The sequence below is a fragment of the Apteryx rowi genome, unplaced genomic scaffold (genome assembly GCF_003343035.1).
Source record: "Apteryx rowi isolate R43461 unplaced genomic scaffold, aptRow1 scaffold_144, whole genome shotgun sequence".
In the NCBI taxonomy this organism is placed as follows: Eukaryota; Metazoa; Chordata; class Aves; order Apterygiformes; family Apterygidae; genus Apteryx; species Apteryx rowi.
Window position 1 is genome coordinate 1,603,735 of NW_020447686.1, and position 67,158 is coordinate 1,670,892.

Sequence of the window (67,158 nt, forward strand, 5' to 3'; positions counted from 1 at the left end):
TGTGCAAATGCACTGGAGGAAATGGTCTAAAAGAGGACAAGAATGACATTTCTTAGCAAATTTAGAGTTTCTCTGGTGTCTGATTCCCAGCAATAATTAAAACAAAAATGACAGTTCCTAAAATAATACCTTCTGTAAGATAGTCAACAGCAATTACTCTTGAAAAGCAAAGGGTAAATCTCAGGAATATCACTGTTTATACCGTGTTGCCTGTTTTGTTCTGCTTTAATCTTCAGGACATGATGGGATCTTTGCAGCAGTCTGAGAGCAAGGGCTCTGCTCCTCTGGGGATTTCTAACTGGTTTGTTTAAGGTAATGGATCCACTTTTGGAAGCGTAGGAAGTAACTAGTCAATCTCTTGGGCAGCTCCACCAGCTTCACCCCCAGAGAAGGGCATAACTGCTATTTTAAGGAGGCTATTTGCAGAGAGCAGAAAGAATAAGACTGGTGGGAGAAAGCTGTAGATGTGACAAAATGTCAGAGAGCAGACCATGGTTCTCCACCTCTCTATTACCAATGGCAAGAAAAAGAAGTGAGAAATCTTATTACACAAAAATAGCACAGTTCAAGGAGAAACCTGGCTGGTGCCAGCAGCATGACAGTGGCAGATTGTCAAGCCTGTCCCACGCTGCTCCTTGTTAGTGACGTGGGGCTCAAGGACTTCACAACTGAGCCAGTGAGGAAGGGGGCAAGCCTAGTCTTGTCAGGTGTACAACACATGTACACGTTTGGCCCTATCTCTAAGGAACTAGAAATATCTCTATTCTTAGGAATGCTTAAAGAGCCCAGCAGGAAGTCCAAGCCTATCAGTTTAAGTAGCCTGGACTGACTCCAGACCCATATGGATGCAGGGACTGGAGTGCTTGAGGGACAGTGAAATGGGGAGGTGAGGAAAACCTGCCTCAGTTTTGACATGTGGATCCACGGCTTTCACCTTCTCTGAATGAATATTGACCCCCTTTCCTTTTTCACCATTAAAAAAATTTTTTTTTCCTTCTCTGGCAGCCCATGCTTTGGGATACCTCTGCAAACCCCACAAGGAGCAGGCGGTATGGTCTCTGTGCCCAGACAGCTGTGAGGAGGGAAGACACCACACACAAGGATGTCCAACTTTGTGTAGCAACCCACAAAACCAACTCAGCTTGTCACATGTGGTTTAAAAGTGCAATCACACAAGGACAGACATAAAAAATGATCTTTGGTCTTGGGGAGGGAGGAAAAGCCTCTGCTAATTCATCCACAGTTTCCATTCCCAAGGAGTAAACCTGAGCTTCAATTAAATGTATCATCATTATTTAATTACTGCATTTACAAACTATGAATGTCAGTAATATCTCTCTCTGTATATGTACAAATCTTATGCAAATAGCTCTCTAGCATATCCCCACAGATCCATCAGCAGATTTCCACTTCATAAAACCACCTACCCAAACATCAACCTCGGTGGCTGCTCATAGGTTTGCTTATGCAAACCCTGAGGAACAGTGACAAGGATGACTAAACTTGCGAGAAAGCACAGGCACTAGCCTTAGAGCCTTAAACTGGGGTTCAGGCATTAGCCACAAATTATGCTGAACCTTGTACCTAGAGCCTTCCTGAACTTCTGTGGCACCTTGGGCCTGCATCACAGAGATGATGGCATCACCAAAATAAATCATGGTTTTGTATTGTAGAAGGAAATGAGGACATCAGGGATTTCTGATTTTTACTTAAACCCATGAACTGAGGGACCATGGGCAATCGCATCCATCTGCAGCTTTTGTTTTCACTACCGCATACCCCAGTTGCCACAGAGGGTGTAGTTCCTGCTCTTCTTAAAAGGTGACTTGAGTATGCTGAACAGAGCAGCCTGCTTAACTTGCTCTTCTGGTCACTTGGATAAACCCTCACCGGAGACAGGGAAACACAAGCATTTTTATCACCGTGTTTCTCCCCTGCTACCCAAAGCAGGGCTGAACTGAGCACATGAGCAGCAGCGGGCTGACTCTTCCCAAAACCAGAAGAGCTGATACAAATGCTGACAACACCTGTAAGAATCACCGGTGCAAACCAAACCTTGCAAAACCCTCCAGCTCCTTTCCACCTTCAGGTTGCCTGGCCTCAGCAGAGCCGTCCTCACCTCAAGTAGATGCAGGTGCCTCATTTTCTGCTGAACTCCAGCCCCTTCATTCCAGAGAGGGGTAGGAGCTTGGGTACCTCCTGGTACCTCATTTTTTCCATCACCTCTCTCTAGACTTCAGAGGTGACTTCCCTCCTCCACTGCCTGTCTGTGGCAGTGGGCTGGAGCTGGATGTCTGGTTTTTGGGCACTGAGACATGGGCGTTTGGGGAGAGCAGTCCAGCAGGCCACTGCGTGGCACGTGGGGATATGTCTGAGCTCATCACCCGCTCCTGGGAGCGGACAACAAGGTCACCTCAGGAGCGGGAGTCAGATGCTCAAGATCTTTCTCTTACTTGCCCTTTCTTTTACCATGTGATGCACAAATAAGCCTGTGTCAGGAAACATTTTCTTTCCCTGGCTCCCCGCCTGCCTCAGAAAGGAAATCCAACAACAACAGCAACAAATTAATTTACTCGTAAGTGTCTCAGGCCTGATTTCTAATGAATGAGCACGCAGAATCCTATGGCTAATTTATGGCATTCGGGACGCTCTCCGAGGAGCTGATGGAGCTCATGGCTCACCCCAGCTGGACCATCCTGTCATGCAGTAGCACCAGAGGGAGAGACCATCCGGCCGCGAGCACAGAATGAAACCGCAGAAGCCCACAGAATTGGTGCTATTGATTAACCAATAAATCAGTGCCCTGCAAGTCAGGGTATTCATTCTCCTCCTAAAACTGACTGAGCCACCCATTAACCACAAAAAGTCACTTTATCTCTTCTTAATTGTTTTCCCTGCCACATTTTATCCGCTTAGAGTTATAAGCTCCTTGGGGCAGGTGTCTGACTGAGTATTTGCACAGCAGGATCAGAATCTCGAATGGGCCTTCCTGGCATTATGGAAATTCAGCCAAGGGCTTATGCCATCAAAATGTGAATGATGCAGCTACTTACCATTTGTGCATATAGCTGCACATAAACACACATAGGCAGACAGAGATACACAGGGAGGTAGCACCTAATGCAAAAATATAATTCTTTTAAAATAACACTTTTAGCCTCTCCCTTTGGATATTAATATGCATTTTACTTGTTCCTTTTCTCTCCTTTGAAATAAAAATAGTATGACACTGGGGACAGAAATTGACTGGACAGAAATTACTTTTCAGGACAGAAAACAATTACTGCAAAAATAATTGTAGCAACATGCAAACTCTTTTGAAGCAGTTTTCAAAAGTTTGTGATGACATGCTGGATTGAATAAGCATTATTACTTTTCAGATATAATTTTCTGCTAAATTTGAATTAATAAGGTTTTACTATTGTTTCCAAGGCCCATCTCTAAGTATGCTGTTTTGTTTATATTTAATTTAAGTAACACCTGGCTACTTAGCTTCTTTTTTGTGCCATGGAAACAAGCTGCATTTGCCTATGGGATAAATGATAATGTTCTGTTCTAAAATGGATTTGGATGTGCATTCAAGTGTGGGGTATTTGCTTGTGTAAATTTTGATGTAAATTTTGCTGTTAAGAGCTGATATTTTAAGATGATTGTGTGGCTCACTTCTGCGCTGCAAAAATAAGTGTGTCTCCCTGTTCAAGCAGTGTATGTTTATTCAGATATTTAGACAGAAAACAAGGAGCATACTTATCTGACCTGTTTGAAATTTATATCTTACATTGAGCTGTTTTATCCTATGAAAGTGACTATTTTGCCTCACTTAATATAAGGGAACTATTTTTTTCTCCTCTGAGAAAAACCACTCTCAGTCATCCCTTTTTATTTTATTTTAATTTTCTTTTTTCTTAGCAGTAATTTTGGGTAAAATTTCCTCAACTAACTTCAGACAATTTGAAGGCCTACCTGTGAGCTAGCTATCTAGGGTGTTTTTATAGTCAGCAGAGAGAAATGGGAGCCTGGAGGGTCCAGTTAATCCCCCTAATGTAGCCCAAACAAACTGTGCCTCAGAAGTGCCTGTGTAGGGAGTCAAGGGTGTCCACACATTTCTGATTTAAATGTCCAGGCTTTGGTAAGACGAGACTGGTCCACTGTGTGTCATCGTTAGGCTCATCCTTTTTTTCTGTCCTGAAATGTTTGGCAAAAATCAAGCATAGGTTTTTGATGATATGACAGKTTTTTTAAGTGTATCTACAGGGCACTTTAGTGAATTTTTACCATGTCCTTTGGCTAATCATTATCTTCAGGTAACCTAGCTGAGAAAATCTGTTTTACATTCATTTGCCCTGGTGAATGAGAGGCTTTCGGGGAAACAGAACAGTTATGTAGAAAAGCAGGGATACATTCTGACAAAGTACAAAATGCATAAAAATATATAAACACAATAAAGACCCAGCTCAAATATGGGGTAGGTGAGAGTGGGAGTGCCCCAGGGTCTCCCCCATCCTCTGCTCCTGGTCCCAGCCCCCCTCTGGGAGCTTCCCACCCATGGGGCAATACACCAAATTAAAAGGGTTTAATTGCTTGTGCTAACCAGGTGCTGATGGGGCCACGCTGCGGGGGGGATGCCAAGGGAGGGGGATGATTTTTATGCAGATCTGTGCTAGGATTTGTGCCTGGGCGCTGGAGAGGGGCGAGAAGGGAACTGGGAAGAATGGGAGGATCCCTGCGTAGCGCTGGGAAGGAAGAGCTAGCGAGGGCCAAGGAAAAGCAAAGAGCAGGAGARGATTTGAGTTTACAGGATTCAGAAAAGGTATAAAAAGTGACAAGCAAAAAATAAATATATAAATAAATACAATAAATGGGCAGGGAACCATCACGAAGGACAAAGACAGCGACTCCAGTGTATAAAGAGAGACAGGTACACACACACACACACACACACACACACACAGAGAGCGTTTTTAAGAGCCTGAGAAGGTGTTTAGAGAGGTTGCTCCTGCCTGAGTCCCGCTTGTGCACATTTGAAGTATTAAACACCCTGAGTTTGCTTAAGACCAGAGCTTTTCTGAATGACCCTTAGCGGAGCTTGTCAGAAAAGGACTTTTCATCCTACCCCTTTAATTTGCCATAGCTCTAAGATAGGACATGCTGTGACTGAGACCCTAAATGGAGTATAACAAACATTAAGGAAGTTCCAAAATCCAACTTATGGGAGATTCCTTCCTGTAATGTGACCAAACTATTATTTTTTTTCACAAAACTTCTGAAGCACACAATTTTAGGCAGCAAAATTGAGGGACTGCCAAGTGCATGAGAAATATAGGTAACATGGAGATTAAGATGAGTGGCAGCCCGCAGGATGACAGGTGCTGGAGAGATATCTTCACCACCTGTGGAACCTGCTCCTGAACCGACAAGCATTAATGCTCATTCCTAATACTGCCTAATCTCCAAGCTACACATGTAGTTAAAAACTGACACAGCTGAAAATTTGTCTCAGTTGCACCCAAGCGACACCCACATCAAAGGATACAATATAAAAATACATTGCATTTGCACAAAGATAATGCAACATAACGGCTTAAACAAACATTGTAAGAGTATGCGGAGGAGAGCTGTTGAGGGATGTGACTTATTCCTCATGTCTTAAAGCCTTCACCATGTCTTGTTGATCCAGCTGTTTTTACACTGCCCATTCAACATTACCTTTGTCCTTTAAAATTTACAGACATATCTACCAATCACAGCAACAAATTAGCAGGAGATTAGAGAGCCCATTATCTACTCACAGGATTCATTTCCAAATAAATTTGCCCTAACTCTTCCTAATCTAAGTTTATACAGACACCCAGAAGGGCTCATAAATAAAGGTCACTGATAAAATTCCTCATCTTGCTCACACTTGTTTCCCTGAGAGAATTAAACTTTTTCTCCAAGCCATGGACTCCTGGGAGATCACAAGCCAGAGACACACCTCAGCGAGTCCAGTCCAGCAAATCATGGAGATCATTGCTACCATGCATTGAAACCCACCTAGTGAGACTACCTGCCTTGAGTCTCCAAGTCCGATGCTGGAGCATCAGTCCCCTCAAAGTTCATGCCTCAGTCCCCGGCAGGAGAAAGGCAGCTACCCCTGAAGGCTGGCAGAGGAAAGGCCTGTGCAAAYAGGACGAGTTGCCCATGGGTGCACCTACCCATGCACTTCGAGCTGCCCTGACTTGCAGCTGGCTCAGTCCTACTCTTTTCCTCATCCCCAGCCGCTACAGCCCTTTTCCCTGAGCTAGCACTGGGTACCCTGGTACCCTGGGAGCCAAGCTAGCTGAAACTAATTGCATCCCCCCCCTCCCCCCTGCATTGTGCTATCATTTTGGGCTGGGCCAGCTCACTGGGTGGCCCACAGAGTGCCCGTGCTGCTGGGAGGAGGATGGGGATGCGCAGGGGTGACAGGTGACTCGGGTGGCCCAGGCCTCCCTCACCATAACTCTCTGCTCAGGGCATAGGGTCACCCCCCAGAGACCTCTGATGCTGCTCCATGGAGCACATGGGCAGCATGGACACGTGCGGGAGAAGTACTCACTGCTCTCTAGCCACCAGCAGCTCTGACCAGTGGCCTGAGCTGGTCTTCTCGGTCCTCCCTCTGGTGAGGGGAAGGAAGTTACCTCCTTACGCATCTGGCACTGGACATCTGTTGAGTCTCCTCTCCAGCCTTGCTGTCTGTAGGAGAACCCGGACACCTGCAGGTCACACACATGCATGCAGACAGTACTGTAGAAACTTCACTGTAGGGGACTAAATCACACCCTAAATGCACTGAAAAGCCTAGACCTTGCACCCATGCCTAACTCATCATTTAGTCTCATGAAATCAAGGGTGTTTCCTCCTGAATTTCTCTTGCCAATGGGCATAGCTCACAGTCCGTGCAGAAAGACAGGGTCTGCAGTGTCTCACTGTCATTGCCAGCTGCTGTGACACTGACCAGCCAGGTGCCCATCACCCTCACCATCTGTGMCCTCTCCCCAAACGGCACACACCAGGGACCTCTTCTTTTTCCACTGACCTTCTTATTTTCAGGTTTCTCTTCACTATTCCCTTGCATTCCTGTGTGATACCTTTTAACTTCAAGCTGAAGATGAAGATCTACTTATTATTCAGCTTTAATTTCTGAGACAGTGCTCATTTGTCACGGAGCATACATCTGTATAAATATGACCACATGGCTGTCATCCTCACCTGTCTGGGACTGTGTTTCCTGACACAGACAAATGACACCAGAGATGGCTAGTGCAGCACCACTACGGGCTCTCACCTTGCCACTGAGATAGTGTATCTGAGCATAACTGCTGAATCAGATGCAAGGTCAGGGGGAAAAGGACTGGAGCAGCGATGAAAACCAAACTGGGACAAGTCCCTAATGCAAACTTCTTTGCTAATGCAAATTTCTTCCCTTTGAACAACTTGGCCAGTACTTGTTCTATTCACATGCTTTTCGATTACAAGCACGCCCATTATCAGAAGATGTTTTTTTCAGATATGTGGAATGTACTGTGCCAAAAGCACCCTTTGGAGCTGGAGAATTTATTTACATTATTCTAGGTGGAGAAATGTTTTGTTAAATCTGGCTGAAGCTGTCATATGATAATTAATGTACATATCTTCTATCCATGGCTATTATTTGAATAAGCACCTGGGTCTGTCCCCAAAATTGCACATCAATTACATAGATTTGTCACTGAGAGATAAATGAATCCTATCTTCAGAATTCACGATTCATGTGCTACCCTAGAAACCCAAATGCTAAGTTTAATTAGCTCCTGGACTAATTGCTTAATTCAAAAAAATATTCCTCCAAAGCCTTCCTAGCCAAGCATTTGTAAGAGTGCTGCTTGGCTGAAAGGTGCTAATGACAACCAGCAGAAGATAATGTCAACTGCAGATCTGGTGACCAGGCAGGTTCCTTCTTGCCTAACATCAAAGTACCCTGATCCAGGCCAGGGTTACTGGAACAAATGGTGGAGAAAGATGTTGGTTGTTCGGGAACTTTTTAGTGCCTTTTTGCTGAAATAAGTCTATCTACCCATACAAAGTGCTTCTGCCTGCAGTTTATTTTGTTCAGAAAACAGATGAAAGCCTTCTTTTACCCACTGCACACCCAAAGGGCTTGTTGTTCCAGTTGTATCTTCAGCCTTTTCCAGCACCAGCTGGACCTGAGGCTTTCGTAGAAGAGCTGGAAGCAAGTGAGCAACTGATATTGGGTTCCCTGACATGGAACTGAACACTCAGATAAGGATGACTGAGCAGAAGGATACTGCCCAAACAGGAAAATCTGCTGGCTAAACAGAGGCCACAAATACACTGAAAAAAAGACATGCAAGACACCTCATGTTTAAACCTATTCTTAGTCTCACTGTCAGTGAGATATTTATTTAAGTGATGTCCTGGATTGGGATTAGGTAAGTGTCTCCATGTATAATACATAGGTAAGAATTTTAACATGGAGCTTTTTCAGCTAGTAATACTCTTCAGACTGATAATTCTGGTAAATTATATTAAACAATGTCTAAACAGTAAAGCAGGACATTTATTGAATGCATTTTCAGAACAACCCAACAAAACCTATTGAAAGGGTTGTCAGGGCTTAGTGAACCTGAACACTTAAGCAGTTTTGAAGAAAAAGGAGACTAAAGTTAAGTCTGCATGCTCAGACCAGAAGTGATTATCTAAGTATACAGAAAGATATAATATTTATCTGTTATTTTAATTAACTGTAACTTTAATTGGCATTTCAGTGCTCTAAAAACTCACAAAATGCCATCCCGTACCACTGCAGGCACTTTTTGAGGTGTCAGGCATCTCAGGTGACAACCACAGCTTTTCTTCCTTCTTTCCTGAGGTTTCTGACTAAAACGTGAGCTGTGGTTCTCCTTGGGACTAGAGGGTGTACACACATACACACACACACGCGCGCGCGCTCTCAAAAGCTCACCTTACTCCAGCAGCTGGGGCTGAGAAGCAACCTACCAACCTCAGGCTCTCATGATCCACCTTACGCCTCCGGGAAATACCCTGTGCTCTGCTCAGTGGAAAGACACCGGTCAATGCGTGTGCATGACACTGTAACAGTGAGATACTACACCAGTGGTCTATAGAAAAGCAGAAAACATCATCCACCAGTGTTGTGAAACAAGCTGACCCTAAGGTACAATGGCCATCTGTGCAATGTTTAAGGTATGCTGTCATTTATGTGCCTAATCCAAATTAGCTCTTTGCATGGCTTGCACAAACATCACCCACAGAGCTGGGCAAAGCCTCAGAGCAAGACAGTATGGCTAATAGTTCTCAGCAGCTTTTTTCTTGCAGTCCATAGCATACATTAACAGACAAGGAGAATCGGTGAACCTACATATACACCGCAAAACCCTTGTCTCACTCCTTGCGTGTTTTACCAGGAGGACTTTTGGTCAAGTAATAAGCATCCCTCTAATTAAGGAGTACAGCTCTGGTCTGAGCTGCATCCCATCCACCCAGATGGTATTGAGGTCTACAAAGTTCAGTTTGCATATGCARCGTTCAGGTAGGGGCATTTATTTGCTGTGAGTTGCCTACCTGTCCAACATGTACGTTTACATCAAAACCTAATATTTAAAATAAAAAAATCGAATATAGATTTTAAAAACAACCAGGACAACGAAGCAATGCATAGAATAAAGCAGAGCCCTTTCTAGGTTCCCCATCCCACACTGCGGGCAGGGAGCCCTCAACCCATGCAATGTAAGAGCCGTAGGGATTTTGGCCTACAGGGATGTTCAGCTGCAGGTCAGACTCTGCATTTTGTGAATCTTCACCCCTCAGCAATTTGGCCTGTGGAATTTATTTAGCTGGCACCTAACCCAGAGCCAGGGGACCTTAGCTCAAGGTGCTGTCCTTGTCCGAAAAATGGGAAATGTCCTCAAGAAATTACTGAAACAATTAAGAAGCAAACAATGAATTATCACTTGCTCCAGTGCTTCTGCCAGTGTGCTCCTCATGGTCATTCCCGTCCCTTCCCTGTGCTCTTCCTTGTCATTTCTTTCACTAACACTCTGAACATCTCTTTAGCACAAATACTGAAGGATTGTAGCATAACAACATGGGCAGGAACACCACTATTTTTTCAGTCAATAATTCAGTTTCTTGGATTGTCAGGATAAGCTATGTGGCCTTGTATTCACCCACTTGGGAATTGGATTACAGCCTCATAAAATAGCACAGTGCTCCTATTATCACCTAAATAAAGCTGCCATCATTCTGGAACAAATAAGTGGAAGTAGTCGGTCACTGTGTATCTAGAGTTGAAGAGAAGAATAATAAACTGATATACAGGTCTTCAGAAATTTTTCACAAGGAGGCATATTTAATGCCCTGAAAGCTAGGGTTTTACACATGCAAAAACACACACTCATCTTTTTTATCACTGTCTTATCAAAAGCACGAAGTGCTCTGTAAAGACAGGATCCAGGTGCAATGTTTTCTGAATAGCTGATGATTACAATGCATACACAATATTATCCTCTGTCACAAGAGGATGCCTGAGAAGTTGCTCAGTGTTTATAAGCTAGAAGAGGAGCTGCTTTTGTTGCAGCTGCCTGTGATTGTACCTGGCTCAATAAAAATCCTGGCTGATTAAAACACCGTCTCCCTGCAGGTTTTTGTAGCTTGCAGTGTAAAATGACCTAGTGAAATCTAAGTTCTTCTATAGTGACAGCTGGACCCTGTTCTGACTTCACTGCTGACCCACTGYGGGACATTGAACAAGTCAATTTAACTTCTTTGCATATGTATAAAATGGGGCAGGCTCATCTTTGAAAAAAAAATGGGCAAGTAACTATGACAATGATTTGTAAGAATGACATCCTGTCACTATTTGTTCTCCTTTGGATGAGGAAGAAGGAACCATTTACCCCTTGGTTACCATGGAGGACCATGCATTTGCAAAATAAGGATGGACAATCCCCCTAAAACACATTTTAGCTAAAAGACCCAGTTCCTTTTCTTTTCTGGAAATGCTCACTCAGTTGTTGCACAAGGATTGTCAGATAAGGCTTACTTCAGGACCACATCACTGTGGAAAAATAATATCATTTAAGATCTGGCACCAGTGTTTGTGAGATCATATCCCTAGGACATAGGAGCTTGGGAAGAGGCAGTGTCCATGGTCACCAGCCATAAGACCTCTGGGGCACACGTGGCTGCAGATGAGTGCCACAAGAGGTGTCGTGTTGGTCGGGCCATGCATGGGCACCAAAAGGGAGCACTGCTGCTGCTGCCTCCCCAGCAGTCCCCACGTTCCCCACTGCTTACCTTGTGCCAGCAGGTGACAGACCCTCTGTGAGCCACTCTCCCTTGCAAAACTGCAGAAAACTAACTCCAGGAGGAAAAAGAAAAAACACACACAAAAAAGAACCTGTAATTTTCTGCTGTTGGAGTCAATCAAAGCAGCTCAGACAGGTGGCTGAATAAGAGCAGAAATTGCCCACGCAGATAGAGAGTATAGGGAGAGGAACAGAGACACAAAGGGGAGGTGAGAAAGGGAACAAGCATCCCCCCATCAGCATCGAAAAGCAACGAGGAGTAGTGGGTGAGCAGTGGGACTGGCCCATCTGCCTGCAGAGTGGGATCTGCGGGAGCTCAGCCAGCCCCCAGGTGGTGGGGCAGGGATTTTGGCTGAGCGCAAGAAGGTGCTGTTACCCCTGCAAACTGCACTGTTGAGATGTGTACCAGGCAACGACACTTACTCAGGTACCCACACTTTGAATGGTTTTTAGATACAGGTTTCAAAATACAGTTACAAGAGCAAGTACACTGAGAAACCACTGAAGTTCAACCTATTAAAAAAGATATATGGGGTTAGTCCCATTTCAGGTGTAGTTTCATGAAGAAATTGCTGATAATAGAAAACTCTTTAATCCAGTAAACAAATTCATAACAAGCACAGCCTCTGGGCAGGAAACAAAAGCTAAATTAATTGAGATTAAAAATGAGGTGCATGAATGCAGTTGATTCCCCAATGCTTAAAGTGTTTAAATCAAGGCTGAATGTCTTTCTGAAACTCAACTGGAAGTTACGGCTTGATGCAGCAATCACTTGATGCAATTTTATGGATTGTAATGCACAGTCCCTTCTGGCCTTCAAAATCCTGGGAAGACAAAACCAACAGCAAGAGGTGGGTCTCTGTTGTCACGCTGGTGCTTCACCTGCAGTGCATTGGGCTCCCACAGCACCATACACTGCATTTGTGCCAACGTGCACCCAGCTCTGCTCTGCAGCCAGGTGCAGGCTGCATTTTTGCAGGCAGTTTTTTGCAGGTGCAAAAACACTTCTTTAACCTAGTAAAACTAAGGAGCTGTCTAGACAGCAGAATATGCTGGACTGCTGCTGCTATGTATAACATAAGCACAGCCCCATGGTGCTTTCCCCAGCCTTGCAGCCTGGGATGTGAAGGGGGTCAGGGCGACACGGGAGCTGTTGAGCACTGGCCCCAACCTCTGCGTCGTGGCTGCCTCTCAGCGAGCGTGGGAGGGGAGAGCCTATTGGTTTTAGCAGGGCCATGCTGTGGGCGCTTGGGCCCTGCAAGGGAGCAGCCTGGGAAGCAGAGCGCCTGGGGTGATGTCTTTGGTACCACGGTCCTCATGTAAAGCTGCTCAGTTCTTTCGTTTGGGGCTTGGGTCGATTCTCTTGCCTCTTGCTGATTTTGCTGCCTCCATTTAGGTCTTTTTGGTTCTCAGCTATGAAAGAAATGGCTTTGCAGTGTTTGAACTGCCAGGGTTTGCCCGTGGAGCACCCACCTCTGTGCTTCCTCCTGTCTTTCGGACGCATGGATAGAGCAGCTGGAGCAGACCCGGCCCAGCTGGAGGCTGTCCCCTTCCCACTCTGTGTCCCCAGCAGAGAYGCTATCCCAGAGCTGTTAATACCAGCTCACCCTGTTGTGAGCACACAGCAGGCACTGAGGGGCCTTGCTAGGTCTGGGCACATATGCAGTGTGCAGCTGGGACCGTGTGTGTGTGTGTGTGTGCGTGTGTGAGGCAGGGGCAAGAGAGTGGAAAAAAGCAGGTATGGAAAAGATGAGTGCTGCCTAAGCACAAGGGGCAGGAGATGGAAACCACATTGCAGAGCCCTTCTCCCCAAATGCCCCCCCGAGCGTCCTGAGATGTGATAGGAAGTATTTCTCTCCCAGCTTATGCAAACACTTTACGGACTCCAGCCAAGATAACTGTCCTTCAATGCATCACAGACTTCTCCAGCTGGCATACATAAAGTTTGAATCTGTTCTTTTAAACACTAAAGAAATATTTCACATGCTTGAGCAAGCAAATAAGGTTAGCAGGACTCAAGGCCATGACGGCTATGTATTGCAAGTTGTAAATGACCTCATGGTCCAAATTACCGCCCACCAGCCCCCAGCTGCCAAAGACGACACAGCAAATGATGGAGCAAAACGAAGTCCTCAGGCTTCAGGGGACAACTGTCAGGTTCCTGATGGGGACCCCCRCCCAGCACTGGGCCACTTCCCATGGGGCCAGCCATCGGCACCTCTGGCTGGGCTTCGTGGCAGAGGCAGTCTTGGCCCTCCCAGCCTTGATAGCCCATAATGCGCAAGTAGATTGTTTTTTTTTCAGACCTCTAGACCCATTTCTCCATACTTATTCTCACCGTATTTGAAGACTCAAATTGTTGATCTTACCCTTGTAGCTTTTAATAGGGACATAACAAACTTGAGCAGCTCAACACCCTTTCTAAATTGTCAATCACCTGCCCAACAGATRAGGTTGTGGCAGCACTGTGGGGTGTTATGACAGCTGATGGTCACATGGTGAATCACCGCCTATTTCCAAGATCCCCTTTCCCAGTTAAAAGCCCCAGATAGGATATGGGACTGTGTCCTCCTTTGTACTGGAAGGACGCGGAGTGTGTGTTCAGCTCCCAGTAGAAACGCTGCACTCCAAGGAAGTAGATCTCAGCTAATGACCAAAACCTGTTTATCTGCAAACATATTTAACCAGCAAGGCAATAACTCATTAAAGTGAAAAGCGCTCTGCTAATCGTACCTTGGGAGATGAAGATGCTATCCAAGAGCAACACTAGAAGCAGACTGATGTGCTCTGTGAATACATGGACTTTGCCAGTTTTCCCCTCTTTTCTCTCTCTGTCTGGCTCCAGCATAAGTGCAGAAAAACTGAGTATTAACCTGTACACCAGCCTGCTCAGCAGCCCTGGGACTAAGGTCACAAGGACCCCAGGCACACGAGCAACTGGAGTGACTGAAGTGACTGGCCTCATCGGTTTACATGGCTAATTCTAGGGAGAGTGTCTGTGCTTTATTAAGCATAAATAACAGAAGCACAATTAAAGAGGAAACTTAGGAGCAATGATATAGCCAATCAAGATGCATTTAATTTTCTGAAAGGACAGCTAGTGATATAAGCGGAATTATTACTCACTCATTTTTTTCTCAAATGTACTGTTCTTTTAGAGCCTTTGAGGTGGCGGTTGCTTTCTTGAGTGCTGAATTTGCTCCACTCCCACTCATGTCAGCAGATTGACTCGCAGCTGATTTTAAGTCTTTTAGCCAAAATTGCCCCTTTTATCCCTCATAAGTGCTCTTGCTAGGGAACCTCCCTGAAAACCGCAGCAAGAACTAGATTACTCAGGTTTACAACAAACTGGGGGAAGACAGAGYAAGAGCAACAAGGCAGCTGCCCCCAATTGTTTGTCTCAGTAAGCACCTGCCTGCCAAGGAAGCCTGAATTTCTCAGTGTCTTGACAATAATGTGGACCTCAAAAGCCGCTTTCTGAAACTGAAATAATAATTAAGCAGTCATCAGCCTTGGACTGTGGTTTTGGCTTTTTGTGTGTAGACAGATACTGAAGAACAATGTAATTTCACAAAAAAATGGAAAAATATCCAAGTCAAAGCTTTCATTTAAACAGAAGTCCCTGGCTTTGGCACAAAAGTAGTATTCCTCTATGCTACAGGGACAGTACTATAAAGTTATCACTTCTATATGTCTGTCATTTTTATATGGCATACCCAAGATACTCTTTATTTTTTAACTCACTGGCTGTCCACATGATTAACCCTCCAACTCCAAGCTGTGCCAACCCTTAGCACCAAGGCTTGAAATTCTCAGGGTCCCTGAGATTAGAGGAGAAATGAGCAAGAAAAATTTCCCTCCCATGCACACTGTGAATGCAATGATATGGAGTGATGCCAAAACTTGTGCTGAGAGGTTGGATGGCGATTGGGGAATGTAACCCAACTTTGGAGCTAGAACACCTCACACATTGTGCTGGAATGAAATACATGGTGCCCTGATCTTCTATGTGTAGACTGGAGAAAGAAGAGGGCTGCTGGAAAGATGTCCGGAGTTGGTCCAGCCTTACTGTGAGGGTGACAGAGCACTGGAACAGGTTGCCCAGAGAGGCTGTGGAGTCTCCTTCTCTGGAGATATTCAAAASCYKCCTGGAYGCRATCCTGTGCAACGTGCTSTRGGTGACCCTGCTTGAGCAGGGGGGTTGGACTAGATGATCTCCAGAGGTCCCTTCCAACCTCAACCATTCTGTGATTCCGTGATTCTGTGTTCAGCCTGGAGAAAAGAAGGCTCAGGGGGATCTTATCAATGTGTATAAATACCTAATGGGAGGCACTAAAGAAGACGGAGTCAGACTCTTCTCAGTGGTGCCCAGTGACAGCACAAGAGGTAATGGGCACAAACTGAAACACAGGAAATTCCTTCTGAACATAAGAAAAAGCTTTTTACTGTGAGGGTGATCGGATACTGGTACAGGTTGCCCAGAGAGGTTGTGGAGTCTCCTTCTCTGGAGACACTCAAAACACGCCTGGACGCGATCCTGTGCAGCATGCTGTAGGTGACCCTGCTTGAGCAGGGGGGTTGGACTAGATGATCTCCAGAGGTCCCTTCCACCCTCAATCATTCTGTGATTCCGTGATTCTGTAAGAGGAAACAGGAGACACCTATGTCCTCTTAGGATCTAGTTTGTCTACCCATTTTTAAGAAGAGGTGCCTAATACAAAAGGCCTGCCTTCTTTAAAAGACAGGCAGCACAGATAGTTGAGCAGTTACAACTTTGCCAAGAAGAGAGAAGGGTTAAGTTGGGCTCTCCTTGGTTTTAAAAGAGCTGGTGTCCTGAATACCTTGGCCTGAGCCTCCTGGAGGGGGTGGCTCCAGGGCACCCGAGGACCAAGAAAGGGCAAGTGTTGGACATCAGGTCCTCACTAAATTAGAGCCGGTCGTGGGCTAAACACCAGCTTCTTTTTGAATCTGCTTTTTATTCTGTTTTCCCCTTGCTCTGCTGTGCCAGGCTGCAACCTGCAGGGGAGGCTATGCAAGCAGCTCAGATGTCTGTTCCTCAGCAGCAGCCGCAGCATTTGATGAGCCAGAGGATAAGGGGTGGTAACAGCTTCAGCTGTGCAATTTTAACTCGCAATTTCAAGGTTGTCAGAGCCCCTAATCCCAATTTAGGCAAACCGGATGCCACCTCTAATAAGACAAGGTAAAGAACAGCTTCCTAAACTTTCACCTGACTGTGAGTGCTTTTAGCCTGTTGCATGGCAAAGTCAGATGTTAACAGTGATTTATGCTAGATTCTCGGATATTGCATTGAGACAGACTGGGATCAGTGACTGGAGGGCTATAGCAGAAAGATGAGGGCTTTAGGAATCTCTCCCTTGTCTGATGTCGTTACTTCTTCCTCCTGTCAGGGTAGGTACTTACTTTCTCTGTTTCAGCACAACAGCCGATGTGTTCATTTAAACTCAGYGTGCACTAACAGAAGTGCCTTTGTACAATTAGGCACAGCTCAGAGGAGGTTTAAGTGCTTTACTGCCTCTTTGCCATTAGTGGCTGCTTCCCAGCTGAGACACGGGATCTGGCGGTCTGTTAATTYGGATGCAATAATTAGAGGCTGAGAGCTCTGCTGGGTCAGATCCCAGCTGCAACATGCAATGTGTTTGTCATTTATGGTAAAAAAAAAAAAAAAAATTGCCATTGAAAATGCTAGGTTAAATTTACACCCTTCATTTCCATCAAGGCTCTCCTTGGTGATGGAAACCATTTGTCCAGATAAGAGGGCCCAGTATTCCCAAATCTGAAGAGACCTGCATTTGAGGCTGAGATTAAAATATGAGGACTTTAATGGTTGAGTCACTTTTGAAATAATAATAATAAAAAAGTCAGTGTAAGAAAACCTGCTACAAGAACTTAGGGGAAAAAACAATATAAAAAGGACATTACAGCACTACAAAGGCCACCTTAAAAGAGGAAATGTGTTGGGGTTCAGCATCAAACTCATTTCACACCCTCAAGGTATGGGTGCAAGGCTGATATCCAGGYGGGAGGAGCAAGGTGGGAAGACCCATGCTACCATTTCGGCATGCCCCGGCACCTGTCTGCCTGCTCTGTGGGCCGTGCAAAAGGCTGAAACCTCACCTTCTCCAACATGAGGTAAGCACCTTGATCTCAGGCTTTCCTTGTACCAGGGGTTTGTGCAGGCCTGGCAGGGCCCTCCCAAGTGGCCCCAACCAGCTTCCCATCACCACCAGCAGTAGCATCCCCTCCACAAGTGGCCTGCGGGTGTCCTTACAAGGCATCTCCTAAGCTAATCTTCTTCTGGAGTATTATCTTCCCCTCTGATGTAGCTGCTTAATCAAAAACATAAACTGTGCTCTAAATCCTCCCTAGCTCACTGCAAACAGCTTAACCTRATGTTTCTGCTCTTCACCCACCAGCTGCATGTGGTTTTTCCCTTCCCAGCTCCTAGCCAGCTCTCCCAGAGGACATATGGGCTTGTTACACTTTTTTGTTTAAGCAAGCTTTTGCTAAGAAGAGGTATCTGAGATGTGCATATACTGTTCTTTAATCCTTTACCTCCCACACTTCTTTCTTTTCTTAAACCAAGCTGTTAATAAGAATGCAGATTACTGTAGCCAGAATTTATAGCAAGAATTTGCAGTAGCCAAGTATAAATTTAAAAAGCTGGCRGCAGCATGATCAAACCACGGCTCTGCTCATAAACATTTCTACAGTATATTATTTTTCCATAGCTTTCCTATCACAGGTTACAGCTATAGATACACCTTTCACTGAGTAGGGCTGTTTTTAATGATTGCCTGTGTTATAACCATCAGAGACAGCATATTATGTTTCAGTCTATTTAAATCTACAGTAACTGAGATGTCCCAATGTGATTATCAAATGTGAACAGTAAAAATGAAAAAAAAAAAGTGAATCTGCAACTCATACTGAAAATAGAGAATGCAAGTTCGTCTCTGCATAGTTGCAGTTCAGGAGAGGAACTGAGGAACTGTATTCCCCACTGAAATGGCAAGCGCAACACAGAGAGACCTAAGAGGCACATCAATATCTTCCTTTTTATGAAACCATATCAAAAGTTTGTACACATTTTTCTTTGTAAATGTTTTATAGTTTGCACCCAGCAAAAAACCTTACAATTAGAAATATTTTAATGGCATAGTTTAGCCTAAATACACTTGTCATGGCAGAGTACAATGCCATTTTTCCAAAAAGCAGGAACGCAAAACCCAAAAGGCTTATCCATTAGTAGCACTTATGTTACCTGTGCATATTTAATAGGAAATTTCCAGTGAGTGACGTGGCCATTGCATTTCTCAGTTAAATTCACATGTGCACATTATGCAGATCACATGTCACCTTTGTAGCCTCATTTACCACTCACTGCAATTTGCTGTACCACAGGACTTTTCCTGGTGGTTTGCCTTTCAAGAGACAAAGTGGAAGGATGCTCCAGCACACCGTGATGCCCACAGCATGTTTGTGTGGCATTTAGCATGCGCACCCTCCTTCAAATGGGAAAGCCGCGGTCAGTGGAATGGATAACAAATTAAAGTGAAACAAGTTATTAGCTATGTTTCTGAGAAATACTTTTATGTAAGAATTGTAAGAAGCAGTTCATGGCTAAAAAAGCACAAAAGCAGGAGACGTGACAGCGCATATTCATTATTTAAAAATCCATGTCAGTCAGAGAAAGGCAATGCTTGTAAAAGCACAGAGGATGAAGCACATTACATTTCCCAGTTCTAGGAGCACAGATCACAGTGTTTTGACAGTCCGTGATAGTAAAAATCRACAGATTGCCAATGGCTTTCCACCACGCTTCCAAGTCTTTCCAGACAGAGATGTGAACTCCTGAAACTTAGCACCCCTGGCATGCTCTAGTCAAACCAATTTTGCTGCTGGTCAGAGAGACACCTGGGAGCTGAAGGAAGCCCACTTCTCCCTTGCTTTCCTAATCAAACTTTTTTATGCCATTCTGACCCAAACTCCCCAATAACCACTGTTCATTGCACCTCTTGCTAAGGTATAGCTGCAGAAACTTCAGAAAGGCACCAAAATCTTAGCCCTCAAATGCTGTCCTCATCAGAATATGCACCTGCCATTATGTGATGAACATACCTATTTTGGGGGGGGGGGTTTACACAGGTTGCACATTGCTATCTGTGCACCTTGGTGCTATTCACGCAGCACCTGAGGGTGCAGCCTTGTGTGAGGAGACATGGGAGACCCCCAGGGCCACAAGGGTGAGAGCTCTGCCTGCTCAGTGCTGTGGTGCCATAAGTCAAACACAAGTCTCATGCTGGGACCTCAGCCTGGGATGGGAGCACAGAGGGAGTTGGGTGCAGCTTGCACCACCCATCCTTTGCGTGCGCCTTTGCCTCGCGTCCTGCTGCAAGAGAGCATCAGTGAGCAGAGCTGGCTCCTGCCTGTATCTGTTTATCCGGAAAAAAAAGTAGGCCTTGTTCTTGGCCTAGCTTTACAAAACTGCATCTGCCATGTTTTGCATTTAATAGCTGTAGCAGTTCTTGCTGTAAATGCAAGCAGCAGCCAGAACTTTGCAGCACGTTTCCATGCACTTACACAAAGGGGCCGCTGCAACCCCAGGAAGTGAATCRTCCCCAAAATGACATTTACCCATAGCATGCTGGAGAGCTTGTAACAGCATGTGTTTGAGGCACCTTCAAGATCTAGCCACAGAGAAAGATGTATGAGCAGCAACAAGTAGACACTACTGTGCAAATGAAAACAGTAATAACCTGTTTCTATGCCTCAGGCATCCTAAACTGCCTCTTGGAGAAAATGCTTTCATCAGACAAACTGTACATCAAACCACAAGCCCCGAGTTTGAACTCAGATAACTAGTGGTATTCATGGGAAGGGAGAAAAAAATATCTCTCACCTTGTCAGAAATCATCAGGAGAAAATGACACAGCGTTCACATACCATTAATTATATCAGCWGGCTAACGAATTGAACAGCTAGGCCAACCATCACCACACTCAGGACGCTGGAACTAGGAAAGGCCTTTTTAGTTCCTGGGCAACATTTATTCAACAACAGTATAGTCTGTTGACTATCGACTATAATACATACTGTAGTACAGTGTGTTCATGTTCACTGCATGACTGCCTGTGACCATCTTATGGCATAAAATGCAGTACATCATACATCTTAAACTTGCTGTTCTGTTGCTGTCCCTTACATGATTCTCTTCCAAAGGGAATTTATGTCTTCAAACTTCTGCTCCCCAAATATGATGTTTATTATTTCCTAAGACAGGACATATCAATAACAGTAGCTGAAGGTTTCAACTTGCCATAGTTTTCCCAGAAACTTCCTTGATATTCATTACTTGCTTGGCAGATTGCATTAATTTGGATGCTGATTTACAGAACAGAGTTTAAAAGCAGTGTGATATATCTAGCTAGTTGGAGGATGGGACGCAGAGCCCCATTTCCAGTTTTACCGAAAGGAAACATTAAATGTTCTGTTTATCACAGCATTTCTGATAAGGCCCATGGTGGGCTCAATAACAACTTCTGTATTAGCCTAAATAAAAGTTTGGGAGGTCCCAAACCTAATTTGGCCTCTACTTTTAATAAAACAGCAGTCATAGTAAGGTATGTAGATTAAAAAACTCTACATCTTACTTTACCATCCTCTCCTCAAGCCCACATCCTTCTCTACTCTCCACAATCAAACTCCTCCAAATCCCATAATTTTGTATCCTCATACTCCTCCTCCAGGGCACGCTGTCAGCAGAGTTTCTAGGTGCAGGACCTCTCCAAGCAAGAGGTCCAGCACAATTGCATGTGAGCTACCTGGCCAACACCAGCTCTTGACCTTTCTCAGCGTTTATGATGGACCTGAGTCCTCCATCAAACCCATTATTTAGCTGGTGGCTTGGGTTCAACCAGCAGTAGGCTACAGAACTACTGTATTACATGTGTTTTCTATGCCTCAGCAGGGACCTCAGAGATGGTTACTCGAACAGATAGCTCCATGAAGTAAATCGGCACATGGGGTATAGTTTGCAAATATAAGACAAATTGCTTCAGATCTTAATGTCTGGTGGGTGGGGGAATCAACCCTTCTCATATTCAAGCAGATCCTCATGGAAAAGAACACTAATGTTTTCCCTGTCATTTCTGAGGCCTGTTTCATGTTAGACTGACCCACCCACATGTGCTTTAAGGCACATTCTTGGGGTGCCTCAATTTCAAAAACAAACCGAGATCAGATGTATGATCTCTGTGGCAAAAAGATCACAAGCTAAGATCCCAAAAAACCCTTTCCATATGAGTATGAATTGATTGAAACAAACTGCAGACCTCAGCCAACCACTTTCCCTAGGAAAGACAAGTACCCAAACTTCTTCTTTGTTGAGATGACCATCTAAGGGCCCATATCCTTCACAATTGCCTGGCTGAGTGGAAAAAGGAGAGGGGGACGTTGCTTACTTGCTATTCACCCTCCTCCTCCTCCTCCTCCTCCAGCTTAACTCTGCCCTCAGTTTAATGGATGGCTATGTCAGAGTCTGGGAAGAAAGAGCAGTGGGTTTGAATCTCCTTGGGCCAGAAGAACTTAGATTGAGATGTATAAATTCAAATTCTAATTTCCTCCTCCAGTCATGTTTGCAAAGAAGAAATGAGCCAGTCATCTAGACCCACCTACATGATGTAGGCACCAGAGCACAAGGAATAGTGTTTGGCTTTGTACCCCAGCATGGCAGAGCTGTTCTGCTGCAACTGGGCACTAGATGCCAAGGTGGAGGGGAGGCTCTGGACATTGCCCCCTCTTGGGCATTTTGGATGGGCTGCTCTGGGGCTTGCTGCCATGATGGACCCCTCCTGGAGTCCTCTGTGCTCCCCACCAATCCCTAACTCAGCACTGTGAATGCCACTCCAGGAGATGAGTGCCAACTCTTAAGCATTTCGGTGCCAGTATCACAAAACTTGTTGTTTCAGTGGTGGGTACTTACAGAAATATTCTGCGTTTGACCTGACGCACTGTTGGCATTGGCCTTTGCAGCAGAGCAGTATTCCTCCTCTACATTTAAGGTACAGAAGTCTACAGAGACCTCAGCGACAAATGACATCTCTCAGTCACACAACTGTAGCCATCACACATCCTGCAGCTAAAATATTGATTTTCATCTTCCTTACAGATGAAATTTTATCAACAAACAAAAAAGAACAAAAAAAGTAAAAGCTAACTCTAACATGGCATATGTCTACAGAAAGCTTGTGAAACTTACTGTAATTGAAGACGTTTTGTGAATACTTTACCTTGTTTCACTTGTCTCAGACAATACACCAAGGGCAGCAATTGTTGCCCAGAGAGGGATGTAACCAACTCTCAGAGACAGGAGAAGGGATAACCAGGACAGGTTGTCTTGAGCTAGCTATCAGTGAAAAGTCTGGAGGGCCTAAGAAATTAAGAAATGAGCCTCTTTTCCCCCAGCGCCTGACTGCTCGCAGCTGTCACTGCTATCACCTGCACAGCAGTGGCTCAGCTGGCAGCAGCCACCCTGGGAGCCATGTGCAGCCACTTGCCATTGCCCTCTGTGTACTTTTCACCTCCGTGAAAGCAAGATGCCCTTCCCCAGCTGGCCTCAGAACGATGAACTGATCACAACCAAACCCTCCTTGAGCTTGCTGTAGGGTCAAAATACAATATACAGAAATGAAAGAGATGCACAGCAAAATTATTCTCAGGATTCGCACACCAGAGGACTCTGTTTTTAATGAATGGTAACAAGGCTTTTTTGGAAGAAGAATCAGTAATAAGGGCCAAGTGTGGGAAAGGAACAGTTTGACATAAACAACGGCAGTCTTTAGTACGGACAAACCAAACAGGAAAGTGCCTGCCAAATCAGTGCACTCCATAAATCTGATGCCTTTCCCCATAAATTAACCCCGTGGCCCCATTCACCTTTGTCAGAGCAAGGTCTGCTCTCCCATGGGTTTGTCTGTACAAGAGCACCAACACACCTGGCTTGGCCGAGAGCATTGTTTCCTATCATTTGCCACATTGCCCTGAGCTGCCTAAACTGCTGTAGGTGTTACCATGAGATGGCATCCCATGCGTGATGTCCTGCTGGGCCATTGCGTGGCTAACAGGTTGCTAATGTTTGAGAGTCTCATCTCTCTACAGTATCGCGAAGTATTATCATTACCCAAACAGAAAAGACAAACTGGGAGTTCATCAAAGACTTAAACAATTAATAAGATAAATTTCTGTCCCTCCTCACTGAGATCCCAGAGTTGTCAGAAAGGCATCAAGGATTTCTTCTTTGTTTATTGAAATTAATTTACTTCTTCCCCCAAATGACAACTGTAGCTTGGTTAAAGCAGTCAGTCTCACACTAATTCATTTGTTCAGTGAGTGCCGTTCAGATCCCCATAGAAGTTGCAAAATTAAAAATTGTCAGTTTCTGTAATGGTCTGACCTTTTCAAGCTGAAAAAGTTCAAAGTCTGGCCCACTGGGTCTGAAAGTAAAGCTGCCAAGAGCGACTGCCCGCCTTGGAGCATCAATGTAAATGTTCTAACAGGTAAATAGTCACTTGGAGAGCTTAGGAAAATATCTTGCAAGTTGAACAAGAAGATAAGGTGTCATGTGCAGAGAAAATTAAAAAGGAAATACCATTTTAGTGATATATCCTGGGGAAAAAAGAGAGCTCAGGTGTCTGTCTGATCAAACCTAGACACTAGACATTAATATGTTTCCATACTCTTAATTCGAACAAAAGGGGAATAACCAAAAATCCAAGCTTGCATGAACAAGAGCTATTAACTCCCTTTTGGCTGCTTTTCCTTTTAATTAGTGTCCTTACTCACTGGTTGTCTTCAGTAACTTTGGGCTTTGGTAACACTCAGTTCCACTGTGGTATGTTCAGTACAATGTACGCCTGGAGACTGTCCACACGCTGGCAGAGAGTTCATCCTTGCTCCGGCCCCTCTGCAAGATGCTGCTGAAAGCGGTAACCCCAATCTTCCCCTCAGCCCCCTCTCCCTTCGGGCAGATCAGGTGCTTGTGCAGCCCCAGAGTGAGTCGGGCCAGCTTTAAGCGTTTCTCCAGGTCTCCCAGCTGAGCCAACTCACCCCATGGCCGTGCCAGAGCTGGCTCCTGCGCCAAGGAGGCGGTGGGACTGCAGCGACGCAGGCACAAGACAGCAACCCTGGCCTCTCCAGAACAGCCCACTATTCAGGTAGGTTCAGCATAATATAAAAATATGCCCAATGCCCTGGTCCTGCTCCTCTTGACATACATGAGCAGCCCAGCCCACTGCCATGCTGCAAGGTCACACACCCCCTTATGTGGCGGTAGGGTTAAGGCAAGGTTTAGGCAGGTGCGGATGAATAAAATTAATGTGGTGAAGGCAGGAGACTAGCAAAAGCAATGCAAGAGGGTGCAAACCCGGGGCTGTTTGTTACTGCTTGTTCTAACATGAATTTGTTAGAAGGTTTCGGGGTTTTGTTTTCCTGTTTGTTTGTAATCCTTGAAAGTGCTGCATGGGAATCCTACGACTCCTGCAACAGATGACTTTTGGTGTAAACTTACTGACATGTTGCAGTGTATAATTTGTTAATGATCTACCCTCTAATGACACAAATTAAAAACAACAGCTGGCAAATCCTTGTCCAGAAGAGAAGTTACTCTCTTAGAGCTGGCAGGGAACAGTGAGCAAATCTGAAGGAGGAATTCATGAAACAGTCTCTGCCTCTCCTACAACTGTTGCAATGACAGGGTTAACGCACATGGCTGCTTAGGATTTATCTCACATCTGTGATGAGAAGTGAGAAAGGGGGGATTCTCTCTYGCCTTTTCTAAGTCCCTGATAAGTTTCTCAGGGACTTGAGATTAACTTCTGGCCTCCTGGCAYGGTAATTACCAGTTTAAATAGTATTTGCTCCCTAGGATGCTCTCTGCATAAACAGAAAGCACCTTTGGTCTTGGGGATTTTAATTTTTTTATCAGTCATTCAGTTACATTCAGCCAATATCTAAGAGCCAAAGTTGAAAGCTACATGGCCATGTGCACTAATTACATTATTTGTGATAACAGCAGGGATCTTGGGAGGTTTGAGTATTTGAACAAAGACACTGTTTTTTTTCAGTTTTTGCCAAAAAAGAGAGGGTGTTGAAAAGGGAGAATCAGCAACGAGCTTACTAACTACAGCCTACAAAATACTGTTTATAGTCCCTGAGGTTACTGTATTTTGATTGCTGCACTTCAAGACTGAGTCTCTCGCTCTACAGATCTCTCTGAAAACATCTTTCCAGTGGAATTATGAAGTCAATAATTGGTGTCRCCAGGCCTCCAGCCACTTCTCCGGCCTGCCAGGCCTTTTCTTCTGCATGTGGCAGAAGGTGGTCAACGTGGTTAGCTTTTTGCTTACTGCAAATGCGTTCTTCATGGAGAGTCTGATTTCCCCTGCTTCCTACGTGTTTGTCCTGGTGTCCAGCAAGTCCCTCTTGGCTTTCTTCCTCGCTGATTGGTGTCAATAGAAGTTTGTCCCCAAAAATGTGTTTGGCTCCCCTTGGATCCCTCCTCTTGGCCTGTTTTCACTATGATGCTTGTGGTAAAGTTCAAATAGCAAGTAGCTGTCCTCTATGGAAAGTCCCTGGTAATTTCATGCATGTATCTTTATGATTAATGACACATGGCCTAAAGAAGTGTTTCTTGTACAGGGAACAGCATGAAAAAACATACCTTCTCACCCATGAAGTTGCAGGGGGCCTAACTTTGCCTTTTTTAATTCTGAGGTTTTGGGTGACTTTTTGTGGTGTGCTTCAAAAACCTCGAAGTGGCTCCCCCAGTGGGTGAAGCATAGGCACAACCTGGGCAATTTTAGGTTTATCCGTGCTGCAACCCTCACATGCCACACTGAGACTTCCCCTCCAAGGGGCGAGAGGGTACTCCTGCCTCAGGCAGATCCTCCTGCTCACTGCTCAGCCTGTTAACAGCCGGGAGTTAACTCCCCACTGAGAACTGAAGTAAGATAAATCATTGCAGACCTTAAAACATCTGTCAGCTTGAGGTTGCTTCCTGGGCTCTTGGTAAGAGCCAAACCACTGCAGCAGCTGCCTGAGGCGACCAGACTCCGAAATTCCCGTGGGGCAGAACGAGCCCTTCTCCCCCCAGCCCCACTCCAGAGCCATCCAAAGCCCAYGGACACGCAGCTTTCCATGCCTATTTTAAGAGAGAGTATATCATTATTCGCTATGTGTTTACAGCCTTAGCATGGAAATGCATCTCCAAACGCTGCTATATTATTTATAGGCTAGGCCAAACACCAGGATATTGAAGTAAGGCTACAAGACATTTTCAGTTTCAGAAGTGGCTCATAAATAAGAAGTTGAGTCTTATATTTTAAGAAGAAATGTTAAGGTTCTTATCCTTGAGCCTTACAAGAAAGAGCTGAAGAAAATAATACACTCCACAATACTGGCAAAATCTATTAACCTGACTCTTCTCCAGCTCACCTCTGTTGTAAACCAGCCTGATCTTTGGGCCATCTTGCCAGCAGAGGGGACCAAGACGGCTGCTCTCTCTGCAGTGAAAAGGCCAAAGAAGGATGATTTCCTCCAACGAGTTGCCTTACCTCCCCTGCAAATAGCTCCTTTCTCCAGTCATTTTTTGCTCATCTTCATTTCCTGTCACTCTCTATTAACTGACCTGAAGGAGAGAGATGACCGCTTAATTTTCAGCTGTTATTTTCTCCTCCTAACCTGGGATCTTTGGCAGACTGGCTTATGAAACTGGCTTTGTTTGTGATGAACGCTGGCTTGCTAGTGAGGAACTAGGGTGATTTACCTCAAAATGGCTTTGGTATCCCTGGGCATAAACCCTGGCTCATCTGCACAAGTATTCCTAAAACACAAGCACCGCATATATAGACTGGGCAGTAGGGAGGTATCTCACTCAGTTGATCCCACTTTCTATGGCTTCTTGACAGGGTGCTTCCTCACTCTTGTCTCCCCACTGCAGTCATCCAGAGAAATAAATGAGCTTCAGTTTGTGCACACTATTGAAATATAAGCATTAAATCATTGTAATTATACCTTTCTGGCAGCTGCTAGGGTGGCAAGTTTGATTTTTGAGCTTCCAAACCAAAACACAATTAATGAAATTTTTGCAAAACTAAAAGCAACCCCTCTCTTCTTGACAATCTCTGCATGTAGCTCAGCCTCACTTCCTACTGTGCATAAATAATAATGTGGCTATCAATGCATTTTTTGCTACAATTTCTAAATGCAGTCGGAGCAAATTAAATCAGAACAGGAAGTTTATAGCACTTCACATTTTTCCATATATGGTTTCATGCTGGGTTATACAGCGTTCATCACATTCTTTGTACCTTATTTGCTGTGAGATATCAAAAATTCTTTGTCTTATCTGATCCATGATTTAAGATTCTGACCTTTTCAGCTTTCTGTAATTTTACTGCCAGCTAACTCAATGCCTTTGTTTATAGCTTTACAGCAGAGAGAGGAAGGGAAGACAGGAGCTGCTTATGTGCTGGAAAGGCAGAAGTTTCGATTTGCCAAAATCTGTGTGAAAGAGGGAAACAAAGACATAATTTCAAAAGTTTTCAAAAAAATCTGTGAATACAGATGAGAAAGGGGATTAAACACCCTTTCACTATGAATCTCTGCTAAAAGAAAGAGCCACAAAGCAATACCTTTCTGATTATGGCGACCTGTATGAAAAGCAATTTACAACACTAATAAAAACTGATTTTCCACCTACATGGCAAGAGCAGCAGAATGGCAATATACATCTCAGCACTTTTATCAAAAGGCAAATGAAACCTTTATATCTGCTACTGGGATATTATGTCAGCTTGCCTTAAGTTCTGCTCCCTGCTGCCTAGTCAGGTTGCAAAATGAGCTGTGGGGACACTAATCTGAGCTGGACAATAGCTGCTAAATTATTCAGGTTACTGAAGACAAGGACAGAGTGTGAAATGCAGCAGGCCCTGATGATACAGAGTGATGGTGATAAAATGACAGATGAAATTGAACTTAGATAATTTTAATGTGAGGCGTGTGGGGAAAAAAACAATCCTAATTTTTTGTACACTGTGATGAGTTCAGCGTTGACTTTTACCACTTGGAAATGAGATCTTGCCATTATAATAGATGATTTTACAAAAATGCCAGCTTTGTGCTCAGTGCTGGTCAGAAAACCCCCAAAGTGAATTCTAGGAAATATTATGAAAAGAACAGAGAGCAACACAGAGAACATCATTGTCACCATATACAGTCACAGGGTGCTTGTGTCTTGAATACTGTGGGCAGCTCTGGTTCCCCATCTCCAAAGGAAGATGTAGTAGAGCAGGAAATGGTGCAGATCATCTCAACGATATACTCAAAGAGCTGGACACCTACTGAATTGCCTTATACTCTTCAGCCTGGTAAAAAAAACATGAAGGAGTAGAGTTATGATAGAGGATTGTAAAATCAGGAATTGCATGACGATGAGCAGGGACTTGTTCAGTGTCCCTTCCAATATAAGGCATGCTAAATGAAACTAGCAGGTGTCCAACTCACAGCAATCCAGAGGAGGCGGTTTTCTGTTGTGTTCATAAAACTTTAGAGCAGTTAAGCTAAAAGACTCTTTGTTACAGATGCTAGAAGTTAAGTTCAAAGATCAACTGAGCAAATTCACAGAAGACAAGAAGCCCATGAACAACTGTTAAATTCAAAGACACCAAATTTGGTCAGGAAGTCCTTGCCCTGAAAATGATTGGCATCTAGGGGAGAACTGAGGGGAAATACATATGCTTTCCTGTTCTTACAGGCTTTCCAAAGAAACAGCTTTGGCTACTGTCAGAGAGAGAATGCTGGGCTAGATGGTCCCAGTGTAGCTCTTCTGAAAACTGTTCTTAAGTAAATCTTTGTAGTTTTCATCCAAGGATGTTGTCGGCAGATGGGGAAGCACAAACCTTAATTTCTCAGTTACATTAAAGTGGCCTCAATAAGCCTGAATTGTACAGGGCTCTTCCAGTGGGCATGGCATTGAAGCAGATAAATTAGATTTTAGATTTCTTCAGGGTACCTCCCTTTGTATTATGCAGAAAGAAGAAGGCAGATTAGTCATAATTTCCTGGGTTAGATAGCTGTTTCAGGAGGCAAATCACCCTCTAACACTGCCTACATTTCCCAAGCCTGGGGCCAGTATGATGCAATAAGAGCTCCTATTTTGCCCAGGAGTACCAGAAATACRTATTTCCTATATATTCATTTCTCCAGATACTTATTCCATTTTGTGATTTATTTAAATAGGTTTAAATGTGGCATAAACAATGTTGACAGACAAATTCTGCTCTGAGTTTATAAATAAAGATGCTTCTTTAAAACAAAATCTGGCAAAGATGAGCCTGGCTAAGACCCAAGAGGAACAGTTTAAATTCAGTCCGTGATTTGCTGAGTCAGCTACCCAGCTGATCCAAACGGAAGATGAAACATACTATGACTGTTTATTTAAACCACTGATAAACAGTAATTCATTTATTTGCTGTTCAATTCTCACTTTTTAAGCACAGAGCTGAGTAAATCCGTGTTTGTGCAATAGATACGGTCAGAGCTGAGGCCCCATCCCAAAGTCTTGGTCACTACATGAATCACTACAGCTGGAGCAGCTGGAGCTCCCAACTAGCCCTTCAGCTGTGGTTTTTCCCTGCATGGAGAGCAAGGCACCTGGAGAGGTTAAGGCCATTCCTGTGTTCCCCTGATATTCAGCTGGGACCCAGAAGCTGAGGAAAGTTCCCAGTTTATGCATAGCCATAGGAAATAAGGGTTTGTGCAAGTGTATCAGAAGTCAAAGGCACTCACAGAGTGAGGGAGGGAGGGCAAGGAAAGCTGCAAGACCAGCTAAGGTCCAAAGCAGCTCACTTGAGATAGGGACTTACTCCATGCTTCAGAAAAGCAGCTTGATTCACGGCAGGAAGCATTAGCCCCAAGAGGACATTGACATAAATCCTGCAAGATTTGTAGGTCCAAGAATGGTGGGGAACTGGGGAAGGGATTTAGTATTTCTTACTTTACCTTCATCTCTAATGTGAGCATTAACTGCATTGGGAGTGCTCTGCATTTGCTGCTGCCAGCTAGTATTTTAAAGGAGTAGAGCAAGAACAGAAAGCTCACAAGGCTTCAGCGTGTGGAGGGGCACTCTCAAGCTGGCTGGTGATTGCTGAATTTTTGGCAATACTCCTGCAGGTAAAGGAAAGTTCCCACTCACAGAAGTTTGTCCTGGATGGAGGACCAGTTYGCTGCATCTAGTCCTCAAATAAAAACAACCCCCAACCAAAGCTGGACACGTGGCTGGGCCCTCCGACTGGTGACCCTGAGCATATGGGTCTAGTGTGTAGGAATCAACCCAAATGGTAGGCAAGAGGCCAGCAGTGGCATTTTTGCAGATGCAGCCACAAGCATCCCTACACACTTATTAACCTTCAGTCACTCACAAGGAGTACTGCCTCTGACCTAACCAGAGACCATGACTGGAGCTAGGCAGCATTAATGCCTTCCAAAATTTTCATGCTTTTTCAGCAGTGTTTMTTTTTATGTGATGTCTTTGCTGAAACTCTGTCCTGACTGGAACATCACGCATCTGCAGGCCAGTCAGTTTGTATTGTTAATTATAATGATAAAATTTTATTTTGGTCTGTTGCTTATGGATTTCGCCTAGGGTTATTTTTGTTTTTATTATTTAATATCTAGCTGTTAATTAACATGGATATTCCTGCACCATGTTAGTCACAAACATTTTAACTTCCGTAGCTGTGACACTGTCATTACTGCTTATCATAAGCATCACCAGTYCCAGATTTACAATCTCACACTTGACATAGCAATCCTGACTCTAAACTTGCCATAGACAAGTGAGACATGGTTTGGTCTTCACGTGCCTATGCGGCAAGACAAGGCTCCTGTCACTCGGCTGTATTGCCGCTGAAGTGAAATCCCAGAGGGACCAGCCTGCTTTTGGCAGAGCACAGCCTCTATCACCCTGCAGACTCTGTCTCAAGAGGCTGGGCCTAAGCATCTATTAAATACTCCGTATAAAATTTTCTGAGTAAGATGGAAAYCCCCCCAAAGCTACTCTCCATTATTTCAGTGAAATCTGTACAGCTAAGCAGATTTTTCAGGGGGATCTTCCAATCACTTTTCCTTTTGCAGTTGATGTGTCTTTGGCTTTCCGATGCTCACACTCCTTCCCACTTCTTCTCTCCTATCTCTTGGCTTCCTCACCCATCCCAGTGGTTTTGATTAGCATCTTTGTACAGAGGGTTCCCAAATCAGCTCTCAGTCCTTGACCCCCCCCCCCTCTGAGCTCTGTTACATCTTAAATGTCCCTAGACCTATCCGTTTGAAAGTCTTACTTCCTTTTCAAACTCAGTCTTTCCAAAACCGAAGACCCCTTGTCCTCTGGCATTGCTGAGGCTCTACCTCCTCTAAAGTACACTGGGGGATTTTTTTCTCTGTTTACAAACAATGGGGAGAAAGAGCCACTTCCGGGGTTACATTCTTCTTACCCCTTTACAAATGTCTAAAGCTGGCCAGATGCTTATGCCCTGAAAGTCTATTTGTCTCAATTGCCTGTAAGGGGCTGGGAGTCGCATGATGAGGTTGGGTGCTGGCTGAGCTCTAGTTACGTGGAAAAAAAATTCACTCTATATGTTTCACAGAGACGTGGTAAGCTTTTTACCCAGTGGACAAAATATGGCACTAACCCTCTTGTCTGAGTAGGAGAGGCCTTATTTATTCTAACCATTATATTTTTTCAGCACTCTGCACTTTTATAGAACATTAAGATTTATAATAGTCATTTACTTACCTCTATATTGTGTAATCTCATATTCAGAATTTTAGGGACATACTCACAAATTTCTTAGCAAATGCTGAAAGGTGTCACATCTTGTATAACCTCTGGAGCTAAAATAGAAGTGAATGTGAATGAAATCTTAAAAATCAAAGTCTTTCTCCTGCCATCTGTAATACAGTCCAGCAATGCTCATTCTCGCTCTTGCTGTTAACTGTGCCGTAAACTGCACATTACAGCACAATTTTCTGATGTATTTCTTCAAATATAACCATGTATGTGTAAAAAATGTGTCTGTCTTTTGGTGGCAAAATCCTTTTCTGCTTTTGCTATATAGTAATATTTATCAGCAACATGGACATTTACTTCATTTACCATCTTGTTGCCCCTGCTTCATAAGTGCTTTCACCAGAGCGCAGGGGCTGGAAACATGACAATATTCATTCTGCCTTTCCATCACTCACACTGCCATGCAGTGCACTTAGTTTTGTGCTCACAACTGATGACAACGACGGACACTCAAGCTTGCCTCTAGATGGTCTCTAGTGGTGCCTTCAAATGGTACAAACACTGTGGGAGCAATCTGGGTTCCTAAATACAGGTCTCAAGGGTCATTTTGGAGATTGGTATCTGCACAGGGCTTACATATATGACACAAGATCGATGCTGAGACCTACATCTTTCTGGAGCAGCGGCCAGAGGCCAGGGGCAACTTCAAGGCATTATAAATGGTGCTCAATGAGTCTCATTAGCAGACTGAATTGTTCCCTAGCAGTATGAACTCCCCATGCCATCCAGCCTTCACCATTCGGATCCAGTCTTCATGCTCACTCAGTTAACAGCTCCTGTGGGTCTGGATTCATACAACAGAATGATTTTCCAGAGGCAGACATCTGTCTCCCAGGAACTAAGCTTATTTCACATCAGCAACCAAACAAGCAATGCGATACCACCACCATCACAATCCAGAGAAATCTGAACATTACATACGAAGTCCTCTGAGCCTTTTGCTTCACCAAAATATTATGTCCTAACACAGGTACAAGGGACATGAAAATAGAAGATTACAATGATAATTTCATTAATGACACTGAAAGGAAACCACAAGAGTTTATCTATCTAATGCAGTCCTGTTGCAATGCATATGAATAACTATACATACTTCTTAATGATGTTTAACTGGTCATAAGGCCCTCTGATACCTAAAGACTCCAGGTGCATATATGTACACATATATACAAAGAGTTCAAGAGCAGACCAGAAGCACAGATGAATTCAGTGTTGAAGTGAATAAAGCTAGAAAAATATAAAACTGGGGGAATGATATAAGAATACGTTTCAGAAATCTACTGGTCACCATAGACTCAAACAACCTCACCCTACAATGCTGCTTTTTAAATAGTAGCTGTTTTAGTCTAAGGTTCTGTCAGGAACAATTTAGAAACCAAAACTAACCTGAATCTTTGAGAACTYCCTTTCTTCTGCTGCCCTCATCAAATGGTGGTTTTGTTGTGTCCCAAGAATTGTTTCTCATGCAGACTAAATTATTCCTTTACCATTAACACAGTTTTCCACAGGACTTAGCACAGGTCAGTTGATTTTGATCAAAGAGGGATAGGTCACAGTCACTCCATCCTAATCTGCCGCACCATGTCCTCCCCTTTTAACTAGACTTACGTCCAGGGATGTAGCATGTATGCAAGGTTTGCTGTCAGAAATAAAGAAGTGTGGGGACATTTTGGTCTGTTAAAGTAGTCATATAACGTACAGAGGCCCAAAGTGTTCTCTGAAGAAGCAGACCAAACAGAAGTTACTCTGCAAGAGAGAGGTCAGCATTTCCTCCTTGCCCAAGTCTGTCCATGCACCTCTGTGTTCCCACCCCTCTCCTAACTCATGGTAGTCAATCATTTGCATGGTTTAGTATGGCTGAATATACAATCAGCTCCTCCCAAGGTCCATGCCCTAACAGAAGATATAAGGGCATGCATGGTAGGCTAACAGTGTGGTAACAAACTGCAAATTCTCATATCCTTCCCCACAATAGCTCACTAGATTATCCTGACAGTTCTGTCTGGTCGTCAGTGACACTGGAATAAAAATGAAGTTCAATGAATTCACTAGCACTATTTCAACAAACTATTTGCATACTTAAGTCTTAATTCACTCTAATTATGCAAATTCTGACACTGGGGTCACTTGAATTAATGCTAGCAACTATTCAAGTCTCGAGTCTCATGTCTTAATTCAATCTGAGATAAAGCCTACTAAAGTCAATTGGAGTCATGAGATTAGGGATTGGGCCCCAACATAATTAAATACTAAGTTATATAAACATATTTGCCTCCATGGATGGTTTGTTCAAAAAAAATCATAATTATGGGCATGGTGGAGCTTTACTAATGCTTAAAAACCAGTCCAATAGAAGTGTTTCCTTTCATTTTTTATGGCGATGTAGATGATAAGAGAGAACCTTTAGTGTTTCAAAAATGCAACCAATGTTTATTTGTTGCTCATAAGTAATTCATGGACCCAACAATATTCAACAAAATCTCTTCATTTTTAACATTTTTCATAAAGAGTATTATTTTACAGAAAACCACCAACAAATAAATACATGAAAACAATTGCTTTTGACATCACAATGGTTAAACACATTAAGTAATTCATTAAATTGTGCTTTACATCAATGAAAATCCCTAGGTCTACAAACTATCTTTTAATTAGGAATAAAAGTAGATATGGTTACTCACAATACAATCTCTTAGTAGCAGAGTTCACACACATTATTGCACAAACAGAAGGAAAATTCCTAAAGAATAAAATAATTTACAGTCTATTAACTTACCCTTTCATCTTAAATATGGCAACTGATGGAAACTCCTGACATTTTTTTTTTCACTTCCAATGTTTATTTGAAATAACAGAGCTAGTGAGATGGCCAAGAAGAAAGCCAAGGACGTTTTAGGCTATAGAATCCATTTCTCTCCACAAAATTACAACATAGAAAATAATAGAAGAATCTAACTGAGAGAAGTGTTTTAATGCAAACTGGGTATCTTTTCTGAGTATGCTTTTGCTATGTGTAGGGAGGATGCAGCAGTCTGTTCTAGCAGAATGATTTTATTGTAATGACTGTTCCTGTCAGGGCCTTGTACAGGGCAATCTGCACCAGGCTGGAAAATGGATATTCCATATCCCAGAGCAAAGAAAGAAAAATTCCATGTAAATCAGGGAACAGCAATGGAGAAAAAATCAGTGTCAGTGGGATGACATATTTCATAACATCGGTGCTCAGTACTAAGACAGGCTGCATGTGGGAAACAAGAACCCACCAGCGCAGAAGGAAGCACGTGTTAACAAGAAAGCCAGCTTAAGAGAGGTTCCCATCAACACACACTCAAGAGCAATTGATACTTGGGCCTCTTTCAGCACTTGTAGGAAACAAAGTCACCCTGGTTGGTAGTGGGCACTGACTCTAAAACATTTCCACATTCAAAGGTCACATGGCCTCTTTGGTATTGCTGAAGAGACACACCGAAGCTAGGAAGTTTGGCTCTGGATCTGACTTCCACTAGCTCTTTTGCTCCATATTTCTGTTTTTTGCAAACTGCAAGTAACTACCACATATTGGGCAGAAGCCCCAGCAGGGCTATTACAGCCTCATCATTTCCACAACTGCAGCGAAGAACACCAAACATGAGAAACTACGGGGCTATTCCCCCCCCCCCCCGGTGAAAAAGTATTTGATTGTTAGCACTGAAGAGAGGGAAAGAGAGGACAAATTTTCACTTCTTAATAAAGTACGGCCCTATAGGCAATAGTCTGAGTTCTTGGACCAGACATCAAACTATCAGGAACAGGATCCCCAAGTTTTAACAACACAGCATGTTTCTCTGTGCGCTCCAAGCCTACAGCAAATTATAACTGGGAAAGGCAGCCAGTACTGAGGATGTGATGGGAGAGATTAGTAAGTACATCTCCATTACAAAAGAATGAGATTCGTTTCAGCACCACAGTAGCAGAAGCCAAATTGCCTTGTTTAAGCAATAAAATAATGCCAGGAAGATGGACAGAAATCCTACAGTGTTGTTGCTCACAAAGGTTTTGAAGGGAACACACTGAGCTCTGATCTTACATAAGCCAGTGTAATTACAGTGAAGTCCGTGCTGTCAGAGCAATGAAAACCTGGAATAACAGAGATATGAACCAGGGCCTTTATTTTGCTTTTGCGTTACATTAGCTTGGGCACGGTGCCCAAGAGGAAAAAGCTGCAAGCCCATGTCTTAGAGGAAGTCAGCTTGAAAGTATTTCAAAACTGCTTTATTTTGATGTGCCAGGAAATTCTGGTCAGAACAACAGTACCACTGGCATAGTGAGCTTGCTGTGTCTGCCGCCGTAGCTTGCAAAGGCGCTGCTGGGGGCCTTCAGCTCCAAGAGCGCCAGGGACAGTGAGCTCTCAGCCCCTCAAATACTCCTGCAAAAACAGCAGTCTGTGCTACACATGCTCTGGAAAAAAAAATCCTTCAATTTTAACTAAATCCCAAGTGTTACAGCAAATCCTGTTAACATGGATGCTGCAGCACATTAGCAGCTCTTCAGGACCCTGATTGTGTCTCCTGGGAAATGACTGACTAAAAGGTTAGGCATAGCATTAAGGTATTGCCAAACTATTAAAGCAAATGTAAGCTGCCCAAACACTGCTCCGATTTTCCTCATTAAGTTTTGTTTTGTGTCACGCAGCAGAAAGAGTCTGGAGAGCTATTGGTTTGCTTAGACAGCTGAAACTGATACTTACAGTAACTGGTGAGGCTGCAGGGAACAATCTCTGATCTCTCCCTCCTCTGCCCTGAGAAGATAATACTCCATTTCCAAAATGAAAAATGAGGCCCCTGTTGCTGTGAGCGGTGCAGAGAGGCAGCCTGCGGGGCACAGAGGCAGAGAAGCGAAGAAAGAGACCCTCCTTGGGCTTTGAAGGAAAAAAAAAAGGGATGCTTTACAACAAAAGGGCAGGCTGGGACTGACTTGACTTCTTTTTTTTTTTTTTCTTCTTCCTTAATCCGAATTTGCCTTTCCTTTAATGACCTTGCTGTTCCCGTGCCCAGGACACACAGAGTGGGATTCAGCTCCGGACTGTAAACGCTTTGATCTAAATGTCTGAATATAGGCATCCTCATGGGAGCGAGGCGCCTAAGTGCCTATTCCCAGCCAGGGGGATTTAATCAGTACAGTCAGTGGAGTCCAGAGAGCTGCTCATTTCTTCCCGCGGTAGCCAGAATAACTATCTGCAGCCCTGCATTTTCCCTTCTCAGTGCGGAGGTGCGAGGAGATGCATGTGATCCAGCAACGGAACAGACATTAAGGACCAAAAAATATTGCTACTTATCCAAGAAGTACCATACTGATAATCAGGCATAAACTAGAAAATTGCTAATGAACTACATTGATAATAAGGCATCCCTTTAGCCCTCTTCTCTTCTTAATAGCCTTTATGATATATTACCATATATTTTTGTATGCACAAACTCCCAACAGGACCATTGGATCATCTTTTTGATAATGCTGTGCATACATAAGCAGCAACAGCATTGTTGGAAGAAAAAAGGATACAGCACACACAAAAAATAAGAGATTTAGAAAGGAAGCGACAAATCTGCAAAATCAGTTTCTTTTTTCGTAACACATTAAATTTTTACTGATTGGCTAAAAAACTTGAATTCTGAAAACAAATGAGATGTGCATCCACACTGGGTACTCTGATATCTCTAATCAGCAAATCTGTAAGGTAAAAGCCATTCATGCGTGCAGTAATATACTTTCAGCAYCTCGGTTTAGCAGCCATGTTGAGGCACTTAAAGAAGTTTCCTCCTAATGCTTRAGATTTATGCTAGAAGAAGAAAGAAAAATACTCTCTGAAAAGATCTACGATGCGCAGGACCCTCTTTGAAATTCTAGTATTACAAGTAGAGCCAACACAAAATCTTGGAATAAATAGATGCAGTTTAGTCACAAGAAGGTAACATGTGGAGGAAGAACTCATCCAATCTTTTTCTAGACAAGGAAGAAAACCAGACACAGATATCTGTGTTCATGAAAACAATACATTTACAAAGAATCTTCATACAGAGTAATAAATATCAAGACTTTTCACATATCCGTTATCTATCCTGTAAAAATGAAAGATGATTTTTTTTAGCCACTACTGTAGTTAGAGAGAAAGCCAATTTAAATTGTATTCACTTGGCATCAATGTATTTTTAAGAGACAATATCATAAACCTGCCTACCTTCACAGATTCTGTATCTCCAGGCTTTTATGTCAAATCTGGAAAATGTCACACTAATGTTTAAGCTTTTCCTGCTCTCTGTTTCCTCTTTCCTATACTTTGCTTGGCCCCTCTTCACCTCTTGTGAATGTGAAGGGCGATTTCATTGCCTGCAGCCAGATAATCTCTGCAACGTGTGCCCAGCTGCGCTGTGGACCTCATTTCTCAGTCTTTGCTCTCTGGCTTTCCCTTTGGCACACACACTCAGAAAGACAGCTGCTACCTGCCTGGGTTTAGTACTCTTAACATCTGTGGAGGAATAAGCTAAAGCCCCCATCTCTTCACTTACAAACCATCCATAACTGCAGTCTTAAAAAACTGAACAAGCAATGTACCAATCCCACATGTTTCCCAGGCATTTTTTAATCAACTCAACAAATTCTTTCCTTAATCAAAACACAGCATGTAAAAGTTTGAAGGGCAATATGTTTTTCTCCATTTCATTCACTGGAAAGCTATGCCACTACAGTTGTCCTTTGCCACTACAGTTGCAAAGGACAGTAGGAAATAAGCCAGCAGCCAAATATCACAGAGGAACCAAAAAAGATTTTTTTTCAATTTTGATTCACTTCTGCACAAGTTTCGGTAGCTCAGATTGTATAGGGTACATCTGTTAATGCAAAGGAAATAGCTCCCTCCAACCCATTCTCATAGCTTAGGGCTTTGAAGGAAGTCTGTTTGGATAGGAATCTATTCTACTGCCATTTAATAACACTGATTAATGTCTATCGAGAAAAAAATATATTCTCCTCACTGACAGAAACCAAGAAAAACTGAGACAAAGGAAGGGTAGTTGTCAGACTTTGTCTCATTTGCCAAAGCAGGAGGCCTTCCTTGGCTGATTTCCAGGTAGCCACGTTGCACAAAATATCAGCCTCTCTGATCCGCTCATCATCAGTCAAGAGGGAGGAGGCTCACCATCTTGCGACCTGACTATTATAATCTTCAGTAACAGAAACTTGTGCGGCTGCTGCCTCTTCCTTTGGCCACTGGTGAGCTCTCTGCTCCCGCAGCAGCCTCCGCTCCTCTCGCCTCTTTAGCCGGTTCATCTGATGCTCCTCTTGCTTGGAGTACTGGAAGCGTTGCAAGAAGAGGTCCTTTGCRTATTCATAGAGCTGCATGTCCAAGAAATTCAGCTCCTCTATCCGTTGCCGCACATCCTCATCTATGTCCACATTGGAGGCCCGTGTAACGTTGAACTGGGTGAATGGAGAAATGAATTTCAGGTTGAATGTCCTCTCAAAGAGATACTGTGTTTTCCTCTGAAATTCTGTGAGTCCAAAGAAGGCCATATTTTTCAGATTGTTCTTGGCGCTTTGGAGAAGGATCATATTTCTTTCACTCTCATTCATAAAAGTCAAGTTGTAACATCCCACCAGGCTGAGGTCTGCCAGCATGCGCACCTGGCGGTTGTTGGCTAAGTTGTAGCTACAATCCATGAAATCCTGTAAACTGACTCCAGACCAGTCTTCTCCCTCGTAACAGGTAGGAAGCTCATCTGGTGTTGGGCTTCTTCCATCGCACATATGAAGGGAAGTTTTCCATGTCGCACCTCTCTGGACATGTTTCCACTCACTCAAGTACCGTGACACTGGATCCCTCAGCATTGTAATGTAATAGAAGTTCCTGAAACACATCATTAAACACAGTTTTCAGATTTAGTGGATTTCACTTTATTATTCTCCAGTAAAATGATTACCAGCCAATACCACCCCCCCCTTCACTTTTCCCAGTGCAATGTAGGCAGTTAAAGTGCCTACCTTAAAGCTTGATAAGTACTGTGAATTAAATACCAAATAGATTGGGACAAAGAGAAATGAAAGATAATAAGCAGCTAACAGAAAAAGGAATTGCTTTGACCTCTCAACTGCTCAGTGGTAGTTACTTCATGTAGAAACCAATTAATTGAACTGTTCTCCCCTCTACTTTGAAATGCTAACATGCAGTAATATCAGAAAAAGTGGGGAAAAAATTGGCTACGGCTAAAGGACAACATGGAGAACTGATACAACATGCCCTATCTTCTGCTGGCACTGARAAGCTCAACAGACCCTGAAAAGACTGTATTGTGTCACCATTCTTTTCCACTTCTCTTTGGCAAGATAAATCTTGCCACTTCTCTTTGGATTGAGACATGCAAATACAAGATGATAATCCATATAGCACTTGGTCAGACTATATGAGAAGCATGAACTATACCATGGAGATGCTGCAAGCACTAAAAATAATGCCATGTGGAAGACTGGCACGAGTGATCTACTTAAGAAGAACCCTATCATTAAATGGGTTGGAGCGAAGATAATGAGAGGATGAAAATCCATTCACATGACAATTTTAGACAAGTGCTTGATTAAAATTAGTTATAATCATGTAGTATAAAARCATTTCTTGATAAAAAGGTTACCATTATTCAACCTCACCTGTTGGGAATACAAAATAAACACCAAGAAATATTGATTTGAAATAGAACAAATAACTGCAGAACTCACATTGTCAATTCATCTTTAAGCTGCTGAATTGAGAGTTTGTACATCTATTTATGGCAATCTGAAACGAACTGCAACTGAGTATGCTTAAAGTAGGCTTTCACAGTTTCACTCAATAGTTTTTTACTGAAAAATGTTTTATTCAATAACAACTAACCTAAATTACAGGGTGATATCATAAGGATAAAACAAAACCAAAATACTTAAGATTTCTGTCAGCTAGAATAACCAGAAGATTCATGACTAAAATTAACGCACAGTATGGTACAAAAATAGKCTCGTGAGTTTGCATGACTCATCTGACTGCAAACAATACATTAATAAATCATGAGTCCTAAGATTTCTTCAGAAAGCTCTGATCTCAATATTCTTTCTTGAGTCTACATGAGGATGAAGAAAGTAAGCAATGCTGGAGACAAGCTACCCTAYAAACAAGCCAGCACTTGTGAGGGCCATCTTACACAAGAGCCCACTTTAGTTGAATGAAAAATCTAGAACCTATTAAAAATACATGAGTCTTTTTCAGATATCATCCATTTTCTATCACTGAAGACTCCCTACAGCTTTTCCAGAAACCTCAGCTTTAATTTGTCATACAAATAGTCATGTCCCTTAATGTTCCCTAAAATGCAGATATATCCCCCAATTCATAGGAATCAAAAGGAAACAATGCTGAACATTTTGTCTCTATTCATTCTGAGTTCTCCATCTACAGGATCTATAAAATATTTTCCAGAATAAGGTTACAGGGTCAAACTATTGACTGTGCACTGTTGCAGGGGCATTTCTTGAACTACTGTCTATTGGAAACAGCTGTTTCAAAAATTATTTCACAGCAGAAGGCTTACAGGCAGAAGGATGTGAACTGGAGAACACCAAGATATTTTCATTGTCACTTGCACTGGAAGTCACGTGATTTGTGCTAATGACAATGCTTTGAAGGATGACATTTCCTAAATAAGTTGGGGCCTGGGTTTTCTGGCTGCTGCTTGCACATGATCAAACTGCACTTCAGCTATTTTGATCTACTTCAGTTACTTACACAGTCCACATCAACAGAGAAACAGAGGATCCTGCAGCCATTCATGGACAGATATTTCTAAAATCCATCTTCACTATTCCTGCAGACTAGGAAGTATCAGAAATCTTCTTGTGTGCTCTGCAGGAGAATAGCTCCACTGTGAAAAGCACTGTCTTCAAGCACACCAAGTATAGCTTTCCTTTCTCAAATTCTATGTTCTTCTCACCTTGGATCTACCTTGCATGTATGAGAGCACATTCAGAATTGCTTTCCAACGAGCAGAACAAAAAGTGGACATTTCACTAGTGCTGTGCAGATAAAGCAGCCAAAAAATTKTATCTCCCTCTCAGATGTCCATAATCTCTGAACCTAAGACACTGTTATTGCAACATCCAGCAGGCACTGACAGAATAGTTACAGAAAATGACTGAGGCTCCAGGAAGCAGAAATGAAAAAATGGACAAAGATTCAGAGACAGTTGCCAACACCTACACCAACAGAGATGTAGTGTTGTTTTAGTCCTTGTATTGCTGCCTTTCCCATCTTGGGATAATTTTAGATGTTGGTATGTGATAACAGATGGGTTTAAAAGTTGCTCTTGACAATTATTTATACCACTAATAATAGTTCTGTCTTTCTTCACCCACTTCTAGCATTCCCATTCTGGCATGACTCAGGGCAACAACAATTAACAAAAATACCTCCTTTGCATCAATCATTTCCATTTCATTGCTGGATATGTAAATGCACTTTATGTGCAATAAACAAGCATATGAAGCAAATGCAGGGAAATGAGAAAAGTGTGTCTCTGTACAGCTTACGCAGATTTCCTTATGCAGACTGGGCAAGAAACTTTCTCCAATCTGCTACTGTTCCTCCTTATGAGTACCTGGCTTCTGTATCTGTTTTTGCTGTCCTGATTGATTTGCTCGTGGTCTGTGCATCTTTCAGAGCGTTACATCCTTGTGATAAAGGCTGAATGGCTTTTTCATCTGGAAGGCAATCTTTAACAGCAGCCTGATACACACTTAGTTTGTGAGGCGCTGATAGCTAAGAGTCCTGCCATCCTCTCCATGTTCACACTTCACAGTCTTCTGTTTAACCTTCTGTTCATGACTTTCCATCACCCTTAACCAGTCTAAGGTTGGAAGATCTAGACTTCTTCCACCTCATCCTGGGCACTGTCCAGATGACACTATTACAAAGCTACTGAGAGGAATGGGGGATGCTGTGCGGCAGTCATGGCACTGCTGTCACAGATTTTTCTTTCAGGGTAAAAGATGTCGTGTCTCCAGAATAATGACATAAATAAAAATACATAGGTTATGCACATTTGCTTCAGTTGGAAAATTATCAGAATTATCTCAGGAAATTGTTTTCAAATGCTGACAGTTATGGATTAAATATAGCAGCATTTCAGAGCTCTCAGTTCTCAACAGTTTTCAGTCCCCCTTGGAATGGCTGATGAGTCAGTTCCTAACATAGGCAAGAGGTAGTTCATAAAAAAATGAAACTGAGGATGGCCTTCAGCCTCCTCTTTCTTCACTGTTTGGTAAAAGAGTGGCAAGTCAGCCAGCTACTAAATGTGCTTGAGCCAATCTGAATACAGACCTGCACTTGTTCTCTTTTGCGTACATGACCTCCCTGCTTCAAGCATGCTCATGCTTATGTGGCTATGTTAAACTCCACAGTCACCCACCGTGAAAAATACACAGCAAAGAATTAACTATTAACTTCTGTTATCCCGTTTGTCATAGAGAACTAACTCATCACAGGCTTCTTGGCTTCATTTCAAAGGATTAGCACCATTGCTTACTCAAGACTTCAAGGTTAACTAAGCAGAGGTGCCAATATGTCAATGAGAACATGTTTCACACAAAACCTTCCAAATGAATTAAAAAGCATAAGATGACATGTGTGTGTGTGTGTGTGTGTGTGTGTGCCTGCATAAAAATTTAGATGGGAAGGTGGCAGTTGTCAATGAAAGAAAAATCATAGTGCATAGTTTTGCCAATGCATCTTGTGACTGTCTATAAGCATGTAGATATGTATAAACAATTTAGATTACATTTCAAACAATCTCTGTAACAGCACCAGTCCACTAGTCATGGCAATAGCTAGTCTGAAACAAAAAAAAAAGAGATAGAAAAAAAAGAAAAAGAAAACTTCATATAACTTTCCTGGAGTAAACAATCTCTTTTTGAGAATAATGCACTAAAGTCAACAGGTTATCGAAGTTGTCACTTTGGGATGGTTTATGTTTGGTCAGATGATAAGCACTGTAATGGTCAGAATAAATAATCCATGCAAGGGCCCAGATAAGCACCAGTGTGAAACTGCCATGCGGCCCACACAAGGAGCTGTGCTTGCAGACAAAGTCCCTGGGATATTAGCACTGCTTAGCTCCCGGTGTATCACTGTCCTGCTCCCAGTAGTTTGAGAAGCTCTATATTTGAAATGCTACCATTTACACTAGAATTAAAAAGCAACTGGAAATGCAAAAGGCTCTAGTCCCAGCGGCATGAAATCCAGTCTCCTCATTAGCATTAGGCAAAGAAAACCTTTAATTAATAGAACAGTTAAAATGAGTTTCTAGTTATAACCTAGGAACATGTATTTCCTTCACATTGTAAGGTATTTTAATATAAATACTCTAATCTTATGTTAATCCTTCCATAGTATTGCTCTGATTTAGAAATTCATTTCAGAGGAGCAGACTGGTATTAGTGGAGGTGATCCCAAAGCAGGGCATTTTGCCTCCTCTATCGCCACAGAACAGACATCCCGGCTGAGGGAGATTTACTAAAGACATGAAGGATCACTGCAAATTGAGAATAAAAACATCCTGCAGGGCCTCCTGGGGAAGAAGGATGAATGACACCTTTGCTGTCACTCCTCCTCTCGTGCGGAGCAGCCGGCACACAGGAGAGCTCACACAGCACTCTCAGAGCAGGGAAAATGCAAGTTATCCCTTCTTCATTCAAGGAGTTAGTCAGGACCTTATGTACTAAGAGTGATGAGCTTCATAAAAGGAGAACAGCACACTCATAGCAGTGGATGCAGGGATGGAGGAATATTTGAGGTGGAGAAAAAAAAGAGAAGAGAGTCACTGGAGAATATTTTGTAGGACACTTACAGCCAGAAGAAAGAAGAACCTAAATGACTGAAAATCCCAGGTGCATCATAAGAGCATCCAGATTCTGGTTCTCCCTGGGAGCAAGCAAAATAAAAAGACCCAATGCAGTTTATGACCCAGGTTGTGACAAGAAGTTACAAGTTTTAATCCTGGAAGTGAGTGTCCTCCCATGGAAAGTTCTGAGAGACTCAGCAAAAGCCAGCCTGGTGGTATGTTTCTGCTGATGACAGAGGCAGTGGTTAAGAAGACCCAGTGTTATGAGAACAAAGGCTTTACACTTCCCAATTTTATCCAGAAGCCCATTTTCTTAGAGGCAATAACAGAGTTAACCACTGAGCAGCGATCTTTTGTTCAAGCAAAGCACAGTCAGTATGGGTAATGGTGAATAGAGGAGGATAAACAACCAAAACAAAAATACAGGTAATGCAATACATGAATACTTAGGAAATAAGAGCATACAATGAGGATGGTAGGGGAGGCAGAAAGCTAAGTAACATTGCTGGGCTAGTGCTGATCAGAAGTGGTGAAGTCATCCTAGCATAATGCAGATGTACCAGCACCTGGCTGCCAGCATTACTGTGCTGAGCATCTGTGCATCTGTGCTGTGCTTAATTTACAGGCAACCTGACCAGCATCACAAGAACTGACTGCATACTCCTTATTCCTAACAAAAGTACTATAGTGAAAATGCTATCAAACAGGGCACAAACAATATGCGTGTCCACATGGCTACAGGAAGCATCATACAGCTTATCCACTGAGCCAGATACACGCAAGCTAGCCCATAAACTTTTGTGAAGATGATACACTACACACGTTTCTTAAGTTTAGTATCTGCCACAGAATGGTAGAGCCCTGTGATGGGAATATTCTTCTAAGACCTACTTTACAAAAGTGTGTGACCTTAATATCATTAGCTGTTCTATCAGGTTGTCATGGGTTTGTTTATACAAACTTTACTAAAGCAGTGTCATTAAGACACCAGTCACCATTAAGAAGTCAACATTTATCCATTCTCACCACATACATCACCCATTCAGCATGTAGGAAAAACCCTTCATTGGCTGATTTTTCAGAGGCTCTGAGGACCTACTCCTTTTACTGGCTTTAACTGGGATGATGAACACTGTGCTTGCCTAAAACAGTGGCTGTCACATCCTGTAACCAGTCAGATACTGTGATACATTAAAGGTGATATTTGCCATTGACTTCCGCAGAGTAACTCAGAGAATTAAACTTTGCATTTTGAGGTGGAAAATGATTAAATTTTTGTTAAGCCTCATTATTCCTATGGCCACTGTTTCTTGATGCCACAAGCTTCTGTTGTTAAACTACCCCCTTTGCAATCCCAAAGGGGGACAAATTGTGCAGCTGGATGTGCAGGGCATGTCTGTTCAGAGGTGAAGGGACTGGACATTGCTCCTGGGGTACACAGGCATCTAAATGTAGGCATCTGCATATCAGCTCTAAGTGCCCTCTAAAGCCAAAGGGAGCRACTCAACACAGTGGTGTCTGGAGAGTGACGCAGCTGATCAAAGGTAGGTGCCTACTCCAGCATGAGCTGTGTCACTCTAGAGGCCCCCACCTCATTGAGTTGCGCCCACTGACCACAGCACAAGCTTCAGTACCAGCTAACTTGTAGACATCTACAGTGGTGATCCCTACACATAGGTGTCTCAATCTGCAAGGTGAATCCCATGCCAGGAGTCAAAGACCTTGCCTGCACACATCTATTTGCAGAATGCAACCTGKGTATTCAGGAAACTTTGAAAACTAACCAGTAACATAATATTTTGTAACGAGTGAGAAGTAGCTATGGAGCTACCTACATTTCATTGCTTTTTGTACCCATTATATATTTCAGTCAGGCCAGGATTTCTAAGTATGTTTTTAGAGTTGGAACATTCCCAAGATAAACAAAAACTTCAAAGAAGTTTTGTATTATTTCATACAAATCTCCAAATGGGCAGTTATAAAAGCACTCTACCATAATTTTGTTTGTCCTTGCTGCTATACATAAGATGGGGGAGGGCTTGGAGTCGGACAACTTGGATTATATCTCTAGTTCTGGAAAGCAAGGGTGGTTGCTCAGGAAGTTACTTGTGATGACACAGAGTCTGTTACTGCCAACAGAAATGTGGTGTCTGGGCACGAAGAAGCTCTCAAGAAATGTCAAACCTCACATTTTGTTGCACGTTAGGAGGGATATTCCCTGTCACTAATTTCAGTTTCTTTTAAATGAATTTGTAACTTTAGGACTTATTATAAAAATATTCATTTTACTATTTAAAAATTACAAACGTTGCTTTTATTTTTTTTTTTCAAAATAGTCTCTGAAGTACCAAACTGAAGTTCTATATCTCCACTATCAGCAAAACCTCAGGAAAACTTTACAGCACTGCATGGCTGCTTCTTAGATTAGTGTCCCACACCTAATTACAGAATATCAGATGAAGAAGAAAGTCTTCAGAGATCACTCACTCTCTGACATCAAACAACATCAAAAGGAAGTGATTTAGTGTAACCCAGGAAAGCAGAAGAAAGAGAGCGAACCTGTGGTAACACAAATGCTGCATGTGTAACAAAGAATTTTTCTGCTTAAAGGCTCTAATTTACCTTGAAGTGAAGCTAGGGCAAATTCAACAGCAGTGTAAAGCTACACTAGTATATGAGAAGAATAAGATGCTAGATAAGTTATTGTATTGTTTTAGTCTTGTACTATACAGAGAAGATATGACTTAAAAAATCCAGTGCTACATCTGTACCACAACCAACTGTAACCAAGAGGTTTCTGAAGACTTTATGATATTTTCTTTCTCCTTAAATGTTAAATACTTTAGGAATGAAGAGAATTGGCCTGGGACCATGCAAATTGGTGACCTTCTTTTCAAAGACTGTAAGCTTTTAGAGTTAGGACCCGTGATTTTCTACATGCATCTACTATGTGCAGCACATTTTGGAATTAAGTAATGAATAACTATTAAAATAATAATAAAGTTTTCTACATATCAAGTTGCCACAAGCTCTTCAAAACCTTTAGTGAAAATGGAGCTTAGGACCTACTGCTGCAAAAAGGAAATTATGGGAGTGCAGAGACTTCTTTTCTTGACATAGTAGATTATATTTGTGACAATGCAGGTACTAATGCAGTATTTCAAAGACATGTCTAAGACATTGCGGAGGACCAAACAGCAACCTTCCAGTACCTAAGAGGAGGTTACCAAGAAGACAGAGCCAGGCTCCTTGCTGAGGTGCCTGGTGGAAAAAGGAGAGATCACAGTTGTCAATTGAAAAAGGAGAGGTTTAAACTGGATATATGGAAAAAAAACTTTCACTAAGAGGATAATTAAGCACTGGAACAGGTTGCCCAGAGAGGCATTGGCCTCTCCATCCTTGGAAGCTTGGAAGATCCAACTGGTCAGAGCCTGAGCAACCTGGTCTGAATTCAGTGGTGACCCCGTTSTGAGCAAGGGGTTGGACTAGGGACCTCCCACGGCCCCTTCCCACCTGCGTTATTCTGTGGGACAGCGCACAACTCACTCTGTCACCAAATGTACAGGCCTAGCAGGAAAAACACCAAAACCAGAACTGATCTGCCATCCAGATCATACCTGTCCTTCCTTGTACTCTCCTGATTACCCAAGACAGAGTATAGGGAATGTGCTTTGCCTTTTATATGAGATTTTTTCGTATAGGGTTTTCAATCTGTCTATAGCACTCCGAATCACTATACTCTGAATTAATGAGCAACTTCATGAATATGTATTTCAGTGACACTTTGTTCAATATAGAATCTCTAGAAATTGGAGAGGACGGTGTAATGACCACATGTCCCTGAAGAAATTAATTCCATTCACAGGTATCAAATCTGGGTCCTGAACAATGCCTAGACTAATGAAATGATCCAGCTACCCATGGCTTTAATCCCAGTATTTTAGAAAAAGCAAATAGCATATGAAAATGTGTGAGCGTTCAGAGCTAATATATGATCTTCCTGTGTGCTGCTATTAGGATTTAAGCAATTGTCAAACACAGTGCATAAAGTTAGGCATCTAACTCTACATTTAAACATGTAGATAAACAGCCTCATCGCCAGTGAAGAAAATCCACAGTAGTCAATAAAAGCTAAAGATGTTCAAGCACCCAGAAAGCATGGTCTGCTGATTTATTTAGGAAAAAGAAGCTCCCAGGGTCACTGGAGTTCCCTTCACTGCCAGCACATATAACAGCATTCTATCATCCCCTTCATCAGGCAACCTAGCCCCTTTTGAAGTAGTCTTTTTACACCATTGCTGCTATTGGAAAGAGCTTCCAAAGGTTGCTTCTCATGTTTAGGAACAGGTTTCTAATTCCCATACTAAACCTGTTCCTGGCCTACTTGCATCCAGTCATTCTTCAGCTAACACTGCAAATACTTCAAGGGGATTTATAAATACAATATCAGAGGAGGAGAAAAGGCATTTAAGTTGGAGAACAGAGAGCAAACACACCTCTCAGCCTTCAATTCACTAATTTGAACTAGTTCTTATAGTCTCTTCTGATGAGACAAGCCAGAAGTGACCATGCTGCAGTCCTCTAAGACCCTTTGGTCACACTTAGACCTTGGGAAATTCAAGTGTGGTTCTCTTTCCTGGGGCTGCATCACTCAACTGGCAAGGACATGCTGCCGCAAAGGCTGTAGCATAACCTGAACTCTTGGTTCTGGGAGGAAGGGAGACAGCAGGGAAAAGCTAGCCATGCCGACCCTACAGAGCGGCACTGGGACTGCTCGGGATCCTTCCCATGTCACCTCCCCACCCATTTCACCCCAAGCTTTCCAACACTTTGCCTTTCCATGCCAGCTTCTGGTAGGAGGCTCACTAGAGTAAGAAATGCTGGATGCACCTGAGGTCAGTTCTGTTTTCTGATCATCCCGAGCAGCCTTTCTTTGCATCTGTCCTTGCAGGACTTCACGTTTCACAGCACATGGCTAGAATTGGGCATATTTCACATGAGACCTCACAGATGCCTTGTATGATGCTTCCCTATCTCCACTGGCAATGTATTKTCTGATACACCCTCCTGTTGCAATTATTTTTTATAGGGCCATGTAACTCTGGGAATTCGTACTCCCTGTGTTATTGTCTAACATACAGAGGTCTTTCTGCTCCTCCTTTTTCAGCTGATAAGCATTCAGTTTATAGAGGAAACTTGTATCACCAGGCCTCAAGTACATGATCTTGCACTTTGTACTACCAAACTCCATCCTGTTTCTTTTACTGAAATCCTCAAGGTCATCTAGCAAATTCCATTAACATACTTCGACTTTTTGTGCCAACATCATTAATGAAAACATGAAATAGGATCAGAGCTATGACCAGCCCTGAGGAAATTCATTAATAACTTTCCTTTAGCCAGAAAGTTCCTATTTCAGCTCCTCTTGTTTTGTTACCTTCCATCCACCAGCTTCTTATCCATCTGAGATTTCTTATACTCAGCCTTGTCTTGTCTGCCTTGTATAATAATTTCACAGATGTCACTCTATCAAATACTTTACTGAAGATAAATATCCATTGACTGGTACAGTTATTCTATCAGAGAAAGATGCTGGGTGTTTGCATGTCTCAACTCAAAGGCTGAGAATTGTGGCCTCAGTTTTGCTGCAAGGGGGCACACAGAAGAAGGTTAAACAGGGAAATGACAATTTACTTGAGAGTGAAGAGGACTGGAATAGAGATGTACAAATCAGGCAATTTGATGGAAAAACAAATATGTCACTTTCCATCAAACAACCTTGATACAAATTGTTGTAAATCATTTATTGATGAGACAGAAATCTAGCAAAGTTTCCTCTACAGATTTTTGTTCCTTGCCTAAATTATATAGGGTTCAATTGTTCTAAGTGTTCTTTAAACTGCTAAAGGAGTAATGTAGCAAGAGCTTTGTTGAAATAAATATAAATATAAAATGCAATAATGAAATGAAATAATAAGAGTTTGGTTATTCTATTGAGCACATGCATATTAAAAACCCTGTATCTTGTAAAAGACTGTGTGAGCACACATGGGAGGAAATACCATCCAAAAGCAATAAATACATGTAGTTCCCATAAAATTTTTAAAAAATATTAAAAGCAAGGCCATGCACGCCTTTCTGCCAGAAAGGTTAATAAATCCACCGCGGCCAGGAATGAAGAAGAAGGAATCCATCCCTCACATCGTCCTCATTATATCTCAGCCCTATCATGCACAGATCACTGCAGGGGTCTCACAAGGACTGCAGAAATCTGGGGCATATGTGACACCTTCACTCAAGCATGTTACTTCTCCTCTCTGTCCCTTTGCTATGTCACCRCACAGAAGGGAAAAAGAAATAAGGGTGTATTTGCACTACTGTCCTCTGTTGCTCCTCCTCAAGACGTCCCTAGCCCCAGCATGGGGAGGAAGCACCAATCTTGCCTTGCTCAGAGAGATGTTAGGAGTATGGGAGAGTCAAGTTAAGGGGCTGACCCACAGCATCAAGTGGCACTAAACAAGCCCTGGCCACAGAAATGAGTGGTGGTGACAGGCACAGGGCAGGAGAAACACAAACCTGTAGACCATCCTGCAAGAGGCACCCACAGTTTTGCCAGCTGCGCATCTGAGGGTTACAAAAACAAGGTTGGAAAGGGACCTTCCCAACCATTAAGCCTGATCTCTGTAATTACAGGCAACAGTTTAGCCCAGGAAGATTCGGAAAATATCCGTTATGTACAGGACAAGCCCCAAAACCGTCCTCATGATCAGGTCCCTGCCTCTCAGCAGTTGCCAGCAAGGTAACAGGATTTCCCTGTTTTGGGAACAGCCTCCCTGGTGCGGGACACAGCATGAGCGACCAGGTGAGCAGGCATCTCCAGCCCCCCCGAGCATGCACACCAGTGCGGGTAGTGCGAAGAGACGGGGACACAAAATCCCTGCTGCTGCAATAACTTAACAACAGCATATGGCCTTTTGTAACGGTTCTAAAGGAAAAACGCGTACTTTGTCACAGAAATGAGAGAGATCTGTTATCGCCAGAGTCCTGGCTGCCTGCAAAAATACACCTGATTGATTGGTAAARTTCAACTTCAAATAGACTCTGAAAACAGGGATACTGCCAGGCACAGAAAGCCTTGTCTGCCATCCAGAACACCCAGGCACAAACAGAGGACAAAACTGGGGAAACAGAAGAAAAATAAAAGACCCTTAAATCTTTTGAGGTTTATATTTGTTCAGTCAGATTCTGTTTGAAAAAGAGCAAAAATATTTATGCTAACTTCAACRACAACATTTCCTTTTATCCTCTTTCTCCTTCTTGTAGGAGCTGTTACATCYCATTTTACTTTCTGACTAGGTAAGACAAGTAGCACAAATGCCCCCAATGCTGCTCTATAGCAGGCTTCGTTGAAAAGCAAGTTTTGCTGTAAGTGGCATGCATCCAGTCTCTCTCCTTAACCAAGCTCTCGCTAATCTCCCAATAATAATTCAGTTAAAGACGTTCGCTTCTAAATCGGGGGTGCTCAAATGAGGGTTCTCTGGGATTGTTCACTGCCACAGATTTTGAATCAGCATAGTAATTCTGCCCAATTAATAAAGTAATTAACAATAAAAGACCCAGTAATTGAAATCCCTTTGAAAATACATCAATTTACTCTACACTTTGCCTCAAGTCTTTATTAATTCTGACACCAAGCATAATGAACTTAAATTTTAACTGAGCATCACAAAATTCAGACATCACAACCATTTTCTTGCCCTATATGCTGAGTCTTTAAAACATCTAGGTCTAGTGAAAACCTGTGAGAGTTGCTTCCTATAAGGTAAACAATACGACAGTATGGATATTAAGGAATTTCAGGYGATTCTACTATTGAGAACATTGTAAGAGTAGTCTTGCCTATTAATTCATTGAAACATGGAACAATCAACACCCAAAACCTAAGGAAATTGTTGAGATGTAAGATGAATGTTAACTGTGCTTCTCCGAAAGTTCTCGTAAAACTCTCTGTCTTGTGATGTAGCTGTAATTTTTTCCTGTAAGACAGTAAGAGTATTTAAATTTAATAATTATAATGCAGACAACTGACTCGACCACTGACCCATTTTAAATTGCACTTTATGTTCTTGCAAAAATAATTGAAAGTATCTAATTAAATCAGAAATGTTTGTTATGAATAATACAGCTCAAAGCTATAAGCAAAATTGGAATCTTCCCCTGTCATTGACCTCCTAAATTTCTTTCCATGTTGGTTTAGACTATATTTATAATCTCCACAAGGGGGCCCTCTTATCTTCCCCAAATCTTAGCAAAAGTTTAACTAGGTTTCCAAAAATGTATAATGCTTTTGTCTCCATATCCTATACCATTTTAGAATAAAGTTTTTACCAACTACGATTTAGTTAATGATAGAATTTTATGCAAAAAGTTGTAATTTGAAAGCGAATTGGGTTTTATGCTCAATTTCCACTATATACCTGGCATACGGAGGGTTCTGATAGAGATTTTTAAGTTTACTACTTGCAGTAACTGCCCACAATGAGACCTTTCACACACACACRCACACACACATGCACACGCATGCACGCACACACACAGAGTCAGCTCACACTGCCATGGCGAGACAGCCTCAGGCCGGCTTTATATTATATCGTGGTTTGTAGGGTAAGGCCAGAGTAAGCACTGTTAGTGACTTCAGTTCTATGTAAATGCACCCAATGGGCACAACAGTTAAGGTACAAATGGCATTTAAGCTTTTTACGCTGTCCTCTCACCTCCTAACAGATGTGGAAAACAAATCTTTTTTTGTGGTATCTTCACATTTGCTTTAATATTCTGAGTATTTTACGGAGACAGTTATACATCCTCATGTTCTCAATTCTAGCTCTGTGGAGTTCTTATTATTTACCATCTCTTTAACCTTGGAATATTTTACAGAAGTCAAACGATCATTTTCTTCTGATCTCCAGTCTTAAATGAGTCGAGCGCGTGAGGCACATGCCAGGCTGTGCACCATACTGTACCACTATCAGCTGTAGATGCTGTGCACTGAGGAAGGAACCAAAAGAGGTAATAAGATGAAATAAAGATGCCTAGGCTTATAACTGCCAACTTTTATGAGGGCTGCTTTACCTTTCAGGGAAACTAGTGGGAAAGCAATTATGTGAGTTCAGCCTTGCTGATACAGCACAAAACTGCCAATCTGTTAACTCACTCGAGTAAATCTCTGCACCCTGCTCTGAAGTGCAAACTTTAAGCAAAGTTTTCATGATCATTCGGCAATACTGCCATATGAGATGGTTCTCTTTAACCCACATCGATGACAAAGTTCAGTCTACAGTAATATTTATGCATTCAGATAAAATAAAATATCCAAGATACTGATGGGATTCCCCATGAATTAGTTTCTGCAGCAAGTCTCACACGTCTCTAGCTCAGCAGCCTTCCTCGGGAATGGACAAATCCTAATCAATGAAGCACATCTGTACAGTGGAGGAAAAGCACTTCCCAATCCCTGCAGGCCATGAACTGACTACTTGAAGCATGACATTTGATTAGCCTTATTATCTCAACTCATTTATATATAAATGTTGTTAGGGACCATGAAGCAATCCAACCCTTATTAAAATCCAGCCACAGTCTCTGAGCTGATGTTCCCACTCTTCTTCCTTCTTGTCTATAAAAACAAGGAAGAATTTCTTCTCTTTTGAACTGTGGGTTATAATCTGTGTAACTTCATTACTATAAAATAACATTCTCCTCTTACATTAGTGCAGCAGACAGTTGCTCTGTCTCCTCACATATGCAAATGGGTCAGGCTTTCTAGCCTTTCCCCACAGAGAGAGCTGACATTGAGATTTAACATGATCTAGCATCTTTCTGAACTAGAGGCCAGGGGAATAGTATGCAGGACTTTATTATCAAATGTATCTTTCACTGAAATTAATGAACATCTGTGCAGATGCTGAACATGAATTCAGGAAGCAGAAACAAAACCCATCTGAAATGAAGCGTAAGACGTAGGAACACCTAATGGTACAGTTCTTCATCTTYGCAAGTTTGTGATTTCTTCCTTTCTCTTTGAATAGCCAGAGTACTTTTCAGGACACAAACCTCTCTTTGTCTAAAGGAAACAGGATGATAACAGAGTTGCAAAAGATATTACTGCATTAACAAGGATCGAAGTTGCTGACACGTACCCTAAGTAACACAACCATTAGAATATGAAGGATTCCTTAGGATTCCTTTATAGACTTCATAAATTCTCTTTTTTTCATAGAGAATATTATATTCAATACAATCCAGTATTGACACAAAAAAAAACCAAAATTCAGGTAAAAATGTCATAATATCATAAACATTTTCCTATAATTGTAATGATTTAAATGTTATTAACTTTTAACCAGTGCAGCAAATTACTTAGACCTTAAATTAAAACTGGGWCAGTTTTACTTTTGATACATACACTGACTATTCAATAATTTTACATAGATTAACACTTGTGGACTTCAAAAACAAATGCCATCGTATTTTCCTGAGGAACTGAAGATATGCTACCTGCCTTACCTGCCTACCTAGTAAAAATAGCCAAAAAAAGAAAAGGATGCAAATTAATCTGGTTTTGCTTTTTCTGCTTTGATGGTGTTCCTTTACGACTGGCTTTTTCAAAGGCAAATTTTTTGTTTTTAATGGTCTCATTTTCCAGCTATGACAGAACTATGTTTTTCTCACCAAATGCTGTTTAGCACTGGCATCTTCCTCCTCTTGAGACAGAGGCAGCTATATGTGTAGGCTAATCTAAGACTTTGCCTAGATGAAAAGAAAGTTTGCATGTACATAGACCTTTATTCATGACACTTGAATTTGCTCTGTGGGCTTAATAAATACACCAACATCAAGCATATTCATGCAAACCACATCTCTAAAAATAACTCACTTCAGATGTTTTTTCCATGTTGTTTTCAGCAAGTGCACTCTCACTGCTAGGAACAATGATTACCACGAGCAGGTATTTATCATCAAAAAGTCATACTTGGAAAAGCAGCGGGAATTATCACAGGTGTAGCAGGGGGGATAGCTGAAGGGTCGCATTAGTATTCCCTGAGCATTAAGGGAAAAAAGCCTGCTAGTGTGGCTGGGTCACTCCAGTGAGTGGGGTTAGCAGGCACGGGTGATCCTCTCTATTCTTCACACCAGCAAATGTGCGGGCTGGGGGTAACAGCCTCCGAACGGCATATTCTCTCCAGAGCACCCAAGGCATTTTGCTTGGAGGCCAGAAATGTCCCTCATTCCATTCCAGCACTCCTCTACTGGCCAAATCTCCCCTGTCCTGGCTTCAGGGGCACTTACAGACACCCCCACACTACCTCGCGGGCCAGCCTGGGTGAAGGGAAGGGACATACTCTCCTTTGCACTTCACAAAGACAATCATAACTCTGCCCTAATCTAAGTGCTCTTTTTTTTTTTTCAATCCATCCCAGTATTCTCAACAGAACAAGAAGAAATACCTATGATAAAATGCTATGCAAACGGTAACGCACAAGGGAATGAGAGAAGAATATACAGGTTGGGTATTCCTGAAAGATTTTTCACTATTATATGTAATTCTCTTATTTCACCCCAAAGCATGCTTGCATTTATTGTAAAAGGCAAGCAAACTATATTTTCAGAACAAACTAGTGCCTTACAAGCCTACATAACCCAGAGACTCAACTATGAATTAAAAAGAAAAAAAATCTTAATCTGATTTTTAAGAAAAATCCATGCTAAAGGACTCTGAGCAAAGGATCTGYGTACTAAATTCTTATATCAGAGACCCCTGAGCACAATCTCAACACTCAAACTGGGAAGACAACATTGTGATTTGTCATATTATGAAAGGTACAGTTTTTCTCACTTACATGTGCACTACATATGCCTTTTTCTTTCCTTTTTCTTCTCCTCCTAGTGTCTCTCATACTCTCTTTGGTACCTCCTCTTTTTTCTCTTCTTCTTTTTCTCCTCGTTATTTGCTCTCTCACACAGCAGTAGTATAATTTTATGTCTGGAGGAGCTGCAGAGGAAACAGAGCCGTTCTACGTTCAATGCACTGCTGGGCTGAAACAGAAGAAAACTGACTTTTCCCAAGCTAGGGTTAAAGCAATTTGCTCCTGCACCGGGTTTCTCTGCACGTGGGGCTGGCTGCAGAGGAAAATGGGGAGAGACGGCATCACTCCAAACATGCTAGCCACAGTGCCATGCTGGCTGCTTGCAGGCTGTCGGAGCAGGGACTCGCCGAGCTATGTGGGGGTATGTGCCTGGGGGCAGCTCTAGTCTACCACAAAAACTGCACCCTAATAACTTCTGAGCAACGTGGAAGTAATGAATGTTGATTTGAAAAGTTCCCATCTCTGAACTAATATCTTTGTTAGCAACCATAATAAACATGATGGCAATATCCTGACACTTTAAGAAATTCCAAGCAAACCTGTTTTAAAGGAAAGAGAGGAGCACTCAAAAGTTTGAAGAAAACAAAATTAAGGCCTATCCGCAAGGTCAGAATCTGCAGTCTTGAGCAAAAGCTCTTACCCAGCAGCAGCAGTGAGTGCTGCCCGCTGTGCTATGCCTGGTCAGTCTGGTCTTTCAGCTGGAGATACACAACCCTGCATTAAGGGATGTGTTGCATTTTTGAATTTTGGCTCGTTGAAATTGGATCTACCCAGTTCTTGCATCCCAGATAGGCTCTCCAAAGGTTCAGTTTAGACCCCTGTACATCAGCTACATTATGGTCAGTTTGGGTCTTCTTAACAAATCTGAGAACCAGAAATGGTTTTGAAAAACCTCAGGGTAACTTCCAATGCTGGCTGGAAGTCCTACAACTATTCTCATCTATAATATTATAACTGGACTTTGTTCTCTTAAACCCAGCCTGAACTTGGCTTTGGCTTTACAAAAAGGCTCTATAAAAATCATGTTTTGTATGAACAATTAAACAGAAAATGTCACATTAAAAAAGAAGATGAACCCATCAAGAGCTAATACGGAGACATCACCACAAAGCAAGGCATTCTCAAGCCTTGAWTTTTTAGACACAGGGAACATAGTCAGGGGCATTAGGCTTGCCCTGTTCTTGTCCTCTTCCTTGCACATCAGTTGTTGGCCATTGTCAGAGGCAAGATATTAGGCTAGATGGACCTTTGGCCTGACTCAGCTTGGCCATTTCTGTGTTATTAGAGTTTTCTATCAATCTGCCCACATAGTCACGCATTGTTTTTTTTAGTAATGCTGATGAGAGAAATATCTCACATGCTGATGACATTTCAAAGCAAAAAACAAAGACAAAAGATCTGTTCAGTTTGTCGTAAGTGTAAAGAAAAAATCGGATGTCACGCTTGTCATTCAGAGAAAATTTTCCCTCACCTACAATAAGAAAGCTGTTTTCTATTTTCTTAAAAACGCATCTTGCAATGCAGGTGTCACAAATGGCAATTCTTTCTCTACTGCTGCAAAAATGAACACCCGGCATTCAAACACTTTCCATTCATTTACAAAAAGACTATCAGAAAGTATATTATTACCACTGATTGGTAGGAGGCAACGTCAAACAGCATGTCAGCTCGGAAAGAGGAACGAACCACAGAAGCAGCTTGAGTGCAGAAACTCAGTGCCGAGCTCCACCACATGGGAGAGCAACATCCCACTTGGGCCACAAGGCAGAAAGTGAAGCTAAGGAGACCTTCAGGTATGTCAAAAAAAGGCTCCCCCCTTCTGCAGAACAGCTCCCCCATTTGGTAGCAGATCTGTGTGCGGATGGTCGGCCTGGCAATACAAACATAAGCCACAGCAAATGTGGGCATATGACCGCATTTCTGTCAAATTAGCTAGYGCACGGGATACGGTGCCTGTGCTGCTCATATGCTTCCACACGCGCCAGGAGTGAGGGGGCAGATGATACCTGGCAGGGCACAGAGCAACGCAGAGTGAAAACACCTACTCTGGCATAAAGCCCTTCTGGCACAAAAGTGATTTATCAGCTTGTCCTGAAAAGCACCAGTTGGCAAAGTGAGTTTGTGCCGGACTCGTACTTTGCATCATTTGTTCGCACCATTTTGAGCAAGCCCTCGGAGATGCAAAGCCAGTTCTACCGTGCTGGCAAACGATGGCCTCAACAACGGCACACGAGTTACTTTGAATTTACAAGCAGGCAGCCATACTTGGGAGATGATCTGCTTGATTTTGCTGCCCCGCACGCTTATTTTGTATATCTGTCCTAACTTAAATGATGTAATTCTTTCTACCCAGTATATATTTACTCGCTCCAGGGTACTAAAAATATATGAGTGAAAAGATAGTGAATGACACTACTGAGATACTAAACTCCTAAATGCTGGATATCACGTTAAAACAATTTAAAGGGATATAACATATTTAATAACAACACAGTGTCAATTCCATCAGAAAATAAATGTATAAAAGCCTCTATTACATGGTGAAATGTTAAGAGTTAGAAAATGCCAGAAACAACATAGTTTTTGCAAATTTAATTTGGCATTATGATACAATATTTCGTTGCAAGAAAAATACTATTTTTCTACAGGACCCCTGCTTTGATCAGTGCACAGAACAGGCAGTACTCAGCACATAAGATGACTGTTCAATATTTCTTTTTATTGTCATCATGCAGCACGTAGTTCAGTGTTTTATTCCCAGCATGTCACACAGATTCTGCTCAGAGTACGGAATTTCACACTTCCTTATGGCCTTCACTGTCATACTCATCCTTGTGGTATTTTAAGAATTTTTTTTGTGCATTATTTATTATAACTCCTGTTAAGAAACTTAGAGTAACAGAAAAAAAAAAAGAAAGAAAGATAAAAGGAAAGACTTTTGGCAAGCTGGAAGGGGCAATAGAAGGGGGAGCACTGCTGTGTCTTGCTCTCTGGTTCCCAGTGCAGGCTCTGGGGGCCGAGGTTCGGAAATAGGAGGCAGGACATCATTTACGTGCTAATTTCCTCACCCATCTTTCTGGGCAGATTTCTCTGGCTATGGAGTCATATTCTCACACTTTGCCCCACTGAATCTGGATTCCTTTTTTTTTTTTTTTTTTTGGGGGGGGGGGGTGTTTAAAATGAAATAGCATCCAAACAAAGACTGGGGAATATTTCCTTCCTCAGAAGAGGCAGGAGCCTTGGAGCTGTCTTTTGGGCAACTAGATTTTAAATTAGCAGCATCCTTAGGATTAGTAATTTATCCACCCAACAGTCTTACTGTATGTGCTGATCACAAGTGAGTATGGCCCAGGAAGATGAACTGCTTATCAACAGGAAAATACTATTGCTACTAAACAACCTATTTTCTCTCTTTCCCTCACTTTTTGTTTGGAAATGGCTGTCTCTTCATTTTCATTGTGTCTTTCACACAGTACAAATCTAAATAAAGAAATGACTGATATTAGTAAGGCAATAATGTGGTTTCAGGGCAATCACTTAGTGACAGACACTAACAGGAATAACTAAGACACTGGTAATGGACAATTAAAAGAAAGATGTTCACATGGCACGGCTTATTTTTGTCCCTGTGTTTCTTATCAAGAAATACATTCTTGAATGCAATAATTGTCTCAAAATGGTGGAGAGGGAAATAATGCCTGCTACAAAAGGAATATTGGATACATCCACAAATACTACAGACCTCCTTTCTTTTTTTAACCCAGGGGATGTATGGGCCAATATATTGTCAATCAGTCAAGAAGTAACATTAACATCCTTTAAAAAGAAGCATATCTAGGCTACATATAGAAAACTTGATTTTAAAATCAGCCTACCATCTTATACTCACAAATAATGAGCACAACATTGCAAGCAAAGTTACTTGAAGACAAAAATGACTACCACATGAGATATGAGGGACCAGCTGGATATCTTGTCGCCATTACTAACTTGTCCAAAGGTAAAGATGGCCCCGTGCATTATGCTGAACAAAGACAGGCTTTAACTGCCTTGCTGAACTGGGACTTCAATTATTTGTGGAAATTAAAAAAGTTATTATCTAATTCATTATGCAGAGAGACAGTTGTGAGCACAGTAAATTAGCTGGATGATAGGTGGACTGTACATGCTCTGAATTAAAGTAATTACAGTTTTATTTTCTCAGGCAAAGATTTATTCAGTCAAAGAACAAATAAATGATATAAATATGGGTAAACAAATAATTATTGTATAATTGCTTCAGTTGTGGAGATGTTTTACATTCATTTGTGTTTGAAACTTGACTGCTTCGGATAACAAAAGACTGTGAGAAGGAGATATCACAGCTGACAGGAACAGAGAATTAAAGGATACTGGAGCCCTACTTCTGTCCAAAAGCTTGAAGGAGCGCAGGCTGAAAAGCAGGGTTGAAAGGCTTGGTTAACCCACGGAGAAATTGTCCCTGATTAATCAAGCAGTGCAGCTGTGCACAGACAAGCCAGGAGAGGGCAAACTAGAGTGCTTCAAAGAAAATAGACTCTTTTAATTTAATTCTGCAGACAAAATGGATTTTTTTCTATCATTAATATATGGAAATATATCCAAAATAAAATCATATGACTCTCTGTGGGATAAAATATCAACGATTATGAGCAAGATTATGACCACATATCTCTTTTTGAGACAACCGACATATTTAGACACTCTTTGGAGCCAATAATTCAATAAAAACTTTGCTTTCTTGTATTTTCTCTGATCTTTGAAGGCTGTTGGACACCAGCACACTCCTGAATGTCTCTTTTTTTCTTGAGCCTTCAGTAAATCAAAATACTGATTTTTTGTGAGATCCTTTCTAAAAGACCATTGCCTGACCTATAGACTCTGTTGTCCAAATTTCTTCTCCCTCTTCTCACTTGTGACCTCAGAATTACCATGTGTGTGTTTTGCTGTGAAGCACTGAAATAATTGGACTCTGTAAAGGGTTTGACTTAAATGTCGTTGCTCTGGAAGCCTTGGAAATACACTCTGCCAGTGCACTACAGTGTAGCATAGAGCTCAGTGATATGAAAACAACTTTTTCTGATTCTCCTGTTCCTCTCTTTTATTTTAATTAAATTGTGTGGATAAAAAACTTCCCCCTTGGGAATTTGATACTGGGAAAGGGGTAACATTCATCTAAGAGAGAAAACATAGAACCTTTAGAGGTGTCCAAACAAAGCTTTTCTTCTGAGCTTCTCTTTTAAACATTAGCCTCTCCTCATTTCTAATTTGTCTTTTAGCAATGAAAATGGCTAGTGTAAGCACAAACATTCAAAGTATCTTCAGCTTAACATACTGCCTTTTTACTTCTGCTATACTGACTTCCTCACACAGGATGTTCAGGTTAAGAGTTATTTCACCCAGCATCAGCCAATGTTAAATATCTAGTCCCGTCTAAGTATCTCAGCTCCCTCTGCAGTCAACAGCAAGCAGGGATGATCTCCAGAGATAATTTATCCCCTCCCAAGACAGCTGTCTAACACACATGGGATGAATCAGTCTCCAAAGGTGTGCCCAGTTGAACTCCACGCAGTTATCTTCACTTTTGCTTGCAACCTTCCCCATCTTTGGTGGCATGAGGTTAGATGAAATGCAAGCGAATGACTGACAGCCATCACACTGACTGCTTTACTGCCTTCACTTGGTAAATGGTCTTTCCATTTCAGTAACCAGTGAGCAACATGGTGATCAGTAATAGTCTCTAATGATCACCTGGCAAAGCCATTTTCCCCAGAAGACTTGCATTGCATTATTGGAAAAATGATATGGTTGCACCACTTCTTTTATAAAACACTGACACTTAAAAGATGGTTATCTCTTTGGCATTTAAAAAGTTGAGTGCTCCTTGTCCTGTTTCCTTGTTGTGCTGAGTTCTCCTGCTTTATAATTGTAGCTGCTCAGTGATCCATTGAGTTATTGGTTTATTGCCATATCATTCAAAATAAATGATGGTCCAATTCATTTTTAAACTTCTTTTGTGTCTGAGCTTTTGCCAAGACCTGTTCATTGCTGTCACTTGGCAGAGGAAATTATGATGCAGTTTGGGGTGTGCATGGTAAGTGTGGGGTTATTTAGTCCCTTCTGTTTCTGATAAGAACCAATAACACTGAGGGATTTCATTAAAGAATGCAGTGATTGGTGGCATGAGCCAAGAGCTTGATAAGTGATAGCAATTTTGCCCATAAATTGTAAGCTCAGACACCAAGATTTTTAGAAACAGGAGACAGAAATTAGGCTTTTAAACTTTTATCTTGATTCCAGCACTAGAAGACTGATTTCTAGAAGTGCGCAGTAGGAACTTCCAATGATTTCAATCACTACACTGCAGATATTAGAGGAGTGCAATCAATGTGTATGAAATGGTGTAAAATGTTTAATGTTGTCCCATAAATCCATGGAAAAAATACTAATGTTTCTCAGCTATTGACATGTTCATATAGACTAGTAATTAAATGACAGGGAAAAAATATAAATTAATATCAAGCCTGGAATACTGCAAGGAGGAGTTTACAATGGGTGCTACTTTGATCAGTGTTATTGGATGCAATGTTATGTAGTGTAATTTACTATGATTAATTACTTTAAGAGAAAAAATATCAAGCGCACTTACTAATTGTGAAGATGATACTGACTTGTAAGATGCACCAAATAATGGCATGATCAGAACACAATATAAATATATTTAGAGAATTTAGGGGAAAAAATCAACTTAGATTAATGTATGGAAACACATGAATTAAAATATAATCTGAAACAAGCATTTTATGGGATGGAAACATTTTAGGAATCAGAAATGTGGAAGAAGATTAAGACAGGAAAGTGATTTTTACATATACATTTTTTAAAAAAGGGGGAACTTTGGACTTCACACTCAGAGGTATCTCATTGTATGGCATGACTCTGCTGACTTACAGCATGTGGTCCTCAATGTCTTGGCATAAGAAAAGATGCTGACAACCTGGAGGAAATGGTAGCAAAGTGATGATGTGACAGGTTTAAATCTATGCAGTGTGGCTGTATTAATTTTTTCTTCTGAGCTCTGAGGACAGTGGAAGTTCTGCCATTACAGAATCTCAGAACAGCTGAGGTGGGAAATCACCTCTGGAGATCATCTAGTCCAACCCCCTGCTCAAGCAGGGTCACCTACAGCAGGTTGCTCAGGGCTGTGGCCAGTTGGGGTTTGAGCATCTCCAAGGAAGGAGACTCCACAACCTCTCTGGGCAACCTGTACCAGTGTCCGATCACCCTCACAGTAAAAAGCTTTTTCTTGTGCTCAGAAGGAATTTCCTGTGTTTCAGTGTGTGCCCATTACCTCTTGTGCTGTCACTGGGCACCACTGAGAAGAGTCTGACTCCGTCTTCTTTAGTGCCTTCCGTTAGGTATTTATACACATTGATAAGATCCCCCTGAGCCTTCTTTTCTCCAGGCTGAACACAGAATCACGGAATCACAGAATGGTTGAGGTTGGAAGGGACCTCTGGAGATCATCTAGTCCAACCCCCCTGCTCAAGCAGGGTCACCYASAGCACGTTGCACAGGATYGCRTCCAGGMRGSTTTTGAATATCTCCAGAGAAGGAGACTCCACAGCCTCTCTGGGCAACCTGTTCCAGTGCTCTGTCACCCTCACAGTAAGGCTGGACCAACTCCGGACATCTTTCCAGCAGCCCTCTTCTTTCTCCAGTCTACACATAGAAGATCAGGGCACCATGTATTTCATTCCAGCACAATGTGTGAGGTGTTCTAGCTCCAAAGTTGGGTTACATTCCCCAATCGCCATCCAACCTCTCAGCACAAGTTTTGGCATCACTCCATATCATTGCATTCACAGTGTGCATGGGAGGGAAATTTTTCTTGCTCATTTCTCCTCTAATCTCAGGGACCCTGAGAATTTCAAGCCTTGGTGCTAAGGGTTGGCACAGCTTGGAGTTGGAGGGTTAATCATGTGGACAGCCAGTGAGTTAAAAAATAAAGAGTATCTTGGGTATGCCATATAAAAATGACAGACATATAGAAGTGATAACTTTATAGTACTGTCCCTGTAGCATAGAGGAATACTACTTTTGTGCCAAAGCCAGGGACTTCTGTTTAAATGAAAGCTTTGACTTGGATATTTTTCCATTTTTTTGTGAAATTACATTGTTCTTCAGTATCTGTCTACACACAAAAAGCCAAAACCACAGTCCAAGGCTGATGACTGCTTAATTATTATTTCAGTTTCAGAAAGCGGCTTTTGAGGTCCACATTATTGTCAAGACACTGAGAAATTCAGGCTTCCTTGGCAGGCAGGTGCTTACTGAGACAAACAATTGGGGGCAGCTGCCTTGTTGCTCTTGCTCTGTCTTCCCCCAGTTTGTTGTAAACCTGAGTAATCTAGTTCTTGCTGCGGTTTTCAGGGAGGTTCCCTAGCAAGAGCACTTATGAGGGATAAAAGGGGCAATTTTGGCTAAAAGACTTAAAATCAGCTGCGAGTCAATCTGCTGACATGAGTGGGAGTGGAGCAAATTCAGCACTCAAGAAAGCAACCGCCACCTCAAAGGCTCTAAAAGAACAGTACATTTGAGAAAAAAATGAGTGAGTAATAATTCCGCTTATATCACTAGCTGTCCTTTCAGAAAATTAAATGCATCTTGATTGGCTATATCATTGCTCCTAAGTTTCCTCTTTAATTGTGCTTCTGTTATTTATGCTTAATAAAGCACAGACACTCTCCCTAGAATTAGCCATGTAAACCGATGAGGCCAGTCACTTCAGTCACTCCAGTTGCTCGTGTGCCTGGGGTCCTTGTGACCTTAGTCCCAGGGCTGCTGAGCAGGCTGGTGTACAGGTTAATACTCAGTTTTTCTGCACTTATGCTGGAGCCAGACAGAGAGAGAAAAGAGGGGAAAACTGGCAAAGTCCATGTATTCACAGAGCACATCAGTCTGCTTCTAGTGTTGCTCTTGGATAGCATCTTCATCTCCCAAGGTACGATTAGCAGAGCGCTTTTCACTTTAATGAGTTATTGCCTTGCTGGTTAAATATGTTTGCAGATAAACAGGTTTTGGTCATTAGCTGAGATCTACTTCCTTGGAGTGCAGCGTTTCTACTGGGAGCTGAACACACACTCCGCGTCCTTCCAGTACAAAGGAGGACACAGTCCCATATCCTATCTGGGGCTTTTAACTGGGAAAGGGGATCTTGGAAATAGGCGGTGATTCACCATGTGACCATCAGCTGTCATAACACCCCACAGTGCTGCCACAACCTCATCTGTTGGGCAGGTGATTGACAATTTAGAAAGGGTGTTGAGCTGCTCAAGTTTGTTATGTCCCTATTAAAAGCTACAAGGGTAAGATCAACAATTTGAGTCTTCAAATACGGTGAGAATAAGTATGGAGAAATGGGTCTAGAGGTCTGAAAAAAAAACAATCTACTTGCGCATTATGGGCTATCAAGGCTGGGAGGGCCAAGACTGCCTCTGCCACGAAGCCCAGCCAGAGGTGCCGATGGCTGGCCCCATGGGAAGTGGCCCAGTGCTGGGCGGGGGTCCCCATCAGGAACCTGACAGTTGTCCCCTGAAGCCTGAGGACTTCGTTTTGCTCCATCATTTGCTGTGTCGTCTTTGGCAGCTGGGGGCTGGTGGGCGGTAATTTGGACCATGAGGTCATTTACAACTTGCAATACATAGCCGTCATGGCCTTGAGTCCTGCTAACCTTATTTGCTTGCTCAAGCATGTGAAATATTTCTTTAGTGTTTAAAAGAACAGATTCAAACTTTATGTATGCCAGCTGGAGAAGTCTGTGATGCATTGAAGGACAGTTATCTTGGCTGGAGTCCGTAAAGTGTTTGCATAAGCTGGGAGAGAAATACTTCCTATCACATCTCAGGACGCTCGGGGGGGCATTTGGGGAGAAGGGCTCTGCAATGTGGTTTCCATCTCCTGCCCCTTGTGCTTAGGCAGCACTCATCTTTTCCATACCTGCTTTTTTCCACTCTCTTGCCCCTGCCTCACACACGCACACACACACACAC

The 67,158-nt window shown here is 42.5% G+C and overlaps 1 protein-coding gene across 1 annotated transcript; it reads right to left on the bottom strand.

The window, feature by feature from the left end:
• Positions 1-39,077: 39,077 nt before the first annotated feature.
• On the bottom strand, positions 39,078-41,057 carry HS6ST3 (heparan sulfate 6-O-sulfotransferase 3). The gene is made up of 2 exons (XM_026058187.1): positions 41,014-41,057; positions 39,078-40,150 (listed from the first exon to the last, which is right to left on the bottom strand). The coding sequence occupies exons 1-2, from the start codon at positions 41,055-41,057 to the stop codon at positions 39,439-39,441; spliced, it is 756 nt and encodes a 251-aa protein (XP_025913972.1). The 3' UTR covers positions 39,078-39,438.
• Between the last annotated feature and the right edge of the window lie 26,101 nt (positions 41,058-67,158).